Here is a 72,089-nt window from a genome sequence, read left to right as displayed (position 1 = left end):
GTTACATAATTCATAACAAATTACCAATCTCAAAACTAAGTATAACAAACAACAAAAACATTATTAAACTAAACGAATGACAAACAATCTGACCTAAATAAGCAAATATCTAGAATAATTAAACAATATTACTTGTGCATAAAATAACTAAATACTAACATCCAATAAATAGCTCCTACAAATAGCATAAACATAAAGACATATTTATGAATTAAACTAATTTGTCATAAAGCACAATTTACAACATCGTGTTGATTCTTGTTTAGAAATAATGCACGCCTGTCGTGCGTGTGACAGCAGCTCAACATGGGCACCAAACCCCCCGTCGTCCTCTCCTGCGGACCTCGTGGAGCTTGTGGAGTTGGCCACAGGAACGAAAGGTGATCTTAGGGGGGTTTTGTCTTGGTGTAATCAGACAGCGACATCATCAATCATGAGAGGGTGAATTACAGCGGGTTACAATGGGAGATAAGATAATGAGTGGGGCCTCAGCGACCTGGTGAGGGACAGCTCGAGTTCCCGTCCAGATTACATGGCAGTGGACCTGACTGGCTGCAAAACCTCTCTGAGGACGCTGGCTCAACAAATCCTAGATGGAGAGAAACACTTTTTTGTCCAACTACATTATAGTGGAAGTAGCTCTACTGTATTTCACGTTCTGCTAGTTCCGGGGGTGTGTAACAGGTTTGATGTAAAACTACAGAACAAGCAGATGGAGTTAAAATGATAATAAAGGTCTTTCTGGGTTGTCAGGATGGAGCAGAGGAACATGCTCATATCCAACACTGCAGAGATCTGGATTCAATCCCCAAAATTGATGCTTGTGTCTCGGTCCATAAAACACAAGTGAAAACATCCTGCAAACACGCAGCATTCTGACTTCTGCTTTTCTTGGAGGCTTACAGGAAGTGAGTCAACATTTTTTAAAGTTTGCATAAAGGTTATCAAAGACCACATGTCCATGCTTCACTTATTCTTTACTTAGATTGTGCTTTATCTCCTTCACTTTATTGCGCCTGTTAAACTGCAACAACTTACAACTATCATTCTCATTGGAGCATTGAGTTTGGTGACCTACAATGTAACTCTCATTAAAGCACCAGCCAGCTTCAACCTGAGCAAAGGTTTTTTTAGTGAGTGTTACTGATAAAAAAGGTTCCTCTTTTGAGGAACTTTTTGTGACACTTTTAATTTGATATTTCTTCTGCAGTAGAAATTTAGGCATAATTCATTTGAATTCATATCCTTGCACCATAAATGTTCATTATAAATTTCAACAAAAATCTGTCTTTTTTCAAGATTCCAAGATTTTTTTAAATATTTTTGTTGCATTTTATTTCCTTAAAAGATAGAAGACAGTAATGAGTTGACAGCATATGACACTGCATCGTCTACATAAGCTGCACAGTTAAAGCAGCACATGTGAAACCCACATTCATGCACACCTGATTCAGCAAATGACTCAAAAGACTCAAAATAACAACAAAGATAGACAAAATGGGCAAAAATAGACACATAATAACAATAAAGATACGCCAAACAACCAGAAAGAGACACAAAAATGGCTTTAAAAAAGCGGCAAAACACCTACAGCTGAAAAATAACAAAAAAAACACACCAAAGAATTACAAAGTGACACAAAACCACTACAAAGATACAAAAAAAAAATGCAGAAAATAACTGAAAACAACTATGAATAACAGGGCAAAAAAAAAAAAAAAAAAAAAAAAGACAAAAAAAGAACTACAAATACACACCTACAACAACTACAAATATACAGAAAATGACCACAAAGAGACACAAAACATCAACAAAAAGAGGCTAAACAACTTTTAAAGTCTGGGTTTCTCGCTCCTTTGTACAGTAGGAGTGATGTTGATCTGTGTTTAGGGGCCCATTGTCTCATAATCCACCCTTGGCCAGTCTGCAGGTGAGGCTGCACGTGTGGAGGAACCTCAGCCTGTGTGATGAATCACCAGACATCTTAACACACAGCGTCTGTATCCGTGCTTCCATGAAGCGTGCTAGGTCGTGTGTCAGCGGCTCTGAGCCCCATGACGCCCCGTCTAGTCCACACTCTCACTCCCCGACATGTGCCACCGCTCGCTAATCCTCCTCTGACGCTCCTCTCTGCAGCATCACCCTCCACAAAAGAACAATAAATGACCATGGGGTGACCTCAGTAGGGCAAAGGGATCTTCCACCCTCCCCCCCACCTCCAGTTATAAGGCCATAGTGGATCTCTAATTTGTATTAATACACAGGAGCTGCTGCATGTTAGCCGATTATCTTACAGCATACCAGGGAACATAGATGAGGTTCCTCTATAACGTACATGCTGCTCCATGGAAATTAATTGTTTTCTTCTGGATTACAAACAGTCGGAGATTTAAATATTCGAGGATAATATGGTTGAAAAGAGAGGATGTGGATATCATTTTAATTATGGTTGAGCGGATTAGATAACAATATGATGTATTAGTTAAAAGGCGGGAAAAAGTGTGTGCCAGGAGAGGCATCTGTTTGAATTAGCGGCTGTAAGCTCTGCATGTTATTTGCATGACTCATATGGAGCAGCATCTGTGTTATTCAAAGATAAATCTGACCATTATTGGTCATATTGGTCAGTTTAGGGGCTACCATGCATGATGCAACCGAGGCTTCATATTGGCCAGTCTGATTACAATCAATTACGTTATCTATCAGGATCTGTAGCCTGGAGAGTTTAGTTTGAGGTGTTGAATATCAAAGCTTTGATGTGGTAAAACTGTTCTTAATAGGGTTAACTTTATTAAACTCTTAACCTTGAAAAATGATATTTTTTCAGAATATAAAACTTCACAAATATAAAAAACACAATCATGAATATCTCACAAAGCCAATTTAGATTAAAATGTTTGTGGAAAACTTTTTAAACTTAATACTTTTAGTATGTGGTGAGATAATTTCACTTTTTATGAGTCGACATCCTGACTAAATGTGCTCCAAAAGGAACCTTGAACAAGTGGATTTGTATTGAAAGAAGTTGAAATACTTTGAAGTATCATTTAAAGGAACTAAATATTTTTGAAACATCCTGTTTTACTGGGATTGTTTCATGTTTCTACCAAAAAAACGTCACTTAAAATTCTCTTTGTCGTGGCTTCAACTCGTAAGTAAACATTTAGGCTACATTTTAAATACCAAACACAGCTACAGAGGTGTTTTCAGTTATACAGTTGGTTAGAAGTTGTCTCAGGTGGAAGCTGTGTGATGTCAGTAAACTCCATGAACCAATGAGAAAAGCAGAGGTGTAAGTTATGCAGTTAAAACAGAACCAAAGTGTTATGTGCTTTTTGTCAGAAAGTCTCTTTTTACCTTTGGACATAGTCATGTTAACTGTGTCCTCACGTTTCTTGTCTTTGTGCTTAACTAAGTCAATTGCCTCCTCCAGTTGCTCCAGCTTCATATTAACACAGAAATGAGAGTTGTAATAATCTCCAATGGCGTCTCGCTGCAGAGCTCCAGGCTCGCACACTTCCAGCTCCATTGCCAAGAGCCAGGTTGGAAAATCACATGTGTTATCACATGTTTGAAGGTAGAACCTCACTTGTCATCATGTGTGCAAGGTTAAATATTAAGTGTTTAATAGCACCTCCTCATCAATAAATAACACTTAAATGCCGCTGTATTATATTGTGCAGTGTATTGTTTTATCGTGCTTATTGTTAATAAGCAAAGTATTCTACTGACTATACATTCAATTATTACATTGTATTACTTCCATACCACAGGACCTCCACTAATAGCAAAAAGATAAACAATACAACTTCAAAATGTCAATATAATATAACATATTAAGTTAGGGACCATAATGCTAAGCAGCAAATAACTTGTACAATCCATGTGAGTTTGCTAGCTTTGGTAATGTCGTTAGGATGGGTAAGTAACTGATCATATTTGAGATTTAAGGTTTAGAATAAAGAAGAGGATAAGATATGACTGATAACAAGCTCCTCCTTGTCAGCAGAGAAACAGTTTAATATACCGTCTTACATCTTACATACCTATGATATTTACTCAGGCAATTGATTTCCTCACTCTGATTATTATTTGGATGGCAGATGGTGAGTGGGTGTTAATCCCAGTTGCCCATTGGCTTGACCCCTTGCACTCCCCCCACCGCCTCCTCGACTAACATGCAAACCCCCACCACCACCCGAAATCTGAACGAACCTGCTGAGCCGCACTGCCAAAGAGCTGCTTTAAACTTGCGAGTAAAGGCTGTGTCAGCAGTCAGTAGATGAGCCAGAGGGTGAGGGGGTGAGGGGATGAGTCGGGTATTAGAGCCCTATTAAAGCCGGGTTCTATTGTTAATGAAAGCATGAACTGTAAACATTGTTACTGTACAGTACTTAGACTCACAAAGAAAATATTTCCAATTTATGTATTTGTGTCTATCATGAGAAAAAATAATTGCAAAGAAAAAGTTTTTAATTTAAAAAGTAGTATTTCTAGTGCTTGGAAAATATATGTTTGAGCTTTCAATTTTCTAGTTTAATTGAAGCAAATTGAAAAGAAAAAAAATATTGTCATTATTAATTCATTGGACAATTTTTTTAGATCAATTGATGGATATTTAAGTCTAAAAAGTCACCAGAACCTAAACTAAAGAATTAGAAATGCTGTTAGAACTAGTTACTCGGTCTCGGTCAACAAATTAGTCAATTTCCCAAGTTTCATACAAATATCTCTGATAGTCCATGAGAGCTTGATAACACAAGAGACGTTTTAGGATCATTAAAATTTTTGTATTAAGTTATCAAATGAGGATTTAGAAAGTATGACGCTCCTCAAACTACAGAACATCCTCCATCTGTTTAAACAAAGCAGGATACTGTATTAAATCTGTTAAAAAAAAGAAGTACTGTATTGTATCTTACAGAAATGTAACAATGGTCTCTTCAGTTACCTCATTTGCTTTAATCTTCTTGCTTCCTCTGCGTTTCCACAGGGGCCCTAATCCAATCTAAAGTCATGTGAGCTTATCCACAGCAGCAGCAGCAGCACTGGTCGAGGTTTAAGCCTTTGACTGATAGCCATCTGCCAGACATGTGTGTCTAATTAGTTTGTTTTACTCAACTAATGCAACAAAAAATGAAACGTGGAAAGGTGAGAAGTGGATGTAGAGTAAGTGGCTGTAACTAAAGGTGATGTACACAAATCACTTTTATTTGTTTCCTCCAAGATTTGTAAAACTACAAAAAACTTTAGTGAATCAGCAAATAAGTCATTAAAACAAATGATCTGTCGTAAACAACTATTTGTTTCACAGTATGAGCACTAACAGAAATGTTGTGCATTATAAAAAACTGAAAAAATATTAAAATGATATGAATGAGAGGTGAATTGTGTATAAAAATAAACTAACATTTTCCACAGGTATTCCCCTAATGGATTAAATTATATTACTTGTTGCAGTTTTACTTGGTAAATAACAGAAAACCTGGAATGTTTAATCCTACTCTTTGACAACAGTTGACATTGAAAAGGATTATACAAATCTTCTTAAGATGGTTCACACTTGAACTGAACTGTGGACTTAAATCTCTGCGTTGTCATAATCATAAATTGTACCTCATGACAAACCCACTGGTTATTTAAACACCTCCATTAGCTGAAAACACAATAAAATACAGTAATGTGACACCAAGTTGACGCTCCATAAAACTAAAATATTGTTAAAGTTGTTTGATTCAAAATGATATACGACATGGGGAGAAAAAAAAGGTAAAAGAAGTGTAATATAATATTTACACCTTATTGCAACTTTGATGATAAATAGTCAAATAGCAGACAAAAAGTCGAAATGACAACACACACCAGCGACTTCTTAGTGCACGTCATCGTTGCATGTCTTATTTTTATTTTTATTTATTTTTTTAGAAATGCAGCAATTTTTAAGACAGTTCTACATCAGATGTCTCATTCCAGCTGCTGTTCTTCGACTACTCCTTTGTCTGTACATTACAGTAGTGCCTTGCAGCCCTCGGTCCAGCCTCGTTCTCGGGCTCATTCACATCTGGATTGGGCTGTTGATTTACCCCCCAAAAAGTTATCTGCTGAGTTACAGTTGTTTCTTTACCAATGTAAGTGTATGGACAAAGGTGTTTATGGGCCCCACAATCACGTGACAGACCTGGAAATTGTAATTCCAGTGTTTGCCCATTATGGAAAATGTGTCTTTTTTTTTAACACAGTGAGGTATCTGAGAGTGTATTCTTGATAACTCACAAAGACCCGTTCTTGGACCTAAATCTTGTCATTTTCTGGCCCTGGCATCGAGCAGAACACTCACAGGCACTTGTTCCTGGCTTGTGAGCCACCTGGCTGTTCGTACGATGCAGTCTAGTCTATGTTTGATCATGCACTATCGACAAATTTGAAACAAAAGATCACAGATATATCCTAAAGTTAAAGAGATACAGAACCATGACTACTGCGTCCATAAAATGGAATCAGTTAGAGTGAATATATATTCGTTTAGGTCTTGACAAAACCTAACCAAGTTGTATTTATGACTAAATAACCAGATCAGAAAATGCAACATTCTGGTACAAATGATGTATTTTATCATTTTATTTGGAGGACTGCTTGAATACTGTACTGAAATTCACACTGGAAGTTTCTTTCACCTCTATCATACGTAGAAAACAGGATAGCCATCGTTTGATTTTGCACAATGTTGGAAAAGGTTCTGGATTTTACTTCATTAACATATTTGTCACCTGCTAAATGAATGAGGACATGATTTTAGAAACCACATCATAGAGTCCAACTTCAGTGTTTGCACAGCTGAATTGATTTTTTGTGTTGGTGTTTTAGTGTGAATCAAAGCTGTACATTTGATGCTCATTGAATCCGACACAAGGCCTCCGCTTTAGGCAGCATGAAGTTTTGTTGTTGCCTTTTGTACGCCTTGAATGCAAACAGTGTTGATGAAAACAAAACAACAAAACAGAACAATGCCAGCAGCAGCAGCAGTTGGCTGCTAAGTGTCTGTGGATCTCCTAAACAAACCACAGGGCCCTGAGCTGCATCAAGAGGCTCAGCCGAGGTCCAATCTGACATTTATCTCTCCGGGCCGTTCTGCTGATGGCAGCACGACGTCGCTTTAGGAAGCAGCTGTTTACTGTCAGAGATCTAGGTCAGGACAGAGAGAGCTGGACACACACGGCCGGCTGCACTCCCGCAGACAGTATACACACAAACTGCACAACCTCCAGAGGGGTCCCTGATTGATCCGGGGGGGCTGGAACGATTTAAATTGAAGAGTCAATACTGCTAAATCAACGTGGTTGAAATTAGTGTGGGACAAGAAACCTCAGCACAGAACGGGAGAAATTAAACAAATAAAACATGAAATGATAATAGTCAAACAATAAAAACTGAATGTATAGAGAGGGGATAAGAGAATAAAAAAATATTTTTAAACCAGCTGTCCCATAGGAACGCTATCAATACCATTAAACAACTAGGATGTGCCTTCCAGTTGCCAGGAAAAAAGGTTGAATAATTAAAAGTTAACGTATTTGCATTTGCTCAGAGCAAGTGATGTAGCACAACGAGCGACGTGGATGGATGCTTGGATCCTGCATTTAATAAACTCAGAGGAAAGACTCCCACAAACAACTGTAAGCAACAAACTAATATCCAGCTCCTTTTAACTTCTTTGTCAAAACCCAGATTCTTTTTGATTGCTGGTGTGTCTTAACTGTTATGGACTCTTCAAGGTAAAGTTGTACCCTTTTTTTCAGTGTGTAACAAATGTAGAAGAGCTCAAACTCTTCCTGCAGGCCGTCCCCTTCTATTAATGTCTGATCGCTATAGGTGGATTTGGCAGTCACTGAGTGCAATAATTTGTTTGTGCCGTTGATAAAAGTCTTGGGAGAATTGATGGCGACAAAAACGTTAAGGTTTATCCTCTATCTCTGCATGGACGAGTCCAATGGAGGCCAATGACCCCTTCGCCTACCTTGCCTGTACCACACCCATCTTTGAACTCAAGCTTCATTTTGATGTCACCTACGCACATATCAAGTTTCATGCATGCATGTTACACTCTACAAAAGTGTAAATACAACTCACTCACAAGGAGAAAACTAGCCTGGCTGTCGCTTCTGGTAACAAACATCAGTACTGAAAACACTCTAAATAAATATCCGACTACCCCTTATAAACCTGTCTGTGTTGACAGACCGCGGTGAGATCATCTCCACAGAGACGAGTGATGTGCAAGATGAAGAACTGCTGCCAGGGCTTTCCACCTGACACACAGGTAAGAGGCTCAGCGGCCACAGTCAGATCCCAAAGACAGCTTTATCACACTGTTATACAACACACACACACACACACACACACACACACACACACACACACACACACACACACACACACACACACACACACACACACACACACACACACACACACACACAGTGATGCAGGGCTGATGGGAGGATGCAGCCACATTGCCGTTGTCAGCACTGGCCAGATCAGATTTAACAGCCTCCCCCCCAATCTCCACCCTCCTCCTTGAGTTTCCTTCATGATCCATGGTAACACTCTCCCTGTGTGTGCGTGTATGTTTATTCTTTTATCCTCTTTCATATGTGCGGCCTTCTCAGGCTGGCGAGGTTACTGAGTGTGAGGTCGGTGATGTAATCAGGTGTGTTGTAAGGTGTGAACAACAGATGTGATAAGAGAGGGTTCTACACAAACATGGCCGACATGTTAAGATCAAATCAGTATTTTATCAGTTGTTTAGTCGTCTGATATGAGAAACAAAGATTTGTCATGACATCGGAAAATATATGACAGTTGTGGTACTAATATTTACTTAATAGTTATTGTTGCTTTACAGTGAAAACCATGTATCTCCATCGTTGGTGATTTTTAATGTTTCCGATAGACCGATGGATTCAAGTTTCCTTTTATACCATTTTAATTTTGATCACAGAATTTTGCCTGTGAATGACACAGTAAAGTTTTGTGATAATACTTTTGATTTAGGTTAAAGATTTCATTTGAAATTAATAAAAAATATTTTAACAAATGTCAAAAACAATAATAATGATAATAAAGTAATAATAATAAAAACAAGTAGAAAAAAAGATTTAAAAAAAGCAAAAGGTTTCCTACTTTCTAACATACATAAATCATAAAAAAAATGAAACCAGGGTTGTTTTTCTTATCTGATGACAAGTTGACATTTTGGAGATACCTGGTTTTCATATAACAGTGATGCTATAATATTAACGATAAGGAAGAAGAGGAAAATGTCTATTGAGAAATAACTGATCAATCACCAAATATGCTATTTTATACATTAATACACAGAACTATTTGATTTAAAGATAAAAATTGTATAAAATTAAACCATAATACATTGTTTTCCTCGTATGTTGAAAATGATTTTAATGAAGACATTTATGGGACAGATCAGACTTCAGGTTCAATGATCATCTTATCAAACTGGTGGATTAATCTGCTGATAATTTTGTCCGCTAATCGATTGATTGTTTGTTTTGTAATGTTTTTTGAAAATAGTGAGAAATGCCATCACAATTACTCAGAGGCCAAAGTGACACTTTAACAATGTCTGTTTTACATAATCATTACATAACAGGGCTCCTCTAATCATTCTTTGAGTCCTAATATAAGGCTGCCCCCATTCTGATCTATTTGTCTGGGCATAATCTATGGCCTGCCAATGTAAGCAAGTCTTGATGGTGCCCCAGTGTACCAAAGCTTATTGTTGTTATTATTATTATTATTATGTAAACTGTCATAATGCTGCGATTGGCCCGGCCATCACCGTCACACTCCTACAGCAGGTGTCACGTTTATACAACGCAGGTCGCTTTAATGAAGGGAACAAATGCTTTATATGTTGTTCTGAAGATATACATGTATGTGCTTCACTTTTTATGTCTTATATTCTTCTTTATGTTTTCTAATATTTTGATTTCTGCAATCTCTACTTGTTATTGAAGTAAGCAAGGTATTACAAAAACTGATAAACAGATATTGGTGACAGTTCAGGAAGAGTTACATTACATTACATTACATTACAGTCATTTAGCAGACGCTTTTATCCAAAGCGACTTACAGGAAGTGTATTCAACATAGGTATTCAAGAGAACTACTAGTCACCAGAAGTCATAACTGCATCTCCTTTCTTAAACAAGCATCTAAAAGCATAAACCAGCGCAAAAGTATCGTGAGTTGAACCAACAAGTGATTTGTTTTGTTAAAATCGAGGACTATTATTAAGGATTTCTTAGTATATTGTGTTCTAATTAACTGTTTCACTGCTGTGTGTCTCATTATATTTTATCACAACATGGATATTTATGGCTGTCCAGACCTTGATGCAGATTAAAAGACTGTTCTACTTAAAATATTGTTTTGAAGGCATTTTTTATAGTGTAAAGGTGACATAAAGTATGTATGCAGATGACACAATCATTAATGCTCATGGGAGATTTACTGAACAGAGGCACAAACGATTACATGCCGCCCATGTCTATAAAACATAATAAACATACTTATAATATGCTGTAATCTGTTCATAGCACGATAAATAAATAATAATTGCTGGTCATTCACTGAAATATTTTTTTTGCAAAGATCATAGTGTATTATAGTTGGAATAAATAAAAATACAATTTGTTATCATTGTTATAACATTACTTTGTGATTATAAATCACTATAAGTAGTCATTGTTTGCAAAGTGAAAAACTATCATTAAATCAACAATGCAAGAACAACAACCAAAACATTGTTAAATACATTTTTATTTCACTTAAAGCAAACAGTAACCATTTAGACTTATAAGCACATTATTGTGCATACTAAAATTAGTAATCTACTTCAACAATGGGTATTATAATACACAGTGAACTAGAAGTATTATGATGCTTGACTTTATTTATCATTATACATGCATTATTATGTGTTATGATTATTGTTATAAAGCATTATGAATATTTTTTGAGAGCTAATTATTGATTCATACAGTGCTATAAGCAGATTAGAACACATTATAAGTGTTTTTATAGTGCATTATAGACATGGACGTTTTAGAAAGTGATACCTTCTTTATTTATTTTATAACCATAACTCTCAAGTTTATAATTGAGAGTTTGCCAACCCTGACCCTGTTTGCCTACCTCACCATTTTTGAGTGGATAATACATGTGATTTCAATAAATAATAAAGCAATAATGCTTTCACTCATGAGCTCATTTTGCTCACAAGATATTAAAAGGCACCACCAGCACATTATAAGTAAATTAAAGCTGCATAATACATGAAGAAGAGATGGCACTAGTCGGTTATTTGGTTCTGTTCTAAAACATAAGCTGTTTCTGAGGTTTTTCACTTTTTGACAAAAAGGCAATTCCAGTCCAGTTGCACTGCAATCTGTTTAATTCTCAGTGTAACCACCGTAATATATTATCATTTTAAGCATAGGGTAAAAAAACATACTATACAACAATCTCTGGGTACTTTCTTTTTCAAATTTAAGTAAAAAAAATTATCATAATTTGAATGTTCAGAAGTTTGGTTCTTAGAACAACTAAGGTAGAAACTGAAATATAGTTTCCTCAGGACCTAGGTATAAAAAGTGATACAATATATAATCATAAAACACCTTAATGTTCAATAAGTGGATGGGTGCCTTCAAAACCATGGGTGAAATAAAATATTTGTATATACAGTAATACAAGGGTGGCCAAACTCTTTCTATTGTGGGCTAATTACAGAAAAATATGACGAGTCATGGTTGAAACACTGGTGAATGTGTAGATTTTCAACCACTTACACTACAAGAACATTCTGGTGTTTCTCAACCATAAAACACATAGAAGATTCATTTTCTATCAAAAATATCTACACAATTCTACTAAACAGTTCAAAGTTTGACATCACAGTAGTTTATTGGTATGCCCACATATTACAAAAAACATTTCTGTATCTACTTCTCTTAAATTCAATTTAAAAGAATTTGAAACTTTTAAACTCTAATCCAGAGCATGGCCAAAATGCCAACTAAAATATTATGATGGTATGTGCAGATGAAAGTTAAAACAGGCAGAAATTGCCAAATATTGGTGCATAGCCTAAACCTCCATATAATGTTTGACCTTTTATTTAGGTTTGGTTTTGAGACAGTGGGAGACTTGTGTTTTAAAATGATATAGATGGTATTGTTATAAGTCTGTCGACTTTGTGCTGGCAAATCGCGACTTGGGTAAAAATCCCGCTCTAATCTGATGGATTTTACGGAGTTTCTTCAGGATTAGTTGAACCGATTTGGCATGCTTCACGGAAACAAGATGATGCTTTTGAAATGCATTCAGGTTTGCTTCATGTTAACTCAAAAGACAATCAGACAATTGTGCCTCAGTTTCACTCATGTCATTCATAGGTTTCTTTGTGCTGGATTATAATTTAAAAGACAGGACATGTTTGCTTTGCCAAAATCAAGCTCTCAAGTAAATCATTTTGTTGACACATAGAAACAATGCCTATTTTTCTTTTCATGAAAACTTTTCTCAGAACTCCGAGATAATAATCTAAATATTTCAAAAAACAAGGTTTATATTTATTTATCATGTGAATGCATTACGCCTCCCTGAAACAACATTTTTTAAAGTACTTTTTTTGCACAAATAATACATGTGCATACATTCAGGTGGAAAGACATCTAGCAAACATGTTCCCAGACTCTTTTTGGAAACAGGATTGACTGCATTACCATCAGTAATAATCACTGTGTAATTGGGTGAATCCATGCGGAAAGCCTGCAGAAACACTGAAGACTGAAGACTCTCAGAAGACTAATTAACTGGTAAATCTTACAAAGGTCAACAGTGTGTTGGCCAAGGATGAAGAGAGTAGCCACCATATGGCTAAAGATGCCCACAAGAAGTGTGTCTTCACTGCTCTTTTAATCTTTTGAGCTAATTGTGTTCCTTCCCCCGTCTTCTAGTGACTGTGGCTGGTGCCCAGGCAGACAAAATGTGGTCAAACTCTAATCTACTTAACTGCTCTCCACTTAGTTTTTTTTCCAATTATGGTGGAGCCTTGTTTTTGTGGAGCTGGAAGTCGCTGACATTGACATCAATTTTGCCCTCAGAGCACATTTTCTACTTAGAGGTTAGCAGCCGTAAAACGTTTCTGACTGTGAAGACAGTTGTTTTGATTTATTTATTGAAATATACAGATTATTACAAAATAACCAATTTGACACAATACATTTATTTTCATATAGATAAATTATCAAATGACTGTGTGATATGGTGTTCAAAGTCCAAAAGAAAAAAACGGACAATTTCTTAATATTTAATTCATTGCATTTACACTTTTTTGATGTTTTTTACAGTTATATTTTAGACAAATGCATTTGTTTAACTTTTGTCTAATTGTGTAATGTAATAAAGACATGACTCCTTAGTGTGGGCCCTGCTCAAACAGACACGATCTTATGGAAAGGCATATACCCTCAGCCAGAAATCTCCACTTCAGTAGCTCTTACATACACCAAACTTAACAGTTTCATCCCTATCTATATTGTGAATATATATCATTAATAGCCAGATTTCTACAAAATGTTATTCCTTTAAACATGGTAAATATGATTTTGTGTGGCTGTTGACTGGTTTTCTGATATAATGGGTTATAAAAAGAGACATCAAAAATTTCCTCTGTAAAACCTTTGACTTTGACTCAAATATGTCAACAAAATGAAACTAGAATGTTTAACCTATATAGTTTTCTGTTTTGGTAATGGCTTACTTTGAATTCAAACCAAACTACTTGGCTAGGTTTAAGAAAATATTGTCGTTTGGGTTGAATAAGTATTTTTTGTAAGTTAAGTAGTCAACAAAAATTGTCAATTGTTGACTTTTGTTTTCACATGAACAGCGGTCTCCTGGGTGAAAGTCATGTGTTTGTTTGACCTACCCATCCGCTCCAACCTCCTCCCTACAAGGACTTTCTCACACTTCATCACCTGACATTCAGAGCACTTGCTCTGAGCGTCTAATGCCGTGGCGTTAAATGACACACACTACTTGCTGTGACAAGAGAGAGTTATTATCAACTGTACAGATCTCATCAGCTCAACTGAGGCTTTTTTTGTCTTTTGCTCATTGTTTTAGTTTTCTGACCCGCAACACGCAGCTGTTTTCAGCAAACATTGTTCACCAGCTGCCCAGCACCAAACGGCAGACAGATATAGTAATCGACTGTCTGGTGAAGAAAGTGGAACATATTGCTGCAAAAAGAACGGAAGATTTTGTCAGGAGTGGTGGAAACAAAAAAGCAGGCCTAAAAGGAGAGTGAACTTGACTCCAAAAATCATTTATGTTGCTGTTTGTCTGCTGCTTTAATATGGTGATGATATGTCAGATGTTGTGGCTTCAGCTTGTTGCTCTGTAAAAACTCAATTAACGCAGATTTAAAGCGTTCATATGTCCAATCTAAGATCAGTTACATTACAAGCACAGAACAAACAGCGAACAGAAAAACAAACAACGGTACAGATGCCAGCGCACAGATGTCAGATACATGGCAGCTTGCATCCTTTGTGTGAAGAAACAAACAATAAAAATGAGCAGAAAGTTGCGTTGGAGGACGATCACAGTGCCAATAACAACGGAAGTGTTGTTTGACACCTGCTTTGTGTTTATGAACTGAAACATTTGATTTTCACAATTGAGTATTTCTCTCGTTTGTTTTTTGCCTTTCTTGTCTTAATCACAGCAATATCGTACTGTGCTTGTCATTTTGGCACAAATTGTCTGGCATTTTGGTAAACAAGTACATTCCATTTGAAGATGATTGCAAGGCTGCATGTTTCATATCCTCTGGTTGTTGGCAGCTTTTGTCCTCCAGTCTCCTGTTGGCTGCAGCTTAACACGGCTGCCTATGTAAATGCCACATGTATGATGATTCTAGCGTTTTAATAATAAATGGGAGACCCTCATGAATGAGCTAAATTAGTGTCAGCTAAAAACATCAGTCATTCAAAACTCTATTATTCCCTCTGTGACCTTTTTCTTCTGTCAGCCAGAGGGAAGCGGATGATCTCTAGTTTGTCAAAAAAAACAGTGAAATGGGAGTTAATAGGCAGCTCCTCAGCAAACACTGGGGGTCATTATGAATTTGAGGCAATCACACAGATCAAATATACAGCAGGCGGAAATGGAGCTGGAATTCTGGAGGGGGAAATACAACAAATTGAAGAGGCTGGTAAATATAATAATGTGCGCCTCATGTAATCATCCCCTTTTAAATGCAGATACCGAAGAGGAGCGTTGACTGATGGATTCCCTCGTGGACAGAGGAGACACGAGGAGACGGAGCCGCATGGGAACCGGTCTAAAGTTACAGCTCATCCAGCAGAGTTTCAGGAGTCGACGCTTTTGCTGTTTTTCCTCAGTTTTTCCGTTCACAGACACGATGAAGATGCCAGTCTGAGCAGCACCAATGTTCTGGCAATGTGACTGATTGATCCAGTAGATGAACAGTAAAGATTAAGAGGATGACAAATAGGCATGCTGCTTACACAGCGCGTGGGGCTAATCCTCCCCCTCCACCACCTCCACCCCCCTCCCTCACCTCCCCCTGGGCTCCTTTTGAGGCGCTGCCACCGAGGAAGCACCCACAGACAGTGACGGACCCCGACGGCAACCTGTTGATCTGCCACACTGGACCTCAGCCCATCTGCATCTCCACATCAGAGGCTGCAGCACAGTAGATGAACCCATCTGCTGGAGGCCGGACAGCTACATAATTCATAATTTTTTGCTCCAACAATACCCAGAAGGAACTTGAACTTTTTGTTGTGTCAAACCTGGACATTCTTATCTTGGTAATACACAAAAATTCAGAAAAGCGGACTAATAGTTTCTTATCTCCGTTGGCCATCACTCCAGGAGACATTTTTAGTAAAAGACAAATAATGATGGAGGATCACCTGTTGAAGATCCCCATGATGCCGTCCTCTTCCCCCAGTGAGTCTTCTGGGAGCGGCGGGGCGGACGACAGCAGAGGAGGTAAGAGTTTCACAAATCCACCGGGAGCAACAGGTGTCCATGAAGCCCGAAAGATGGGACACAAACCTGGCCTGTAGTCAGGGGGAAAAAAGTAGACTAATGGAGGTTTTAGAATCTCATCATCTTGTTTTTTAAATTACAGATAAATAGATAAATAGAATTCACTTCCCAGATTTCAAAACTGTTTTGTTCCTTTTATCTGTTTAAATGTTTGACTCAAAATAATATCTGCTCACCATGACAACCCTTTCTTTAAAACCACACAAGCATTAAATAAAACTAATTGATGGCTTCAAGCATTTTTTAAATACAAATACACTTAATTAAAGTAGAAGACGTAAATATAGACAAAGTAAATATGTATAATGCGACTGTAAACATGCCATCTGAATGTATGTATAATTAATAGGTTTATTTGGATTAATATCAGTATCCTTGCGTCGTGTATGTTAGCTGTTAATCTGCCTCTAGCCATTAGATTGTTTTCATTTCCTAATCATGCACTAAATGAGATTTTCAGACCTAACTGGCTGCTGCGATAGACTGAGCTGACAGTACAGATGGCAGGCACATGTGTGAAACAATACCAGACAACATGAATGGCACTAACAGACTGGTGTGGCTTTTTTTTGACCCACAGCCAAGAGTCCATCGCCGGGCAAAGCTCTGAGCCCGGCTCTGGTCTGCAAAGTGTGCGGAGACACCAGCAGTGGGAAACACTACGGCATCTACGCCTGCAACGGCTGCAGCGGCTTCTTCAAACGCAGCGTGAGGAGGAGGCTCATCTACAGGTAAGAGAAAGCTCCAAGTCTTCTGCTGAGTTTTGTCATTTAAAAACTTCAACATACCAAGATTAAAGCCAGTTAGTATTTGAGGTGCATTATGGGAGGCCAGCATCTTTTTCAACATTTTATCCTAAACATTCTCAAGGCCTTTAAATTTTGTTTTATTGAAAAACTAAAAAAACACACATTTTGTTTAATACTGTATGAGAAAGATGCCCATGTCTTTCTGAACAAAAGTGCAAAGGCACATTTTTGTGAATAAAAATTTGAATTTGGCCGCTAATTCTAACTAAAAATAAATAAATATAAATGCTTTTTTGACTTGAGCATATCAATGCAGTCAAACATTTAAAAGTGCCACAAATATGTATAACTTAGTTAGATTCAGGTGTTTTTTAGTGTGTCAGTGTATTCAAAACCTGTGATTTGGAAAAACAAGATCTAATCCATTTTTTGAGTCTTGATAGTGAAGCAGTTTGTTTGTTTATATTTGGATCATATGTTCTGTATTCAAATTGGCAGTTTGTTATTTTAGTGAAAGTTATGCTTCAAAGTATTTTGAATTGAGGTCAGAAAATGTCGGTTATGGTTATAACTGGTGGCTTTCATTTTCATACAAAAGGAGTATGGGGATACACTTTACCACAAATTTGCATTTATTGCATTAATGTAGTATTTCTGATTGTTTTGAGTTGACTCTCCTGTTAAAGTCTTGTTTGTGGGTTAACAGGTGCCAGGCCGGTACGGGTATGTGTCCAGTGGACAAAGCTCATCGCAACCAGTGCCAGGCGTGTCGGCTGAAGAAGTGCCTGCAGGCGGGCATGAACAAGGATGGTCAGTGTGTTTACCATGCAAAGAAATATAAAAAATACATCAGATAAAGCGAGGATGACTCACATGTCAAACTGCTCAAAACTACAGATGTATCTCATGATTATTTCCCCCTTCTCCTTCCCCGTCCTGTCCCTTTCCTCTCTGCAGCAGTACAGAACGAGCGGCAGCCCCGCAGCACAGCTCAGGTTCGCCTGGACTCCATCGACGTGGACCCGGACAAGGAGCACCTGGCCACCACGCGGGAGCCCACCTCCTCTTCCTCATCCTCTTCTTCCACCTCCTCTTCCTCCTCCTCCTCCTCCTCCTCCTCCTCAGTCATCACGTGGCCCCACATCACCTCCTCCATGTCCATCACCTCCTCTGCGGCCCCCCAGCGCTGCATCAGTCCCCAGAACAACCACCGCTTCATGGCCAGCCTCATGACGGCAGAGACCTGCGCCAAGCTGGAGCCCGAAGACGGTGAGGAGGGTTTGGGGATTTGAGATCAGCTTAGACAGAAGGGTGGCTTTAATTTTAATTTAATGTGTTTATTATTTAAAAAAGCCACAGGATAACAGCATTTTAAGAGCATTTTGTCTCCATGAATTAAAATATTTGTGGACTTAAATGGATTGGACAAAACATGATGCCAGAGGGGAAGAGGCATTTTTTTTCGGAATGGAGAGTCAGGAGTTGGTCAAAAAAATTATATTGACATCTATTTCATGTAAAAAGTCTCCATTGATGTTAAAATGAAGCAAAAAGTGGAATTTAAACATGCCTCCTGCAGTAAGAATATGTATAAATGAATACCTTTTGGATGCTAATTTCACTGTTGGTCTTGATAGTAAAAATTGTGTTTATGGTGTTTAAGAGTGATAAGAGATGATAAAACAAAATAAATATTATCAAAATATGAAATAATATACTAATTAAGACTTGGGTAAAACACATAATTGTATCAATCCTCCTGACATTAACATGCTTCCCTTTATTATGTGATATTTAGCATGTAGCAAGCCAGTGTTAGCATGCTAACAAGCTAAAAGGACCAAAGTAAAAATGTTAACATGCAAAAGTTAAATAGTTTGAGTTCTGCCAATGCCTGAACTCAACTTCTCTGATTCCAGTTGACGAGAACATCGACGTGACGAGCAACGAGCCGGAGCGAGCGTCGTCGGAGTACCACATGGCCCTGTACCCGTCCAGCTCCGAAAACGTGTACGAGACCTCGGCGAGGCTGCTCTTCATGTCGGTGAAGTGGGCCAAGAACCTGCCGGTGTTTTCCAACCTGCCCTTCAGAGACCAGGTGGGACTCTAATATACAGGCAACTGAAGACTTTATTGTTACAATGTCACTTTAAAAGTTTATTTTGATTTAACAAGTAAAAGTAACAAAAGATATGGTGTTTAGAGAAAAAAATAAGCTTTTTTTATAGATTCAAAATAAATCAGTGATCACACTAAGGCTTCTAAAACTATGGAGTCCCTGTCCTGTAAGGGAATTAAAATATTTTACAAAGCTTTTATAATATATATATAATTTAGCTGTAGGAAAAGACTTGTTTTTATGTATTTTAATTCTTAGTCTGTTGACAGAAATATATATTACTTTTAATCGAACTGTAGTCATTTGATTATTGTTATTTTGTCTAGCTCTATTAAACAACAAAAAACATAAATATTATTTAATGTGTCAGTTTTTTCACATTCTAATACACTTTTTTATTTGATTAAACATTCAGTTTTGCCATATTTTTTTTCTTCACTTTTTGAATTTGATATAATTTGCACTGGTTGACAAAAAATATATATTCAAAAAAGATTAAAATACAAACATGTGATATCTTTGTTTGTTGATCAAGAAGTATGATTACATATAAACATTTCTTATTTGATACACTTAAAACGGTGTGATATTATTTCATACTGTTGTGTTACTGTTTGATAATTATTACTATTTTTTATTATATGTTATCATTTATCAACATGTTACTTTTTAGCAGGAATTGGCTTCCATATAGCCCCCTGTGTAACTACTGTTGCTAACCAGTGAAGCATAGTTTTAATTTCACGTCTCTTTCTCCTGTTCCACCAGGTGATCCTGCTGGAGGAGGCGTGGAGCGAGCTCTTCCTGCTCTGTGCCATCCAGTGGTCTCTTCCTCTGGAGAGCTGCCCGCTGCTCTCCCTGCCCGACCTCTGCCCCGGCATGCAGGGAAAGACCAGCTACACCAGCCTGGACCTGCGCCTCCTGCAGGAGGTCTTCAGCCGCTTCAAGGCCCTCGCCGTCGATCCCACTGAGTTCGCCTGCCTCAAGGCCATCGTGCTCTTCAAGCCAGGTGAGGCCGACAGGACTCTGAGAGGTTGGCACTATAAATAATCCAGAAGTCATTCAGGCTTCTATTTAATGTTATAACAATCTCATTGTTGCCCTGCAATAAAACAGGCTGTTCTCATGCACTGTTTGTAGCTATACCAATAACAAGTAATGATAGATAGATAGATAGATAGTAGATGATAGATAGATAGATAGATAGATAGATAGATAGATAGATAGATAGATGGATAGATAGATAGATATTTTTTTATTTTCGTGTCATGCACAAAAACGTGCCCAACCCTCATGGGTTTACAAGACACCAACAGTACAGCTGCAGTGGATCCACATCATGCATAATGCACTTTAATTCTTATTAAACCCATGTGATCAATTCATATGTAATCCACTTAATCATGAGCCAAGACAGGTGACAAATAAAGAGCGATAAAGTCTGTGAAGGGAGGAGTTTCAGGTTGATGGGACACTGGACTTTCACCCAGGAGATTACTGTTCTTGTCTGGAGTTGACGTATTTATTTTAACCCAAATGCTAAATCATTTTTTACATAACTTCTATACTTAAATTACGCGACTTCTGTAATTATTTTAACCCAAATTAAGGTTTCTTAAACCTAAACAATTAGTTTTGTTGCCTAAACACTGCAGGGACTAATCGCTCATGTTGCTGAATATTCGTAGGAGAAGGCATGAATAAAAACAATATAACTTTTAGTAAGATACCATATGAATCGCTGTATGTGGATACATTGAATAATAAGAATCTAAGAGCTTAAGTGACTAGTTTAGATCAATAAATCTGGACCACAATCAGGCAGATTAGCTTTAGGTTCCTAATGATTTCAGTTCCCCCCTGACCTTTCCTCTCGCTCCACTGTCCATCAGAATTTAAAAATATGTAATGGGAAGATCAGCACAATGATTACTGAGCACATTCAGTCTAGATGAAGAACCTGTTACATATTGGATGGACAATGAGCTTTCCTCTAGCACCTCCCTGCGCTGACACCCAAAATGTCAGCTCAGAATTTTTACTGTTATTCCCGAAAGGAAATTTGCCTTGCAGCCAGGGGAAGCATAAATTGCACACAGATGTGAACCTAAAATACCTAAAATACCTGCTACCACATAAAATCATACAAACACAATATAAATATATGAAACAAAACCTAAAACCCACCACATATGCATGTTGTCATGATGCAAGGACATTTTTCCTCTCATGGTTAATTCATTTTAGATATAAATAATTCAGCTGTAAATTGGTGTAGTTATGTGTAGAGAGTGATACAAGCTCATATTACAGGTATTCTTTCAGTGTATTTTTCACAGTATTTGTCTGAATTTGTGTGACTCATGTTGGTGTTTGTTTTCTTCACAGAGACTCGTGGTTTGAAAGATCCAGAACAAGTGGAGAACCTGCAGGATCAGTCTCACGTGATGCTGGGACAGCACATCCGCTCACACTTCCCCAGTCAACCAGCCAGGTATGTTACCGGTCTGATAACATCACAGCATCACAACATAAACAAAAGTCCACCTTTAGATACTCTGACTCTGTAAAATCTAATTAATTTGCTGTCTTTTCTGTGTTGCGAGAGTTGATTTTAAGAGTATATGACTTAAACTTTATTAACTTGAGTGAACACAGCAATAAAAACTCAATCACACAGTGAAGTGCAAGCCTTTTAGCAGTTTGTATTAATTATTATTAGGCTTGTGCATTGAAAGATATTGGACCCGGCTTTTCTTTTTTTAAATTATTTGTATGTTTTTTATTTACAAATTAAAAACAGCAAACAAACAAACAAACTACCAAGCCAGCAACAGCAACATAAAACAACAACAACTGAAAGAAACTGAAAGAAGGAAACCAAACAATACAAAATGACACAACCATCAACAAGGAAGAAAAACAAAATAGATATAATAAAAATATTTTTTTAAAATGAACAAAATTAGTATTTTATTACTGAAGTTCCAAGCTATTCTCTAAACAGCAATAAAACTGTTTTAAAACTTTGAATTGTCAACTTTAAGACCTGAAAGACATGCATATTGACTTTCAATTTGTTTATTGACGCATGTGTTTGAGGTGGATTCAATTATTATTATGAGCAAAAAAATAATAAAAAAATTCTTGATGCATGATGAAATTGATTATATTTCTGTTTGTATATTTGCAGATTTGGAAAGCTGCTTCTTCTTCTTCCCTCTCTGCGTTTTGTGAATTCGGAGCGTATAGAGCTGCTGTTCTTCCACAGAACCATCGGGAACACTCCCATGGAAAAGCTGTTGTGTGACATGTTCAAAAACTAAAAACCTGTGCAGTCATTAATAACCTCCATGTGTGGAGGGATGATATTTTACAGATATTTGCTTTGTATTCCTGTATACATATCAGAGATTCTGCGTGCTGTTATTGTTTCCTTAAAGGCCACTTTATTATTTGTATGTTGTTTCCACATCAGGTCGATCTGAAAATGCAATCCTGCTTGCTGTCTATTTGTATCATATTTAGATTTTGATTTGTGTCTGAAGTGACTCACGATCACATTTCATCTTTAGTGTTTCATTTGTTTGTGTGTGACATTTAAAATGCAGATCTCTATTTGTTTGGTGATAGATGGACTGTATATCCCTGCTGTCAATAATGTGATTGTTATATATTCATGTTTTCATGCCTTGATAAAGTAAAAAATTGCTTTAAAATGTTTTTGGATTCTGTTTTTTCATTCCAAAAAGGGATTACGTAGCATTTAGGCCTTCACTAATAAGGGGAAATAGTTCCTTGTGGATTAATTTAAAGATATAAATATATGAGAAAGGAAAAAATGTAATAGGATATGTTGTGTGTCAGCTACAACACATTGATGAAAACTGAGTTGACCGAGACCTGGACCCTCTGTGACACAGAGAATCAAACAAACAGCGCCCTCTTCTGTCTGGTAGATTACACAAAGCCCTAAACACACACACACACACACACACACACACACACACACACACACACACACACACACACACACACACACACACACACACACACACACACACACACACACACACACACACACACACACAAAACATAATCTCTAAGAATAAACTGTCAATGGGAGTTACAGTTATTTTCAGTTGTTAAGATACAATCTATACAGTTTGCAGAAGGCCATTTTCTTCTTATGCTTATAGTTATTCCAATTACTGTATGGAACAGACATGTTGAGTTTAAGGGCCTGTTAAGGGTTTTTATTGGATGCCAACAGGAGTCTTGTCTTCGGGTAATTAACCTGCCCAAAGAGGCTCTTGTTAAGAGATGGAAGGATAAAGAGAAGGATAAAGAGAAAGAAAGGGGATTTAAATAAAAAACAGACAATATGTTTTTGTTCTTTATTTCCACAGACATGCTGTCATTTTAAGAGCCATGAATTATTCAAGAAATTCAGAGTGTCATAACTTTAAGTATTGGACAAATTAAAATTTGACCTGTTGATGGCACTAGAGGAAAAATCATGGGATAACCAAAGTCATTAGGATTTATCCTTAGGGAACAATGAATTTTTGTACTAAATTTCCGATGTTGAGATATTTAAGTCTGGACCAAAGAGGTGGACTGACTGAAAATCTAAAAATACTGTGCTTTGGAAGCAGATACAAAAACAAAAGCATCACAAAGAAAAGGACTGTCTGTCTCTTGTAAATTGTAAGTCTTTTATCTGCATAGTGAAATTATTATCGACATAAAAGTGTTGAAATGAGATGTGGAAGCAGACATTTGTAGCTGAAGCGAGTGTTGATGTTCCAAAACTAAATGTCAGTCTGATAAGAGACGTCACTCAGTATTACTTCATTCTCTGATCCAAACACATGAAAAACATCAGAGGAGCAGAGCTGGATGCTTAGTGGACACATCAAACACTTCTTTTAGTTTCTTAAACCAGTGCTGCAAGGGAAACTGTAAAAAATCTCTCTGTAAAATGAGCTTTTACTGCAGTTGTTTATTATTTTAAGAGCTTGAGAAGCATCCAGCACATTTGTCTTTACATTAGTTACATTATTGCACATACTGCAAAACCATCTCTGCTACCAGTAGACCACACATCACTAAACACATACAGTATATAATATAATATATAACAATATAAATCTGTGCAATATCAACAATCTGTGCAATCCACTGTGCAATACTACAATTATACAATAATTATTCTGTCTATATTTATAATATTTTTTGTTATTGTGGATTTTTAACTTTTTCTTTTTTACTTATTTAATATTCTTTACTGTGTGATTACTTATTTACTTATTTATAATAAGTAGATTTTGATCTTGTTTTTTACTATGTCTCTGTTTGCACTATCCTCTCTGCTGCTGTAATCCTGCAAATGTCCCTGCTGCGGGACTAATAAAGGATTATCTTATCTTATTGGTGGTCTTTTTATGTTGAAATAGCAGCAGTAAAGCACTGAGGGTGCTCTGTGAGGCCCTCATGTCAGAAAATCCTGATCAGCTGGTCCTCTGAGGGCTCTCTCATATGAGCCAGCTCACACATCCAGATTAAGAAACTTTGAACTCTCGGAGGAGATTCGTCTCGTTTCACAGCAAATGTGTGCTGCAAAGAATATGTTTAAGTCTGAAAATGTACCTTTAAACAAAATAAACAGGGGAATGTTCACATTGATCACTGAGTCCATCTTTATGCTCCAGTTTGGTTGAAGGTTTGTGATCATTGTTCTGCTGCAGTAACGCCACACACCTGACTTTATTTCCTTTAGTTCTTATTTTTTATAACCATAGAAATGAAACGTGATCTTAAACTGAGGCCTTACTACACGTGTGAAATGATCCACATTCTCGTTTTGGCCTTTCCTAAGCTCTTTTCACACAAAGGTTGTCCCTGTTTAACATGAGAGATTTTCATCTTATTATAAGATTAGTCTCTTTAGTAACAGGCAGAGAGAGGCAAACAGGTTATGAGTCACACAGAGTGCTTTCATTTCTACATGAACACACCAAACATGAGACATTTAACTGTGTGAGACAACATTATTGTGATTGCATGAAGAAAATCAATGTTATATTGTTTTTAATTTTGGTTTATGAATGGTAGTGTCCCACTGAAAGAAATGTATATATAGGCACAGTGAGAGAGTAAGAAAGGACACATTTTAATGTACATAGTATTAATGACATTTAAACACAAACAAAACCTTCTTTGGTTAAAAACTATTTCACAAAAGATTGCAACTACTTAATATTTTCAATATGGAAACATCTGCTGATTGTTTTCCCGATTCATCGATTAATTATTTGGTTTGTAAAATGTCAGAAAATGGTGAGAAAAGCTGTCACGATTACCCAGAAACCAAAGTGACACATTTACAATGTTTATTACTAAAAAATAAATCAAATAAAACAAGAAAATTAAAATAATTACAATGAAGAAACAACAAATCAACATGGAGCAACAAAAAAGTGTGACATTGCATGAAAAAATAACATGACAATTATCACAATATTTACAACCAATTACTTTATGATCAAATATCAATTATTTGTAAAAAGAAAAGTAATTGTTACCAAACTTAAAATTACAAAGTATCATATTTCATGAGCTCTTAATTCAAAATATGGATAAAAATCTTAATTTGTAAAGTAGCTGTCAAATAGATGTGGTGGAATAAAAACTATATAAAGTGGAAATACTCAAGGAAAACACCTCAAATTTGTACAGTACTTTGTTACATTCTATCACTGAAAAAAATGGTATTTAAATCACATCTTAAATTAATTATAATATTAAAGTTGAATGAAGAAACCAGGTTTAGAAGTTATACTATCACATAATAGAGAAACGATATCAGTTCAAAGAGGAGCAGAGGTCACTAAAAGTCAGTTTCTTGCCTAACCTCTTCTCTTTATTCGCTTTAATGTTAAACCTCTCTCTCTCTCTCTCTCTCTCTCTCTCTCCTCTCACTCCCCTCTGTGCGTTAGTTAATCTGCTGTGTCGAGCTCTCAGTTGAACTGGAATGTGTTTGGGTGTTTGGGCCAAACTGTCCCGACACGTTGCAGCACCAGCAGGTCACTGAGCAAAGTTACCCGACTCAGAAGGAGGAAGATCTGGAGTCCTCTGGATCTTTGATCAACCTGCTTCATCCTGTTTGACTCGACTAAACAGCTGCAATGAATCAGAGCAAGGCCGACTTTGAGCCTTTTGAATATTCCTATGATTATTCAGACTGGTACTCGAACAACGCAGAGCCAACCAAACCCCCCAAAGAGTGAGTACAAAACCTCATGATGAAGATCTGAAGGTGTCAAAACAGGTGTCTGTTTATAAAAAAAATAATAAAAGCTGATTTCAATTCCTATTGTATTTATTGTTTTGTATTGATTATATGTAGAAAAGCAGTAGGGGAATTAATAAGTTGATCTCTGGTGATTCATGATAGCTGAAAGGTTGTGATTGTATTTTTGTTATTGTGCTTTATTTGAAAAATCTCAAGGATGAAAGCAGTTCTGGTAAACAGTTAGATGTAAATGTAACTTGAGCATCTTGAAACCTTGATATTCGTATTAACACAAAGAACTAATCATTAACGAAATAGCAATCTGAGTTACCAGCTGGGAAAATCTTAAAATTATAAGTATTTTCAGTAGCCAAACTTGACAGCAATTTTAACAACCTTTCTCTGTTTTTATGTTTTTACTTTGGCCAAGAATTCAGCTTTCTTTATTTAAATGGGTGTTGCCTTTTTTGTCACAGAGTTATTTTGCCATGTGACCCAACAGCGGACGACAGGCTCTTCAACATATGCATGCTGTCGATATCTGTAAGTATATACTCAAGTTAAAAAAAGGGAATGCACATTTTGTTGAGTGTTGATGTAGATTAGACAGCTGGTTCTCAACCTTTTTGTCTAATTGTGACCCTTTATAGCAAAGTTGTCTACCTTTACCTGGAATTCTGCTGGATATTGATCTAAAGGTCACATTAAAAGTCACACTTTATGATCAAGGGTCAAAGTATTAAAAAAATATATAAATGAGTTAGTCTATAAAAGAGAGAAAACAGACAAGAATAAGTGGTGGGAAGATACGTTGACCTGTAAATCCAGAGTAAAACATGAGGTAAATTATTATTATTATTGCCCCAAAAAAAAATCTGGACACATTAGCATCAGACATCTAGCATAGTGGTTTTGTTAGCAGTGTAGAGCAACTGATCGTCTCAACATTTGCAGAGTCACAGATTGACCTAAGCCAATTTTTGTAGTGGCCAAATTGTGGAATTACAATTTGCAGGTTAAAGTTAGGCGTTGAACTCAAATGCATAACGTAGGTGCACTTTCGTTGTTATTTAAATCCAAACAATGATCTTTCCCTTGATCATTGTTTGAAAGTAGATTTGTTGTCTAAATCTATTTTAGGGTTCTTTCCTAAACCTTTCAAGTAGTTTTTTATGCCTAAACCTAAGTTTCCTGTGAAGACAGAAGTTTATTTTGAAAAGACTGTATAAATATAAGGAGCAGAAATTGACACGTGTTGCTGGCTTTTGTAGGAAAACGTACAAGAAAATGAATAACTTTTCCTAATAAATCATACAAACTGTTGTATGAGGATACGTTAAATCTTAAGACGCGTCAAATGGCATTGATGACACTTAACTATATTATCTTTGGTTTTCTATCACCGCATGTGCCGGTCTGGTCTACGGAACAATGTCAGTTGTTGGTAGCAACAGAATGTTAGCTATAAATATATATATGTATGAATGAGAGTACCCCAAATACACATTTACACTACGTAGTCCTCCTCCTAAGTAAACCATAAGTGGAACACACAGCAAATGTAGATTTTGTTCTGAAGTTTTTGCATCTTCCATCAAATCCTTTAGTGCTTTTTCTATGAATCCATCGGCTGCTTCAGGCAGGCATTCCTTTTTATGTTTGCCATCATTTCAACCTAACCAATTACAAGTGAGGACCACTTTAAGTCGGTCAGAGAACTCCTCATACTGTACACACGGAATGGACATTGACTGATTCTTCTGCTCAGTAAATAATGTGGAATAAACTGTGACAGCTGGGTCACTGCAGCAGAACATAAATAACAAGATGTTCTAGTCTGAGGGGATGTTCTCTGCAAAATTAGGTTATTTATATGAGGAGCTTATGATTGATTGGTTGCTCTATCCCAACTTCCAATTGCATCTACAAAGCTGCTTTGGTTTATTATTTCAGAAAGTTGCATAGTTTGAATATGATACTGTAGCTTGCAAACACTATGAATAGCTTTAATTTAAAAGCAAAAAGTGTTTAATTCTGTGTTATCAACACATGGACATTTTTCTGAAGCCAAAAGTAATATAGCAGATATCTGCAAATCATCTGGTGACTTGCAAGAAAAAAACATCTGTAGTAAATCAAGACAAATGTTAAAGTGATTTCACAGAAAGAGGCTACCAGGCATTTGGAAATATCTGATTTAAAGCCATTTCTAACCAGTGTTATGTCAAAATGTGGGGATACGCATGCAACTTTTTCGATGCATAGCATTTCCAGTGCAAAATTTCAGCATTTCAGTGTACCATTTTTGTCACAAAAATAACAAAAACTCTCTGCCTGTGTCAACTACACACAACAACAAAAAAAAAAAATCCAGACAGAAAATCTCTAAGGGTACGTCCATGGTCAGACAACACTTATCCTAATAATACCTAGAGATTCAAATACCTGGAGCTACACCTGGAGGAATGAGATCAGTTGGAACAAAGGGTTTGTTTTCTGCAGGCAGAAATCAGCTTAACTCAAGGTCTGTCGGAATATTTTTCTCCCTGCACAAATGTTCAGCTTGGTTGTGCAAGTATTCATAAGAACTACATACATTTTCATTCATTTTTTGGGGGGAAAATCTGTGTTTGGTGTGAATCCATTTTCAACAATCAGAACCATATTTACATAACACGAACGTGCTGAAAATATAATTTGACAAAATATAATTGAACTCAAGGTCTTCTTGTTGACTTCTAATCCCACAGCTTTAAATCAAGGTCTGTTCTTGTTATGATATCAATAAAATGTCTGAGCCTTTTCAGCAGCAGCTGAGACTGACAAAAGCAGAAGACAGTGATAAGATTGAGTTGAATTTCATCTTTCCCTGTAGCTGGTGGTCATGTTAATCCTGGCAGTTCTCTCCAGGAAAAACAAATTCTGCCAAGGATTTACAAGAGGATCCTCCAGTATCTTCAGGTAGGAAGTCTAAACATAAATGGGACTTAAGATTGCTGTTTGTTTGGCATACTAAATAGATTTTTCTGTTCATGATCTCACAGTCCAGTCAACTTCCTGGACCAGACTCAGAAAAAAGGCCTCATCATGGCTGTTTTTGGACTGGTGTTCAGCAAGCTGGCCATGCTGATGATCACCCCGGACCCTCTGCCTTTCTCCAAAGATACTCCAGCCAATATTAAAGGTGAACATTTATATGGTTTATTTCTAAAGGTGACTGGAGCTGCATCACTCCATTTGCCTCCATTTGGACTCCATTTGCCTGGATACCTAATTTTGTTTTTAAAAAGACATTGTGTCAGCGGTATAATTGGAAAAATAATACTCATTGTGGCTTTAATTTATGTTTCAATAAAGTAAGAGGGGGACTCTGAATAACTGTAGCTATATAAGAAATTACTAAAATAATCACATTACATGGGTTAGTGGAACAGAAGGTAGCTTGGAAAATTAGGCAAGACTTCAGTTCCCTTGTTTTGTTTAGCTTGGTCTTGTTCCCATACAATGAAACTACATTGTCAATTACATTCTGAGGGAAATACTTTGTCTCTCAGATTACATTTGTAATTGTTGTATCACAAATATGTTTAATCGAAGTCAAACCCAAACCTTCACCAAACCTAACCAATTTGTTTTGTTGCCTCAACTTAAATGGAATTGATAATGCATTTTCAAAAGAGCAAAAAGCATCACAAGAGGTTCAAACACTATAACGTTAATATATATGTATGTATGAAGGAATGTTGATATTAAACATATTTTTGTTCCAGAAGCGTAGAGATTCAATTTATCCAACATTTTGTTCTGGCGACTGGGTTGCTTTGTTATGTCAATATTGAGTATCCTATGTCAGGTCACACATCAAGGAGTCATATATCCTTTTCTTTTATCCCTTGTTTTTCAGAGTACATGAAGATAATCGCCATCTTCTACTATCCTGTCCTGTATTATCCTCTGGTGGTCTGTTGCACTCTGCAGCACAAAGCAGGTTACGTGTTCGGGACGCTCCTCTCCTTCAGTCACTTCGCGGTACTGGTCTGGCAGAAGTTTGACTGTCCAACGACTCCAGAGGTGAGACACCAACAACATGTTAATATTGTCATCATTGTATACCTAGTTTTATATTGCAAAAGTGACAATATAATTGACCCTTGGCTAAGCTCCGCCCCCTTCTGCTACTCCATCAAACTGACTGAGTTACCATGGAGCCCACACTGTCACTAACTCCACTCCCTGATAAATATTCATTCTTGGTAAAGCGAAAAGCTTTTTCAGAAATAAGCTGACAGAAGGGTCTACAATATGCGTTTTTAAGAATATATCCAGGATGTTAAACTGATATAGCAGAGAAAACAGGTTTAACAGATAGAAGCTCAAGCCTACACATCACAGTGCAAAAGTGAACCAACACATCACTTGGTGATCGAGACAGAAGACAATGAAATAAATCTTTGCTATAAAATTAAAAAAAACTGTTGACAGTGGATGATTGGGACATTACCTCTTGAGATACAAAATTCCAACTGAAACACATAAAACCACAAGTCTGCAAACAAGTTTGTGATATTTTTGTTTTTACTGATTTCAGTTGAAATGATACTTTTAAATATATTTTTCCATTTTCCTCCTCACAGATCTATAAGTACTACGCTCTGCTTGCAAGTCTGCCTCAGTTGGCCTGCCTCGCATATCTCTGTGTCCAGTTTCCTTTGCTGTTTGTGAAAGGACCAAAAACGGACGAGGTGAGAGAAGTCAGAATACCAACATTAACATTCAGACAAGAGAAAAGTACCATATCTGCCTTCTGATGTGTGTAAATACCAACATGTAAACTAATCGCAGGCTGTGTCTGGTGCAACTAAACAAAGAAAACATGAATTTCAACTATGTAAAACATGATTACTGTAAGCAGCTTGTGCATAACAGAATGGGTTTAGCTCAGCGTCCTTGAGCAGATTATGACGAGAGAGGTGATCATTTTCCCCTTTCAAACATACTAATACAACAGAGTGTTTGTTTTAACAGCAAGTTAACTCCGTCACAGTTTTTGCTAATAATTTGGAGGAGAAATCCTTTTAGTGAGACTAAACAATAAGCAGGAAAACAAGCACTTAGTCACTAGTCTTTCATTTTTTGTTTCATATTTTTTTTTATTCTTGTTAATTGTTCTAGCTCATCCATTGAGAATCTTGGCTCTTCTTTTTTTGTCAGGATGTTTTCAACCAAGCACTGATTGAAGCTGTCAATAATTTGAAGTATCAAGACCCCAAATTACACACAATAAAATGGAGAATAATTTCTGTCAGCTTGAAATGTTGCTAAACCCTACTGAGAGTCACTCTGGAAAACTTTTCCACTGTAAATTGAGAGGGAAATCAAACCCATGACCTTCTATTAATAACTTCCTCATCTTAAGTTTGATCTTAAGTCTAATTTTTTGTTTGTAGGACCTTGACAGCAGCTACTACACCAACTATGTGAAGTTGCTTCTCAAGAAAAAGTCCTCAACTGGCAGGTGAATGAATCACACATGAATCAAACTTTTTTTTGAGAACATGTTACACAGAAGATAACAACCAAAACCAGAAATCCAAATCATCGTTGGTAGAGAAAGGGCAAATAATAATAAAAGTAAGCAGATGCATATACATAAAGCATAAATTTGACAAGATAATTATTAAAATAATGTACAGAAGGAATCTTTCTTTTAATTTAAGGACAATTATTCCTAATTTATGTGGCTAACATTATTTATTCTCTGTGTTTATATCTATTTTAGCGCTTCAACTACAGACAAACCAACGCTGGTAGAGAGAATACTGGAGGTGCCCAAGAGTTATATTTATATACCAGAAAAAGGTAAGTGCAGTCATACAAGTTTTTTTTTTATTAGCTGCCATTTTATATTTATGTATCACTCAATGAAATCAGTTTATTTTGATATGTTGATATGTTCTCTAAAAGTTGGAGCTTCAAAGTGATGCAGTTATGTTTAATCCTTTAATGGCTGTGACTGAACAAAGCTCCATTGTGAAAGAAGTGACTGTGAGTTATTTTGTCTTTCAGTGTTTCGTTTTCCACTAAAACTGGCCGTATCAGCATTTGTTGCCCTTGTGGCGATATATCATGTAAGTCTCCCGTAGACCGTTGTCATGACGTTTTACCTCTTAAATCAGTAGATACAGCTGTATGCCTTTGTGAAATTATGTTAAAGTGAATGTGTACATCTTTCAGACGGCGTTGTTGTTGGTCGTCCTGGTGGTCCCCACTCTCCACATTGTCCGTGCTGGTATCGATGAAAACATCGCCTTCCTGTTACTTGGGTTCGGGATCGTCCTGTCAGATGACAGGATGGAGGTCGTCAAAATTGTGACCTTCTATACTTGGTTGCTGGAGGGTATGTGAGGTGCAATTTATCATCTGTATGAGAAGCACTGGGCTTTAACTCCAATGTAAACCCATCCAAGTTATTAGATTGTCAGAGCAACTGTCGTATAAACTGTGCATAAGTCCATGTAGGGAGGGTTGGTCAAACAAACACAGGACTTTCACCCAGTAGACCTGTTTGTGTCCCGTGTGAAACTAAAAGTCAAAGTCATAGTTTGTGGCTTAGAACCACTGGCTGAGTGTCGGTATTTGACGAGTTGTGAGTGAAAATGTGTCAAAATCTTTGAGTGTATAGTTATGAAATCAATGACTCATTTGTTTTTTCTTCTCCACCATGTTGTCTGTTAGTGTGCTACCTCTGTGCGGTGACCCTGTCTTGTTTGGTCAGTCTCATCATGCTCATGAGGTCCTTGGTACTTCACAGGTAAGTGAATTAAAACCTTGAGATTGATCCATAATTATAAACTATGATTGGCTATATTAACTATGTTAAACTGTTTTCACAAATAAACCAGACTTGTTTTCAATGCAATTATCTTAAACCTAAAGAGGCAGCCGTGCAGTTGAGTCATGCCAAGCCTGCAACAAAACCCAGAATCAGAATATGATTTAGTTTTTTTCCCTAAATATAATGTGCAAGTCTTCCCGCTGTGCTCACATTATGAAAAATGTATGAATATAGTTCCTATCTATTGAAAGAGCATTTTTACCTCACAAAAAATAAAACAGCATTTAGACCGATTTATATTATCATTTTCCTGCTAGAAATATAGCGTCTTTCAATAAGTTGTTATCGGCCTTTGCTCTCTCTGCAGCTCAGTTGATGTGACATTTCATCCGCTCTGCAGAGGATTGCGGGTCAAAATAGCCAGAAAAGCATGCTGCCTTACATATTGCAAATAGCGACCGAATGCAGTAACACATCCTGTTATTTTTGGCAAACTGCATTTGCCATACTGTCTATTGGGACATGCTAAATATTTTTCTGGCATACTAAATAGTGTGGTATTATGTTAATGGGGGCACTTTTTCACTTTTTTGACACCTTATAGAAACCTGTCGACTACTCTCTGTGCAGATTAGATTCCCACGCCTTCCTGTTTGAACTTCATGCATCACTGTTTTTCATTTGTTTCAGGTCAAACCTGAAAGGACTGTATAAAGGAGACGTTTACAGCGTTTATAACAGCCAGAAGACCATCCGGCCATCTAAACCTGGTATTGTCTGTTGGATGGGTTTGACTGGATACCAGGCTGCGATCGTCTGCCTCGGTAAAGCTCCAATACTCAAGAAAACCTTCAGTGATTTTTACTTTATTGAAGGAAAATGCTGGTTGTATTCAGTGATTTTCTAAATGTCAACAAATCTCAAAAAGAGACAAACACCAACAACAAATTAATCCTACCAGCAAGTGTTGTTAGGAGGATTAATCAAAGGGGTACTCTACAGTGCATTCAGAAAATATTCAGGCTTCTTCACCTTTATTTCAGCATTATGCTAAAAGTAGTTTAAATTATTTTTTTCCCTCATCAATCTACCCTCAATAATGACAAAGCAACCGAAAAGGACCTCATGCCTTGCTTCTTAGCTCTGATGTCAGCTGTGAGACCTTATATAGACAGGTGTGATTGCCTCTTCAAATCAATCAATTTAATTTACCACAGCTGGACTCCAATCAAGGTGAGATTCTCGTAGATGATCAAGAGAAATGGAGGCAGCTGAGCTTGGCTTATGATGTTAGATAGAGAAAATGAGAATACTCTCTGAATGCACTGTTTGTACAAACTGAAAGCTTTGTCCTTTGTGCCACAGATCTCCATTTTAGTCCAAAAACTATTAAAAACACATCAATGAGCCACACTGTTCCACTGGATGATATTCTACTTTATAAACACAATCACACACACTGTGGGTGCTGCGTCCTGCTGCCACCAAAACAAACTGGAGCACCAAATGTAGATTAATCCCCCGCTGAAAATAGTCCTCAACAAATGCATTACTTCCCCATGTTTGTGTTGTGTGACAAACTGTTATCAAACTTTGAATGAAAAAACTATATATATGCTTCTTCTTTTAAACATAATCTTCAGGAGTAAATGGGTTTGGGGCTGAATGCAACAGACATGGATGATAAATAAAACAATATGCAGAGGCTGACTTTGGGCCTTTAATGGGATTTGTTGACGATGTATACCAAAAATATTAAGAAGCTTATCCCTTGATTAATCCTAGATTTGAATAGTGAAGAAGAATCCATTCCTCAGCTTGTCACATTATATTTGCTTAATTAAAGAATGCTATAAAAAAATGATAATACCTTTTGTAAATGTGTTTTTAAAAAATTGCCGTTGTGTCTGTGTTGTGTTTTCAGGAATGGCAATTCAGACTGTGGTGTTTTTCATCTGCTTCTTGTTCCTGGTGTTTTTGATCATAATCCCTGTTTTTTACGGTCGTAATGTCATCGTCTTCGCAATCGCGGGGAAGGCATGGTGAGTCAGCAACCTTTCATGTACATTAGATCTTTATTTTATTTTGTGATTAATGATCAAAACAGAGATTATATATAATTGTTTTGTTTTCTTTGTGATGTTTCAGGTCGGGCTGGGTCACACTGATCCTGGTTACTTTGCTTCAACATGTGACTGCTCAGTTTGCTTTCATTAAAAAGGAAGCCAGTACGAGAGACTTAAAGAACAGGTTTGTAAAGCTCATTTATTGGAAAGGAGTTTGATGTAGTATGTATAGTGTGTTGATTAGGCAATCAGTGAAGAAGAAGAATCCTTTATTTTTTTTATTATTATTTTTTGGCTGCTGATCAGAAAAAATATATATTCTTGAGATGAAACCATTGTACCATCCATTTTGATTGTTGATCATCAGTGTTGCATGGGGATGCAGCTGCCTTTGAGGATACTGAGATCATATCTACTGTATTATTTTCCTTGAATTTGAGGGACCTGAGGGTCCTTTAGTAACCTAGGGGGAGTTTCATTTTACAATGAAAAACCTGTTATTTTTTAGGCTGACTAAAAATAACAGAACTGAACTCAACTGAACGGTTAGAGCTACCGTAACGCAGTGTTAAAGTTGCGGAACTCACAAGGGAAAGATTAAAAAAGATATTTAACCAACAGTGGCCAATAGCTTATATTTAATTTATTAACCTACAATTGGTCAATACGCTTTGACAGGAAGCAGGGTTTAAGATAAAAACCCAATCATGGGCGATTTCTCAGACAAGAAACAGCTCCCCCAGAGGCACAAAAGATAATTACACAATTAATTTTCGCAGTCTGAGTCGTACAAACCAGGCCAAGTAAACTGATTGTTTTTTCTGAAATATTTTATGGTGTTTTCCAGAGAGAGTCTGTTCCTCCTGACGTACCTGCTGTTCCTGATCAACACCTTAGTGGGACTGATAGTCGCCATATGGAGGATGGTGATAACAGCCCTGTACAACATCATCCATCTTGGTCGTATTGATGTCAGTCTGCTGCATCGCACCGCAGAGTCCTACGACCCAGGTATGATTTTTTATATTTTTTGGACAACAAAGGCATACTACAGCATTGAGGAATAAGATATATCAAGCGTAAGATAAACAGACATACAGACTTATTTACTAGTTTTGTACTTTGCAGGTGATTTGTTGATGATAATAAAAACATTAAATAACTCCAACCTCACCTGAAGATATTTTAAGTAAAGGTCTCAATCTGATAAAAGCCATGCTCTGTGACGTTTGACCCAATCCAGCCTACCGATACTACGCCCACTCCCTGAAGGTGGAGGTCAGCCAGTCACACCCGGTGTTGAAGGCTTTCTGTGGGGTGCTGCTGGACATGATGATCGAGGGTGGCAGAGCCGGGCAGAAAATAAGAGACGCAGAGGAAGGTAGAGACCTGGAACTGCAAACACACACAAACAAAATCCATATCATCACATGTATGTAGCCGCATTTCACATTTGACCTGTCCTTCATAGATTTAATTTAAAAGGTTTTGAATTCCAGTGCTGTATATAAACCTTATAGTCGCTGTAATGAACATACTTCATTGTAAAGAAATGAAAATTGTCAGATAGATAGACTCATTAAGATTTGGACAAACTAAAATATAGACCTGATGATCAGGGCATCATTAATGTTCACAACAAACATGAATGTCTGCATCAAATTTCCTGGCAATCCAAATTACAGTTGTCTAACCATGAAGATAAACTTCTCCATGCTAAAATATGTCAAAATCTTTCAATGGATAAGTAAAAAGATTGGCCTGCTGGTGGTGCTAGATGAAGAAAAATATTTTTCATATCAACATTTCTACATACATGTATATTAATGTTATCGTGTTTTAACCGCTCATAACGCTATAGCTGTTTCGATTGTCAATTACGTTTAGGTTCAAGCAACAAAACTACTTGGTTGGGTTTAGTAAAAGATCCTTTTTTTCGGTAAAAATGAGTACATCATTTTGGGTTTTACGTAGGACACAAACACTGGTCTCCTGGGTGAAAGTCACGTGTTTTTCCAATCCATTCACCCCAAACTCTTCCCTATACAGACATTCTCATACATATATGTGATACGTCAAGAACAAATGTTATCCTGTCTCGGCTGGATATTTCTCAAATGAACTTCCTTGTGGCACAAAAAAGAAAAGTCAGAGGATCACTTAAGTTATTAGGGTTCATCCACTGGGCAGCATGAATATTTTAACCAAAATTCAAGGCAATTTATTCAACAGATATTGAGATATTTGAACCATAACCCCATCCGTTCTACCTGTGTAGATTGATGTTAAAGTGTTTTCAAAACTGCATTGTCAATTAGGTTAAGGCAATAAAACCACTTGAAGTGTTTGAACACCCAACAAAGGAATAATTATTTCAAGGAACAATGCGACAGTGGAAAGGATTGTTTCTCCAAAATATAAATAAGATGCACCTTGTTTTAATCCTCCACAGGGTTTTCATGGGATGCCCAGAAATCAAAACATACTGTACACACACAGCGACATACAGTATTTTCAGTCTTCCCTCAGTTTGGTGTCTCATTATGCCCTGACAGCCTGCTCCTCCATGCTTTCAGGGATTCAGGAGAATAGGCTGAACAAGGCGACCAGCCGTCGGAGGATTCACGCTCGCTGGCATCTGCTGTACACGCTGGTCAACAACCCGTCCCTGCTGGGCTCCAGGAAGCACTTCCAGACGCAGCAGACCTCGGAAACCGTCCTGAATGGGACCCCAAAACGCGGCTCCAAGAAAGGCAGCAAGAAGGAGGACTTCAAGCCTGCGGCCGTGCCAGTCCAGCCCACTGAGACCCTGACCAGCCAAGATAAAACTGAATGAGATCCCTAATGTACTGTTTATATTGTGGTAGGCAGCATATTACAAAATAAATCGAATTATGTTATATTCGGAGTATGGCACTAAATGTAGTTATACCTGAACTTGTACAAACAAAAACATGGTCCTTTTGTTTTTACATCTAATGCCAACGTTTTTTAAAAATTCTCGCTTTTTTGCAGTATATGCAAATAGCAACTATTCCTCATTCTTCAGGTTACGGAAATATCATGGTAATGACACATTAACTACAGTAAAATGTCCAGCGTGTAAGGTTAGGGGGATAAAAAAACAAAGTGAAAAAATGTTTTCTTTATATATCACTTGAAACTGTTATCTTAAGTGTGGAGCTGGTCCTCTTAATGGAGTCCGCCATGTTGTACCGCCATGTTTCTACCGAACAGCCCAGAAAAGGACAAACAAACACTGGTTCTAGACAGGATCTTTTTTTGCATCGGCCATAATAGCTCTTCAACACAACTGGCACGCGGAATTATTTCAATTGGTTGCAATCTGGAATTTCACCACTAGATGCCACTAAATCCTAAACACTGGACTATGCAGCGAAAGTATGGTTAGTGTTAGGCAACTAGAATGTTTGGTCAAGATTAGGGAAAGGTAGTGTTACTGGGCTCTGGGATCAATTTCAAATTCCCACAATGCAGGTGAGCCAGGTCGGTCATGGCTTCTGATCCACAAAGGCACCAAAAAAGACACATAGCAGCTAACAGGGGCACTGTTACTTTCAAAAATAAACATTACAAATAATGAAATGTTAGTGTTAATATCAGATCCAGGAGACTTCCTTTCAATAATATCAATGACACCACCAACTATAATGAAAATAAAACTTTCATTGTGTTCTGCTTGTGCAGGACTGTTGAGGCCTTTTAGTAATTGCATATTGACATGCACAGTGCCAGTGCTGATCAATGGCAGGCAGTCAATAAGAGGCCATGCTCCACTTCTGCCTCTGGTTGATGCAGTTACGTCGACACATGCTGGTTCTCAATGTGATCCCTGTTCCTTATGCTGTCCATGATGTTCAAGGGGGTTTGTAAATTGATCAACCGAGATAGAAATATGTAATTTCTCATTCATGAAAATCTCCAAAACTGCAGTCACCAGAATGTCGGACGAGAACAACAACATACTCTACTGTGACCTTTTAATTAAAGCTGCTTATTACTGTCAATGTAATATATACATTATATGTGTGAGAAGTTTCTACTTATATTTCAGCTTCATAATCATAATGGGATGAATAATATGATGGAAAATTGAGATTAATCATATCACATACTATATATATATATATATATATATATATATATATATATATATACAGGTTATAGTTTTCTGGTACATGAAGTACTTCCTACAAGCTATTTTAATGGATATACACAAATAAACAGTTTTCATAACATTTTACAGGAAAGTAGTTATGTTGTTAAATTCATGACTTCATCCATTTCCCATTTTAAAATTATAATAAAATGTATAAATGCAAAGTGTATTGCTCTATTATTGAAAAGTATGAAGTGTTCATGAGTTGCATGAATTTTCAATTACTAAATATTAATATATCAGATCAATATATTGTGCTGTACAACAACCGTGAGGCGGTTATTCTAGTTTTATCATTGAATTGGGTTCAATTTATTGGTTTGAAATTGCATTTGTTACCAGACCAAAATATCCTGTTATATTTTTGATGTTACATATATATTGTTACTATAACTACACTAACAACCAGCTAACTAACCAATAAAAAATCCAAATATTCTGAATCCAAAGGTGTTGAGAGTAAAAGAAAGACGATCAGTCATTGAGTATCCCTTTGTCAAAACTTTATTGAGGCACATAGGATAAGGAGAGTTAGTCAGGATATTTAAACACTTTGGTAAAGACCTACTGCTTCCTTTATTACAGGGGTATAAAACAGAAAGAAACATATTTTAAGTCAAGAATATTTACACGAGACACAGCGTACTACTGCTCACAACAACAGGCAGCATGCAGGTCTTCTAACACAGTACTCTGGGGAATACAACGGGATGGACACATGACCCAGATACAACGAGGCAGCAACTTCACATACTCACTCAGAGGTGCTTGTACTGTTACACACAGTATGCAGTAGACTCTGCGGATAATACTGAACTTACATTTTTACCAGCGAGAAAAAGTGTAGTGTATATTTTACATGAAAACAGTTTTTCTTCATATGTTTTTCTCTTTGAAACAACATTTTCTAAACATTTAAACTCGTTCGAGAGAGTTAAGTTTCTGTATTTTCGAGCTACTGCAATCCTAATACAACAGCATACATTTACTGCAAGTAGTTCAAAGAAGAATTATAGTGTATTTTTTAGTAACATTTAGCCCATTTATACTGCCTACATCTAGTTGTCACTTGGCCCTATCATTTTGCAATGCATGTCATTTGACACAAGCTTTGTTAAATTTTGTTTTAAGCATTTTTTATTTTTTTTTATAAAACCTCGCTAGTCCTCAACTCGACACCAGAAATCAGTGATATTTTTTATGTGCTCTTCTTTTCACTCATTAGCTTCCTATTAGGAACAGGTTATTAACAAAGATGCTCTTAATTGATACATTTATGTGTAATAAACTGATTTATTGTTCATTTCAGGCTTGAATTCATTCATGCCAGCTAATCAAATTACTACAACATTTTCCAGCTGTAAGACTGATATTTCACTGACAAACTGGACAAAAAGCACAAATGAACAAATAAGCCTTTTACTGAGTTTCATTATATCTCCGACAAGAATTTTATGTGTTCCCCTGTTTCTGTTTTTATTTTTAACTTAAAATCAAGTTTTCCTGGGTACAAAAATGTATTTCAATACAATTACTAAATACTTGTTAAAAAAAAGTATTTTGTTTATGTTACTTTTGATTACTTTATTATTTATTCATTATTTTTTACTTAAAGCAGGGGAACAACATTACAGTAAAGTGCAAATTCTGCCTTTCAGCTGTGAAAATTATATCTTCCCAGGACTCAAATCATTTGGCACAGAAGTGCTCCTGGATTTTACCTTTGAGCTGCAGCAGTATCCATATGAATGACATTATATTAACCTGGTGTGTTAGTGGGACCAGAAATTTTCTAATTTTTGCTGATTTAATTCAAAGTGTATTTTCACGCTGGGATGCCTCTAGTTAAAAAGAATAATCTTGATGAACTGGAAAATGTGCAAACCGTCCTGCTTTGCGATAACTTGCACTGTAAAGTGATGTTGTTCCACTTTTCTGCTTTAAATACGAACATACAGTAAGTAGGCAAAATTTCCACCCAGTGAAAGCAATTTTTCATTAGTGTGTTGAGTGAGACTTGTGTAGTAGTAACCCGTGCACATGTGCGATGTAACGCCGTTAGATGTATTTTGTTTCTCTCCAGGCCTGGATTTTTCAAATTTTATTGAAATACTGTAGATAGCTTGACCAAAGAACACGACTAGGCAATTTCTTAATGTAAAAATAAAATGTCATTCTGATCATTTATGGTTCTTATGAACTACTGAACTTCCTTAAATACTGAACTTCCTTATAATAAAATATTGTATCTGGTTCATGCATCCCATGATTGTCTATCACTATGTGTAATTTAGTGCAGATCTGGATCCAGATGCACTTTTAAAATTCTTTGCATCTTCTATCATTAAAATAAAGGAGAATTGTGCAGCTGTGGTGAAGCTGTGAACTTTCTATGTGCTTTTTAATAAGCCAACTAAAGCTGTTAGTAAGCTAGCTGTTTCTAGTCTTTGTGCTAAGCTAAGCTAACTGTATGTAGCTGCATATTTACCTGACAAACGTAAAAGTTGTATTAATGTTCTCATCTAACTTTCTGCATGCAAAGCAATAATTGTCTTTTACTTTATCTTGTAAATATTCATTTAAACACTACTCACCGTCTGAGGAAGGCCTCAGTCTGAAACCAATCACCAATTACATCTTAATATTTATTTTACTATATTTTATGAAGTTGCACAGACCTTGAATGCTTTGATGTTGTGCCAGCTGTTCCTTCTTTGATAACCAGACTCAGTTTCTCTGTCTGGAACACAAGCTGGTTGTAATTTTACACTCTTATGTTTATGCAAGTTGTTTTTCTGAGGTGGACATATATTCAGCCAATTGCCTATTTTGAAAAGAGCAAAACAAGCTGTGATTTTTCCAGCTACAAAAAATATGGGTAACGAGGTTAACATGGACAGGTCTGCAGCTTTCACTGAAACGTTTGTCTTGAAAACATTCACAACAACAATCGATACAGCCTAGCTGCTGGAAGCCTGTCAAGTGACTGAATGTGCAGCTCTGCAAGTAAAGCAAGTCAGTGTATTTTTAGTCTTGTCAGATAAAAGCAATATGTCTGGGCTGCCTTTGCAAGGCTAAAGGGAAAATCCTGTTTTACTGTTTAGCTAAGTGCTTTAAACTTGCATTCTTTCAAATGAGCAGCATGGGGCGGTTCCTCTGGTTGCAAAAAGAAGTCAGATTGTATAAATTTCTATGAGAAAATGACTCTACTCTTCACATGATTTACTCAGTTAACAACTTTACATGAGTTTAGTGTCTCAATCGTTTGTGACAAATCTTCTGATGTTAATTTAGTAAATTATGGTCCCGTTTAGAGTAAAATAGAAAATAAAGCAGAGTATGCTAAAAGCATTGGCTACCTTGCCCGGCGAACTGACAAACACAATGCTTTAAAACAGTAGTCCACAAACCAATGTGTGACATCACGGTGTCTACGTCTACCGCCTTTATAAAGTCTATAGTTTATCCTTTCACCACATGCAAAAAGTAAACAGCAAATGATGTCAACAATTACTGATCTGGTTATTTGTAGCTGCTTGTAATATTCACTGCTTCAGCTCCCAAAGGTAACCTATCACTGTACTCTGATCCAACCTCACAGTTGTCTAAATTCCCCCTGCACTGAGACAAAGAAAAGGACTCAGTCATGATGCTCTCTTCTGTATCCGCCTCTCTCTCTCCGTCCCCGCTCTCCATCTCCCCCTCCTCCTCGTCCAGCTGGCTGCCGTTAATCTTCCTCTGGGACTCGGTGTGAGGCGCGCGGACGTTGAAGTTGGCGGTGAGGTTCCTCTCCATGTGGTACTGGCCCTTGGCCTTCAGGATCAGCTTGTAGGTCTTGCTGCGGTATTTGTACACCAGGTGGAAGCACGTCGCACCGAGGAGGGGCACGGTGGACACGGTGAGGAGGCAGATGCTGACGGAGATGATGATGAACAGGTTGGGTACCCTCCTCCTGGTGGTGAACAGCACCTGGACCTCACAGTCTTCCCCTCTGTAGGTCAGACACAGGGAGTAGTTGGTGCCAGGGCGCAAATCGCTGAACAGATACGTGGTGACTCCCTCTGTGATCCTCGACCACTGCACCGCTGAGTGTTTGTGGTCGCCAGTGACGCACAAATACAAGCCGTTTGAATTTGCTTTTTCAGAGACGTCTGAAAGGCTGTTACGCTCTTCACTGTCAATGTCGGAGAACTCATCAGATGTGGCGGCGTTGGCGGCGTCTCGATTGGCACTGTTGTACCTGGGTATGAGCAGAGGGTTCAGCCGGACTGTTGCCTCTCTTTCTGACACGGCTAATGCAACGACACCAAAGTCAAATGTGTACTGCTTGATATCATCCAAACTCCCGTTAAAGACGTGGTTAGAAATGTATCTCGTGTTAGCCGTCAAGCCACATGTACTAGCTCGGGATCGATAAGTTGTTTCCTCCTCAGAAGACTTGATCGCCGCAGTGGGCTGGAAAGTGGGTCCAATTTTCATCATGTCTTTTCTCTTTACATCAGGGAGAAGCACAGAGTCCAAAATATAAGTTTTGTGTGTTGTTTGCTGTATAGATGGGTGTGTTTTAGTGTAAATAGGTGTTGTGGTCTCTTGTTTGGTGGGTGTTGGTTTAGCTAAAGCCACCACCTTCACTGCCATTGAATCCTCTGCTCTTCCAAACTCATTAGTGGCCGAGCAGCTGTAGTTGCCGCCGTCTTCCTTGCTGAGGTGTGAAATGATAAGAGTCCCATTATTAAAAACTTTGACGGGATTATAAGACAGTAAGGAGTCCTCGTTTGATTCTACCGAGTCATCCTCAGTGAAGGACAAAGCCAGCTCTTGCTTCTGGCTTTTGCTTCGAATATTCCACATTACCAGAGGCTTTGGGTTTCCTGTGAATTCACAAGTCAACACCAACGTGCTCCCTTCATAGAAAGTCGTGTTATGAATATTTGGCTCGGTTCGTATCGTCACATTTGTGCTTGTGCACTTTGATTTAGGTAATTTTCCGATCACTTCCCCTCTCAGTTTCTGTGGAGTCGCACAGATGATTAAATTCTGCTCCGGGACTGAGATAGTGGCTGTTGAAATCCAGTCTCTGAGCCAGTCGAGGGAACAGGTGCATGCAAAAGGATTTTTACAAATCTGCAAGTAGGACAAAGACACCAAACCGTCAAACGTCCCTTCAATTATAGTTATGAATTTGTTATTGTTGAGTCGGAGGGACTTTAGGTCTTTGAGGTTGGAGAAGGCGTCCTTCGGCAGGTGGACCATCTCGTTGTGGTTCATCTTCAACAGCTGCAGGCTTGTGAGGTTCTGCAGATCCCCCCAAGGAAAGTCTACAATTCTATTGTGGCTGATGTCAAAGTTACGCAGATGACCCAAAGGCGTGAGGGCCCCTTCTTCGATGGAGACGATCTCATTGTGGGCCATCCACAGCGACGTCACCCGGGTGACATTGTCGAAGCTCCCCATTGGTATCAAAGTGATCTTGTTAGCAGAGAGACCTACAGTCATCACATTAGGAGGCAAACCGTCTGGGACTTCAACTAAGTCTTTGTAGGAGCATTCAACAAAATTGCGACTGTATTTATCTGAACAGGTACAGCGCTCCGGGCATCCAAGTCCGCTGGTGAAGACTGTGGCGATCCACAACATGAAGTAGAGGATGTCTGCGGCTGCCATCTTCTTCTCCTGTAAAACAGCGTCACAGTACATCATTAAATTAGTAGATTAAACTTGGTTTAATTAGCAGAATTAATGGAAAAAGAAGAGTTAAACAATAGAATTTAAAATGAAAATACCACAGATTTGGGTATTAAGTGTCAGAGCTAGTCTACTAAATTTTGACATTTTAGAAGAAAAACTGCCTCCAGACAGAGTAAGAACTGCATTTTTCAAAAAGTCCCAGTTTCTAAATCTAGTATTAAACAAGCCAAATCATGCTCATTTTCAGGTTCATACTTTGTTTTTATTTTAGGTACTCAATGATTAGCTTGTTCAAGGCTGCAGTGACTACTTTAAAACCATTATATACTCTCTATATATAATCAAACCAAAGAGCTACCATCATTGTACCATCATTTAAAAGTATAACTTGTTGACCTTTGACAGTTTTCTCTGTTTCGCAGATACGTGCCTGATGTATGAATTGATTAAGGTCTTTCAACATTACCATTTAAACAATGTGTGCCATTCTGCAGAGACAATGCAAGGGAGACTAGGGCATCAGCCAGAGGTGACTGCTCGGCTACATTCAGCAAACCTGCTTTCCGACAATCAACATTTTCAGTCAGAGCAGGAGAGAAATGTTACTCAATTATTATGCACAAGTTTCAGTACTTTTCTGCCTCCACTGTTTACATAATTATTGGATTATATTGTGAATTAAGACTCCATCGGTGCGGCCTGTTGATCAGAGTAAACAGAAAGTTGATTCTGGAAAGAGATTTTACTGCAGAGTCTTTTAATTAAATTCTGAGAAATCTCAGTCACAGATATCACAATACCTAGATACATAAAAAACAATAACTATCTGGATGGCTAATGGTACGTGTGGATTTTTTAAAACACTTTTGTCCATTTGATCATTCCTCTGCATGATAAGACTGACCTACTTACTGGAGAAGGAAGAGAGCAGCTACTTTTGTTGATGTAAAGAACACAGGAGCCCCACTTAAAGTGGCTCAACCTAACAGCTTTTCACCTGTTTGACGTCTCCCCAGATCCATATCCGTCATATATGTAATATTATCATCCTGATTTATCATACTATAATTTTGGACTGTCTGTCCTGGAATAAAAAAAAACATTCCTCTGCTGCTCTTCTTGAGATTTTTTTGAGTGTCTAAGGATATGAAATGTTATTAACTGCACAGATTGTGAGGCCCTTTGAGGCAAATTTGGGATTCTGTGCCACATAATTAAAAGACTGACTCATCTTTAATAGCTCATCATCACACCCATAAATTATTCTGTTGAAAAAAAGGACATTTTGCCTATATGATTCTTACTCTCTTGTACTGACAAGTGACAACGTGTAATTCTCTCAGAAGGAGGTATACACCCACATACCCACATGTGGTATGTCTGGGAAAACAGGGGTGGGGGGGAAACTGGTGCATAAATGAATATTTTAGTTTATCTGAAGCTCTGACGATGCACTCGGTTAATAAACTAATATTAATACATGTTTAATTAACACAGTTCATCTGTGTGTTGTGTCATTGGGAGAAGCTTTTTCCAACTACGCAGCTGCCTCCGGTGCTCTGTCCTTGGTGCTGAAATGTCTGCTCTGTTTGTTTACAGCCTGCTGCCTGGCATGCACACTGCTGGAATCCACTCTTTTTTTAAAAACAAAACATCATGACTGTCAATGAAATCTGACACCACAAGACCAAAGTTCATCCCCGCAAAGAAAAAAACAGGTGAATAATTGATGCAGAGAGGAATCAGATCCCTCACCTCCGTGTTAGGAGACTGCAGCTGGGTGACAAGCTTACCTGCATTGGGGTTTTTTGGTTTTTTCTAATCTCTGCAGAGAATATGCGTCGGTGTTTCCAGTCAGAGCAGCTCAGGATACATGCTGGTTTCAAGTTTGAAGAGGAAGCTGAGTGCGTTGTCATGCGTGTCTGTCGCTGCATCTACATGGTGAAAGAGATGCGTGTCCGCTGCGGGGTTTCTGCTGCCGGTGAATGTTTGTCATACAGAGTTATCTCCTCTCCTCCTCCTCCTCTCCTCCTCCCTCCTCCTCCCTCCTCCTCCTCTCCTCCTCTCCTCCTCCTCTCCTCCTCCTCCTCCTCCTCCTCTCCTCCTCCTCTCATCCTCCTCTCATCCTCCTCTCATCCTCCCCTCCTCACAGCTCTGAACAGAATAACGTTGACGTTTCACCCCCAAAAAAAAAAAAAAAAAAAAATTAAAGGGGAAACGACCTTCAACATGACCGCCACCGTTTACAGGACTTATTATTCCTTTAGATAATAATTATGATAATAATAATAATAAAAACTATAATAATAATAATTTTACATTACATTACAGTCATTTAGCAGACGCTTTTATCCAAAGCGACTTACAATAAGTGTATTCAACATAGGTATTCTAGAGCAGTGGTTCTCAACCTTTTTTCAGTGATGTACCTCCTGTGAAATACTTTTTTAGCCAAGTACCCCCTAACCAGTGCAAAGCATTTTTGGTTGAAAAAAAGATGTAATACTAAGCGCTCTGCCATCAGTGTCTGATTTATTAAACTGTCAACACTGACGATTGCATTGTTGCATTGAATTCAGTTTATGAACTTACACTTATATTTTATTGAATATTTATTAAATAACAATTTTTAAAGGATTTTTGAATGGATGCTAATTTTAAATATATTTTCTAAAAATCTCACGTACCCCCTGGAGTGCCTTCACGTACCCCCAGGGGTACACGTACCCCCATTTGAGAACCACTGTTCTAGAGAACTACTAGTCACCAGAAGTCATAAGTGCATCTCCTTTCTTAAACAAGCATCTAAAAGCATAAACCAGAGCAAAAGTACAGTGCAGAAACAAACTAATACGAATACAATAAGTGCAACAAACTAATAATGCATGCTACTTATACTGTTAATACTAACGCAAAGTCTAATACAGCTACAATGTTTTATAAATAATATAAACAGTAACAAGGATTACAAACAGTAAAAAAAAACCTAATATGATACTTTTTATTCATATTTTAACATTAAAACAATACTACAGTGATTCAGTACTCAACAACACAACCCCATATTTGTGTTTTTTTCTAATGTGGAACACTTAACATTTAGAAACATGTCATACACATGAAAACATTTTTTTTAGTGCTTGTGCACATACGTTTGAGTATTAACAGTGTCTACCAACCCTAAAACTGTGAAATAAGACAACCCTGTCATTTATTTTGTGGACTGCCTGGATCAGTAAACATGTGGTTCAACAAGCCACTATATTTGTCTCCCCTTCCTTTGTCACATGCTCATTAGAATATACCATCTCCCATCTGAGTAAGTTAAAGTATAGTTAAACTATAACTTTGCAAAGGTTCACCATATTTTTTCTTGCCATCCAATCATAGCAGACTGAGTTTTTTCCATATGAGGCCTTAAAGAGACAGGCACCAATATGCAGCGTTCCAGACAGACTGTGAATACAGGTTCATTCAGACAGACAGTATGAAAAAGATAAAGAGGTTAATGAAATTAAAGCATGTCAACATGTATGAAGTATGAAGCTTAAAATGAGTACAACATGTCTCCTTTAATTCTAGGTTTTGACACTAGGACCATACTGGAAAATAAAAATCGTACTCGATCTGCAGTAAAAAAAAAACTGTCCTTTCCTTGAACTCATGTATATCTTTTCTTATAAACAACACCTTAACCGTATGTGACTGGATGCTTTAGGTTGGTAGCTTGTTTAGAGGCATTCAGTACCTTCAAAAACAACTCCCCATCATAATGCAGCTGTGGATGAAAGACAACTTCCTGTATCAAGATGCAGTGGCAGACTGTTTGATTAGAGATGATGGATTCAATGTCACTGTGACCACACTCTATTTGTATATAAGTATCCGTCTGAGCCATTGTTTAAGGTTGACTGAGCCCTTTTGCAAATGAGATTATCAAACTCAAAACAATCTTTGTATGTGAGCTTTTTATTACCTCAACAAGCACGGACCATTTTGAAGTCCCCATCACTCAGTGGGTATTGTGCTTCAGTTCCCTGTACAGTGGTTTGACCAACAATCTTCATTTTCTTCAAACTGACAAAATATAAAACTTGTTTATCAAAGTTTGAGAGCTCCGCAGGGCAACACAAGGGCCTGAAGAAACAAACAGGAAACAAATTCATTTAGACTTTTGAGACCTGTGTGTGTGTGTGTGTGTGTGTGTGTGTGTGTGTGTGTGTGTGTGTGTGTGTGTGTGTGTGTGTGTGTGTGTGTGTGTGTGTGTGTGTGTGTGTGTGTGTGTGTGTGTGACATGCAGTACTTGATTAGATAAGGGAATCCTCTGAAGAAATCTTGATCCATTTAGTTCAGATCCAATCTCATCTTCATCATCCTGCCTGAAATCTCTGCATTATTACAAAATAAAGCACTTGTGTTCCTCTACTCCTCCGTTCCTCCTTTCATCACTTAAAGACACAGATGTGGATTTTTATACAGCTGCACAGGGAAATCATTAATGTTATTTTGGGAAATCTATTAGCAGAAATTGTGTGTTTTAAACTATGTTTTCATTAGTGTATAATCACTTGGAACTAAGAATATTTGTGTTTTTCATTACCTTAGAATGAGCCATTCATATCTACATAGGGAGCGTGTCCTCTTCACAGAGACCGCCACTGTACAATTTGCAACATGAGGAGTACATTTTATGTGAGTTTATATATATATTTTCACCTATTAAGTGCAGCTATATATGCACTATTTTCAAGCCATTTGAGATCATAGAACACCTGAATATCTGGACATCATTTTAGTCAACACCGACACCAGACCCAGAATCAGGAATGTTCCAGCAGAATCTCAGACCCTGCTGCGGTAAAATAAGAGTTTTTCCAAAGGGACTCTGGTGCTTGGACACACTACCGCTTTTGTCCACAAGGACCACTCAAATCAACACCAAATGAACATTCCTTGTAATAACTTTAAGTTTCATAACATAGGTAGGGAAAACATTTTGTCAAAAAAGAATAACTAATCCTGAAAGGTATTTTTGTTTTACTATGCTGGAGTAGAGTTCTCAGAATTGATGTTTAGTTGGCATATATGCAGCATTTGAATTGAAATGCAATAGTAATCTGTGATGCTTTAATTGCAAATCAAGTATCCAACAATGCCAAGTAAAATGTCTTCAATACTCTGAGTGAATATAAGGCTATTAGAAAAAGATGTACTCGATTACATAAGTTTTCTAAAGGAAATTACATCGAAGTAGTCGTAGCCGTAGCAGCATTGAATAACCCCCAATTTGACAATGTTAGAGCAAATGGCCTCTCTGCTCATTTCCTGAGCAGAGAGGCCTGGTTGCAAATCTGGTGTGGAACCTAAAATCAAAGCAGAGGCATGTTTTCAATCAGCAGTCTGGATCAGGAAGATCATCAGACCCTCAACCCCTGTCTCCAGACACTTCTCATTTCCCCCAGGCCCATTATGCGTTTCCTCTGAATTTTAGGCACACTAATCTTAGTAGAATTTGTTTGCACTTAATTGAACTTTGACCTTTTGGTAAGACAGTTTGGTTTGATAGCTGCAGTGCTGTGGAACAAAAGAATACAATGGAAAATGAAATTTGTTTGAAAACTCCAGCCTCCAGTTTGTAGAAATCCAGTAAAAAATACTAAATTCTTTATATTAACCATTAAGTGTGACAACAATAGTTTTTTGTGCCACAGCTTTAGAGCTTTAACAATAACATTTCCAACAATTTTAAGTTTTTGCTAGTGATTGAATATGTATTCAAGTAAAAGTCAGTTTTTTGTAATGTAAAACGCTGCTATACACAGTGTTTAATTCATTCAGTAGTAGTAGTAGTTTACCTGAACCACAGTGGCTGATAGGAGATATAATAAAATCTCCACATAATACATTATTGCTGTTTTAATTTTTAATGCCACTTTAATGCCAATATTTGCGTTAAATTGAAGTTTGACTAAGGTCAATATTATTGAACTACATTAATAATATGACATATCATGAAATGTTTTTCATCATTCCAGAAAAAGTACGCATTATATCGTAATAGCTCCATAAATTTCATTACAAAAATCAACTTGTAGGGTTCCGGGTAGCAAGACGACTTCTTCTCAAAGTAAGTGTTTAATAACATTTTATGGTTTGTTTGTTATAGAACTTTTTATGTTCATGGTCATGCCAAACATTTGACCCATCAGATGTTGGACTAGAACAAGGCACAGATATTTATCACATATTAAAAAATACATTTTCCATACATCTTCCAATATCACATAAAAACAAAAACAAAAGTTAAAAAAAAACATATTTCACAACATAATATGTACTTTTCTATACTTTCATATTCAAAGAAATTGTACACCGAATAGCATGGTTATATATGTGAATACAGCTTAAAAAACTGCACTTCACCTTTTAAATCTTCAGTTTTAAGACACTACTAGCTGGCATACTGTAATTAATGGAAACCAATGGCTGCCAAAAGGATGGAAACACAAAGGCATGCTCTTAAAAAAATATTTGGCAGTAATGGAAAACAAGATTTGTAACAAGGAAGGAAAATGTAATCTGGTATGATCCTTTAAAGTAACTTCATCTGCTGCTTCTGTGATGAACCTGATTTTCCAGCAGATGGCACTACAATCTTTCAAGAAACATGAAGACTGTTTCAGTTCAGAAGCATCACTGTTATAGATCATCAAATCAATAGCTGGTAAAAAGAACAACTCTTGTCAGAGACATTTAAAGTGACTCAAATTGTTTTCATGTTGTTCTCTTATGCTTTCTGAAACTTCTTGTTGCCACGGAACACACAATAGAAGAAAATAGATTAAGTACTGGGAAAGATACCTTACAGTATGGGAATATGTATAATGTGTTTGGTATTTCTAGAGAGAAGTTGGGTCTTTTTTATGCAGTCACATGTTTCTTTAGCCAGCACCAGTTGTCATTATTGGTGCTGCAGCTTAAAGGACGTTGCACCTCGTACCGAGCCACAGAATTTTATTTAAAATTCTTGACCAAATCTCAAAGCTTTCACTGCCAAATATATGACAGGGTCGAGTTTATATGATGAACTTGTTATTTATACACCCAGCAGATACATTAACATTCATTTTGTGTTGTGTTTGTGTCCACCTGATGAATATAAGTCCAATATTCAACAAACATCTGCCTCTTAAGCTGGCAAATGCCCCACTATGTTCATCAGTTAGTCGTTAGCTTTGTCTGCTGCTTGGCAGTTTAATGTACAGTGGATTTATCAGAGCCTTGTCACTGAAAGCAGCTGCCTGCTGCTGCTGTAAATCAGGCTAATGAACCAAAAACAGTTAATTTGTGGTCAGTAAAAAAAACAACAATGACCTGAAAGACATTTTAACTCCATAGAGCTAAAGGGGATCTGCTAATTCATAATTGCATCTGAGTTTGCCTCTACTTGCGACACCTCTCACATTACATATAATCTATTAAATCCCCTGACCTCCACACACTTACAGTAGTTTCTGCCTCACTACCTCCAGTATTAACAATAAAAATTGGCACTGGACGTAAATCAAGAGCTGAGGAATCGTCCAACATGATTCTCAGGGATGGGCTACATTTAATATACCAGTAACTCTTAATTAAATCTGTGGTTGTTTGTACTGTAGTTTACAGGGTGTTAGCACGCTAACATTTGCTAACTGGAAATAAACACAATGTACAGCTGTGGCTGATGGGAATGTCAATACGTTGGTGAAATTTTGACCTGATGTCATTATTGCCTTTACTCACTCTGTGACAAATAAACACAAAAACTCAAAATACTCTGCTGCAAATATTTAGTATCAAAACTATTCATACCTGCAACATTGCAACACTTTAACAACACTTTTTCAATGATATATTTGGATAGATTTTGGACAGAGGACCAACTACCAGGATGCTATTGACACAGAGCAGAGTCTGGCAGTCTGTCTAAAGTAACTTGTTGTACTGTAAGATAGTGTATTGAATTTCCTTTTAGCAAAGTGCTCCAAGTGAATTTGAGCTCCCTCTGGTAAACAGTTACACAGTGTATATGTCTCGGGCTTTTATTGTGAAAGGTAACAATGAGAGGAGTGCCTCTGATCAGTGCTGTCTTTGACATTGTTATATGATAAATAAAGGATGCAATGGAGTTCAAAAAAAAAATTGACGTGCAGATTAATTGCCCCAAAAAAATCTCCCATCAGTGTGTAAGGGCCTTTAGAGGGAAAGCCAGATACTCACTAAAGTTATTACAATTCATCCTGAGGGGAAAGTGAATTGGGGAACCAAATTTCATGACAATCCATCCAATAGTTGGTGCCGCTAGAGGAAAAGTCTTGAGATCACCAAAGACAGTAAGAGTCATCCTCTGGGGAACATGAACATCTGTTGAGATATTTCAGTCCAAAGTGATGGACAGGAGCCATTACGCTAGCATGGCTGTCAGTCTCCTGCTCGTCTCTGAAAGCCACAGATAGATGATACGAAACAGTGTCAGAGAGATCTGTAGGAGCTTTCCTCCCTTTAACACACTTGAACTCACAAATTCACCAGATGTGGGTTCACTCCCGGTCACTGCGCTCTGCTTTGCATCAGAATCCAGCCGAGGCAGAATTTAATCAAGTCACCTTCCATATTTCTCATAGCCAGAAAATTAAAAAGGGATCAAATATGTCATAGAAAATTGTAGAACGGCAGTGAGCCTCACCTCCGCCACCTCTTCCCCTCCTCCCCGTGTGCTCCATCCATTTCCCCGGTAACTTACACCCCTCAGTGGCAATGTGATTTTGTCAGTAATGTGTTTCTATTGCTCTTCCAGAGATACCGCTGGGTATCTCTGCTCCGCTGTATGGAGAGCTCTGAGGGCTTTGGAGAGCCTCATTTACCTCCATAATCTTTCACAGTCATCGACGTGCCACAGCGTAATGCACTCATGCACACGCCATAGAGAGGTGGAATAAGTCTAAACACCCAAAAAAAAGATTCAGTGTCTATGGCTGAGTTGAGGGTGAATTAACATAGTGAAGACGCTGCGTTATGCAAATGTGTTATGGTTCCTCTCTGACAGTGCCGGTAAATTGGATGATGTTTTATGATGATGTAAGAGTGAGTTAAGGCACGACGGATCGGTGCGTTTTAATACCTCTTTGATATGCGTATTCCTCCCAGAGCGAGGCCCCAACTCCCTGACTCGTCTCCGCTCCGAGATGCCGAATTTCACCGCTTTGCCTTCGTGACGCTTCCCACAACTTGTTAGGATTCTTGGCGTTCAGGCTCAGAGAGTCAATAAGACAATAAAACAGTGTTGGATTAGTCTGCGGATGAACAGAGGACGAGGCCGACTGTAGGAGCTGAGAGCGTTAAACCTTACTAAGGGGATAAAAGGATTGCAGATGTGTTTTGGCTGCTGAGTGGCTCACCCGGCAGTCGTTTTATTTAGTTAAAAGTAAAAAAAAAGATGGGAGTTTTGGTGAGTTTTGCACTCATGAGGAGAAGTAAGGATAAACGGATCATGAGGAAGGTCAGAAGCTTGGAAATAAACAAGAATTAATCCTGTTACAGCGGCTAAGGATGAGTGAAATAAGGGAGTCAGAGTAATGCAGTAATACACACACATATACACAACACACACAGGGCGGCGGCCTTGGCTTTGTTCTGAAGCTCTTAGCCGTTTGTCTAGTGTTACACAGGCTCCATTTACTCCTGATTGCCTGTGACTGGTGACCTCTGAACCCAATCCACACAGGTGCTGCAGGACGAACCATCAATACTGGCAGCAGGTTGTTTTTGCCTCTGAGCTGCTGGATAAATGATGCCCTTGGTGGACACACACTCAGTTCAAAAGAGAAACACAATCACACGAGCTCAGACAAAGACGGAGAGAAAATCTTGTACCTGCGGTTTTGTAAGTTTTAGTGCATTTACTGCAAATTACATCTGCAACTTAAGGTTTGGCGAACCACGCTGCTGTGTTTAAGAAATTTGGATTTTGTGATTTTTTTATTCATTTTCATCTCACATAAAAAGCTCTTATTACACTTTTCAAAATCAATCAGCACTTAAACGGCATTACCACAATAATGAATGCCAACTTGATGAAGAGTCCAAACATACAAAAACGTTTGTATTTTTCTTCTGACTTTTCTTTATATTGTACTTTACTTTTTATCTCTTCAGGCCTCTAAAAGTTAACAAAATCCAAAAAAAAACTGGAATAACAATATTTGGTGCAACTACTCATAATGCATTGACATATGCAACATGCATAGATGCTTAATCTATTTAATGATTCATAAAGTTAACATGACACATTACAAAACTTATGATCACACTTTTTCCTTTAAGTGTTTTTTTATGCGTCCTAGTTTATTTCTGGTTTTTAAGTCTTAAAAATGACAAATAAAGAAGATGCTAAAACGTTCCCACAGTATGTGTGCGTTGAAGACAGAGAAATGCAAACGAGATGCAGATAGACTGTAAAAGACATCGGCATGCACACCCATAAACTGTACTGTGCCGCACACACACACACACACACACACACACACACACACACACACACACACACACACACACACACACACACACACACACACACACACGCACTCATACACACTCTCACACACACTCACATTCTGTTCAGGGTGATGAATTGTGGATTCGTGGCAGGAGGCCTTGATTTTGGGACATCATCCAATATCAGGCCTTGGGGAAAAGACGAGACGATACACACTCATATATATATATATATATATATATATATATATATATATATATATATATATATATACACACACACGCACACACCCCAACCACCCAACACCTCCCTTCCTCCTCCATCCTCCTCCCCCTTCCATCCACCCCTTCCCTCCCTATTGTCTGAAGCCCTTGTTACAGATACAGCAGATTTAGTTAAGGGGGGGCAGGCACCCAGGGACGGCACACATACTGCCCCCGTTTCTCTCCCTCCCCCCTGACCCGGCCTCCCATCACACAGCGAGTAAATGTATTCATCTCATCCTCTCCGGCCAGAGAGGTCACAGCCTTATCTCGCCCTCTGCTGTAGCGCTGTCAGCCAACCGGCCGCAAACCATAACTTCTAACAGCAAGCAAGAGCGCCGTGCGGTCGCAGGCCAGCGTGGAAGACATGTAGGGCAGTGACGAAGGGGGTGGGAGGGTGCGGGTAAGACGAACAAAGAGAAGGAAGGACAGGGGAAGAAAAGAAGGAGAGAGGGGAGAGGAAAAGAGAGAGGAGAGGGGTGTGTCGAAGGTGAAAAGGATGGAGCATGAAAAATGAAAAGTGTCCATAAAAGACCAATAAAGAAAGGAGGAACGTTTTAAGCCAACGCTGGAAAAAATCATTTTAGCAGCTATTTAGACTATTAATGAGTCCCATAAAGAATCTAACGTATCAATCAATATTTCTCTGAATATCATGTAGGGATTATCCTTTTTCTGTCTCAGGTAAAAGAGGAACCATGAGCAGTGTTTTAATAGTACCGGAATATATCATTGAGATAAAATCAAGTGCCGCAGATATTTGAAAGTCACTTTAAGGATTGCAGAGAATTCAAACTTTCTAAACAGGTAGAATCCAGCTGTACTCTAGGTATTTACTGATATGACTTCACATAGCCAGGTCCTGTACACACTACATACTGGCTTTGTGTATTTGCACGGAAAGCCCCACATTCAGGGCTCCTTGAACTATTCACTAAATGATTTGCACTTCTTTCAGGTTTGCTAAAATCTTTAAGAACACTGAAACACTGATGCTCAATTGGGATTTTTTTTAGTTTGGCACATAAAAAAAAACTATTTGATCTTTAAAGTCAGTAGAGAACACGCATTTTACAATGCTGCCACTAGACGTTACTAAAGAGCCATATTGAGTTTTAAAGATACTGACATTTCTAGGGAAATTCCGTAAACAAGAGAAATTGAAGCACATGGAGTTTTTCTTTGAATTAACATTCTTGAAGTCTCATGGACTTGATAAAATGGATGCGATTTTCAGCGAATTTAAAGAGAAATGAGGATTGTATGGAGGGGGGGAGGGGAGTGAGGGTGGGAGACAGTGGGGGTGCCGGTGGTGGAGGTATTTCATGCAGCGTCGCTCCCCTTGGACGGGAAGTGTTTTACAATGCAGCCGTCAGATGTAGAGGAAGCCACTTCCACCAGAGTCCAGTTAATTAACCACATCAGTTTCTTAATGTGATCAGTTTTAATTAAAACGGAATTTAATCGGGAGTAGTAACAGGAGGGTAGCGGCGGTGACAGTCGGGGGGGGGGATTGGGTGTGGGGGTGTGGGGGAGGGGTGTGAGGAGGTTACGCCACAGTAGGCAGGTTGCTTAAACGTGTGTGTGTGTGTGTGTGCATGTTTGTGTGTGTGTGTGTGTGTGTGTGTGTGTGTGCATGTTTGTGTGTGTGCGCCGCAGCAGCCACCGCTTTCCCTCACTTCAGATTTGTGGGCGTCTAATTAATATGGATGGAGCATTAAGCCTTTTGGACTCTGGTGCCTCTCATTTCATGACTATTAATGATTTTAATGAACTGGGCTAATAAGGCCGTTTTTCTCTGCTGAGCTCTGGAAGGGGCTATCCGACACATGCCAGGGTCAGGAGGACGGGCTCCCCCCCGGCCTCCACATGGGAAATTAAAACAGCACTCACAAACCCATTAACGCTGCATCGTCCGTGCGTTCATCAGACGCTCAAACACTGAGGGCACCGTGTGAAGCTCGCTGTTTATCACGAAGGAGGACAGAGGAGGTGGGTCACATGGTGCTGCTGTCTGGAATAGGAATGAGCGGGGAAAGAAACCAAAGGCTCTTTTCAGACTTCGTATATGTAACGATTCTTATGCATGGAACAATTTTAAGATTTGGGGCTATTTACCCTCATAAAGTGACTTATTTCACACTATTGGAAAGACAACATCCAAAACACGCATTTAGGCGTTTATTTTACTACTTTGTCTGTGCACATTTCTAGATTCCTCCTAAAGTCACCAAATGTTAGCATAAGTTGATGCCTCATTTGCAAATAAATCGTTGTAATGTGAGTAATCAACGCGGGAAGTTTCATGATAAAATCTCCACGTCAGTAGCATTTAAACTCATTCATTCATTCCTATCTATATTCTGAAGGTGTTAACAAAGGGCATTGTTCATATGTCATTCATAGCCTGATTTATGCAACATTTTGTTCCTAAAAACATGGCAAAAATGGCCAATTTGTTTCATGGCTGCTGACAGTATTTTCTGATTTATGTAGTGATACAAAGACATAATCCAAAACTCCTTCTCTTAAAACCTTTGACTCTAATATGTCAACAAAATGAAATATCTAATACAATAATGCTTCATTTGCATATTTAAAACAATTCAGAAAACTGTCTTAATGTAAGAAACCAACTGGGAAAGTTTCATGGTGATATCTATTATACTATGACTATTATATATTTTTACCCCATTCACCCGTGTGTCCCCTTTAGCTATCAGTGTGCATATTCCACCTCGAGATGCTGCACATGAATAAATTCAAACTTGTGCTGAGTTGAAAGTGTTATGGAAATTTTACTGGGTCAGACCTTCATGGATGTTTTTAAGATTTTTGATTTCAAGTAAGACTTTCACATAAAAGTGACTCGGGTGCTCCTCCTGCTATGACACTAAACAAAGTAAAACTGAAGGCAAATTCATGAAGTCAAGTGAAACCTCTGCTTAGAATTCTCAATAAACTCCAGATAGAAACACAATCTGATAATAATGACAAGCCATTTATACTTGAGCAGGGGAAAGAAACCTTGACGCATGAGGATTTTCTTTTTCTTTTCTTCCAGTCAGTGATTCCACTCTGGAGAGCTTTTGTCCTCTCCTGCAGGAATAAAAGTCTAAATCTCATTTTAGTCCATTGAATCAACTCGGAGACAATGAAACACGATAGAGCAGGCGGTGCTGCAGTGGCGGCTTCGGATAAAATAGGAAACGCTGCGTTGTGTGATTGAAGAGTCCGTTCTGTTCATAGCCAATATTGAGGTGACTTATTTTCTTCTTTCATGTCTGCAATAATGACGTGAGAAGCTGTGCCGACTTTCATCATCAACTTCAAGGTCCCAGTTTAAAAAAAAGGCACTGGAATTGTTTCGCGTGCATGAAACCTTTGCTGCCATTTCACACCGAACACCATCCCTGACTGCTGCTCTTTACAACTCCTTCTACGCCACACTGGGCCTAAAAAAAATTCTCCCCCTCACGCTGTGGCAACAAACAACGCCGTTATACTGGAGCCCACCAATCACAGCTCGGCCTAAACTGAGTGAAGATCAAGCACATCCTTGACTCCATCTTCCTCCTCCGACTTCCCTCGCCCCACTCCACTCAACCACAGGGTCACATGATGGCAGAGTTGCTGGCCTTGTGCAAGGAAATTTACAGCCGGATGCCACCATCCGTTATGTAGCAAACGCATTACGTTAGGGCTCCTTCACCTTCTTGAACGCGCTGCTTTGTATTGTAAATGTGCCATTAGCATTCATGAAGGTATTTACATGCATTCACAAGCCACGCTGCTGGTATTTATATCGCACGCTGCACACAGCAAAAGTTATGGCGTTCTCACAAGTTATGATGGCTCTCCTTAAAGGGACAATACACCAGATAATTCTCTGGCAATGTGTGAAAAAGAGGAGGAGTGAACTTTGCATTTCTGCAATTCCCTTTTTTTCTGTTGTAAAGTAAGTGCATTTAGTCTGATACTGTATTTTATTACAATTTTGAGGTACTTAACTTGAGCATTTTTCAATGTGTGTTGCTTTAAACTTCTTCCCAGTAGTCAAGACCACCTAAACCGAGACCAGACCAGTGCGAGCCCCACACTGCATGACACACATTAAATGTGGTGCATTGCAAACCATAAGCAGTCCTTAAATTATTCTGAAAGATCCACATTCCCATAAAACACCCACCAAAAGAAATCATTAACCTCTTTTATTGACACATATGTGTGTATGTATAAGTTTACCATGATAATAAATGTAATTTTTTAGTGACATTCCCACAGTTGTGTTCTTGACCGTTGAAACGAAAACATGAAATGCACTAAAGGAAAGCGCTGCTGTTTTTGGTCTTGTTTTGGTCTTGTCTTTTTGTGTTGCAAATGGACTACAACTGCATTTGGTTGTGCATCCCTGTGCTGCATAATGATAATAAATAATCCTTGAATCATTTGTTGTATCGTAGATTGTCTTGCTGCGTATCGAGTAAAGCATAATCGCTGTATCTTAATACCATCGGTAACACAGAGTAGAGGAGGCCTTAACGAAGGTGTCGTGAGACTTTATTTGTGACTTTAACCTCAGCGAGTATCCACGTTTTTTTCCCCGTAAATTAACAACTTTAATCTTGTAAATATTTAGTTATTTTTCTCTGAATATTAAGCACACCTGCTCCTAATTACCTAATGATCTTCTCAGTAAAGCCTACATACCTGGCACTCAGCCATAGCTTTGTTTGTTGCATTCCCTTTTGGATTTCGTTGCTTGTTGATGACCTCTCTTCTGTTTTTGAACCAAATTAAAAAAAACTTACTTATGTTGTGTCTATAAATCCGTACTCTGTTACAGAAAATAATGAAGGTGGATGATAAGTATGTTTACATTTTCTTTTAAGAATTACATGCCTTGATGGGTTAGTTTTTTTGGGGTAACTGTGTGACTTTGTTGTAAACAGTAAATCTGGATTCACCAAAGTCACACAATTACATAAAATAAACTAACCATAGACACAGCGGTTCTGTTCTGAGAGGTAAAAATCCTCTTTGTCAATGGAGCGCTGTGGCTTTGAAGAGATTAAACATAACGTCTTCAGTTCCCCGTCGGAGAGGAGTGTCTGACAGCAAGGTAAAGCAGTGAAAATATAATTTTAAATAAAATGTAGACTTAAACTGATATTGATGTTTTAGGTGGTTAAAATTTGTTTTGCTGCTGCCCCCGTCCACAGGAGGTCATTGCTTTTTTTCCTGCAGGAACTCATTTCTGCTTCTCCAAACAGCAAACGTGCAGGCCGTGATCTACTGTAACTTATACCATGACTATTGAAAAGGATCCCAAACAACCCCACGTCAGAAAATCGTAACCATCCCTTTAATAAATAATTTTCCTGATCATGTAGAATCTAAGCCGATATGTACAAATGACAGGAGAGTACACAGAATGTACAGTTTGATATCAAGCAGCCTTATAGCAGTTATGATTCAATGAAACATTTTAGTTTAGTAGATATTCATGTGATGTTTCAGACTGTTTGAGACTGAAGTCTAAAGTTTACGCGACTGTACTCTCCAAACCTCACTCGTTAAACACGTGAGTCTTTCCACAGGATTTTAAAATGTCTGTTTCCGACTTGAATGTGAACGAGGTCAAACGTTGGACAATTAACATCAAAAACTCAACACTTTACAATATTACAACCATCTGACGCCGCTGAACTCTCAAATCTGTACATCACAGAGACTGAATGAGCATAATTATAGTCCTGAAACATTAGATTAATGACTGTGGCCCATTGGCATTTAGCTGGATGCTCCTCTGTATTCTGGAGACGTGCCTCCTCTCCTCAAGGCCTTTAGTGGCTGATATTCTGCTCGGCTCTTGATGGGTGAGGAAGCAGAGCTAATATGACCGTGGTAGCTTTTACTGCCACATCTATTACAGACGCTAACTATCTAATTTGTCCTCCTGACCAAACAACAATGGCGGCTGGCTGAGGGTTTTTGCAGGTCCGGCTGCTGCAGAGGCGGACAGCAGTCAAGGATCGTCTAAGTACAAGAATGAGTATTTCATTTGGTCATTACTGTGTCCCCTCACTGACACAGTCATTATTTTCCGTCACCATTAAAGGCTTATTGCCTCTTTTTTAATTAAGCAAGTTTCTTAATTAGACGTGCAGCATTCAGACCTACAAACGGCCTGTCGAGGTAATGAAGTAAAGGCCTAGGTTTATGGAGGGAGAATGTGTGTGTGTGTGTGTGTGTGTGTGTGTGTGTGTGTGTGTGTGTGTGTGTGTGTGTGTGTGTGTGTGTGTGTGTGTGTGTGTGTGTGTTGGGGGGATGGCGGGTTCCTGCTGCAGAGAGTGATGGTGTTTGTTCGCTTATTGTGTTGCTGAGTGATGAATGCGTTTTGCGAGGCGAATAGAGCCCCAAAAAAATAAAAGGAAGCTTGGCCACAAGGCAAATAGTTTCTTCATATTAGTCACCATTGACATCCTATTTTAGGGCGGCTTGATCTAGTTAGTGCTACTGCTGCACTCAGACATTTGGCTGCCAAACATGAGCCTCATCTCTGCGAGGCATCACACGCCGCCTCGCCTCGAGGACGTGCCCTGAACGGCAACAACCCCCGCCGCAAATGGAAGGACAGAACCTGTACGTTTCTGCGAGACGTTTTTTGTGCGCTTGCATCTTTTAGCAGGGTAATTCACGGTGCGTGCGTCAATACATCATAGGCCTCTCTAAATTGAGCTTTGAAACACAAAGGGAAGGGCAAACAAGATGGACACAGAAATCAATCTCCCACCTGATAACACAGAGTGAACGCACATGCTGCCGCTCAGAGGATTGACAAGGAGACGGCGTGCGGCAGTATCTGCCTATCTGCCTGTGATGTCCTCCGAAAACAATCGTCTCTGACACGCCGTACACGAGGCGGGCTCAGATAAGGCTATTTAGTCCTGACCAAGCCTGAAAGAATACCATACATGAATTGCCTCACAGAAATTGAAAGAAGAAAAAAGAAGAAAAGACAATCAATGTGGACGTTTGAGAGACAATATGTCACGCTGAAAACCAAATCAGCAAATAATAAGACCACATATTCTCAGAGTATTTTTCTTTTTCTTTCGGCAGCAATGGTGCACTTTAAAAAAAAAAAAAAAAGCTTTTAAACTCAGATTAAACAAAGGAAAAGTCCAAAGCATTTGTCTCTGTTGGTGAGAGAGAGAAGGGGTGGCATGGTGATAGAACTGTGGCCATGTTTCTGTTGCTGTTGTGCAGACTTCATTTCAGCCCTGCCTCTGAGCACTATTGATCTGAAGCACATTAGTTCTGCACTGGGGGACTAAACAAGGCCTACAGAGCTCTGCCACAATCACGCAGCAGGCTAAAGATAGGCTTTTGACCGGGGACCTCTGCAGAAAAGACTGGAGCTCAGGCACAAACACATGCAGGTCTGCTTTGAGAACTGGTTTAAAAAAAAAATGTGATGTTGCTTTATACATAACAAAAGACTTCAGAGATGGGGACTCTACTCTTTAGTGTACAACTGCATCTTTTATAGTGCAGGTAACATGAACTTTCTTAAAACTTTCTTTGACTGCATATAAAGCAACTGCAGCGACTAATAATCATTACCACTATCAATAAATCCCAGAGTTGTGTCTTCAAATTGCGTGATCCGACTAACCAACAGTCCAAAATGTGGAGGCTGCAATGTGCAATGTGTAAGATTTAGTCAGAAAGATTTAGTCAGTGTAAGATTTAATCAGAAATGATAACATTTTCGCCTCAGAAATGTTGTACTTTCACAGAGAAAAAACTGTTAAAGCCCTTGTAGGTCGAAATGTTGCGTCAATATTTCGTTTTTTTTGTGTGGACAACCCTTTTCTTTGAAGTTTTTTTCTCCTGAACCTTCAGCTGGGGTTGCTCTCTATCCTTCTCCCTATCATTGACAAAAACTACAGAAATACGATTTTTTACTTTAGCCACATTCTGCATCATCTACACTATCGCTGCCATGCCTTGTTCACATGTCAGTGCCTCTGATCTAATGGTAGTCTGAATGTCACAGGTTTTGTTGGGAGCTCTTCACTGTATGCAGAGACTCTCCAGGCTGGATGCTTGAACTCAGCCTCGGATTTTTTAAGGTACGGATGCCTTCCAGAACCAGATTTCCCAAGTGTCCCTGGAGAGAGACCTGACAGAGAAAAGCCATAAGACAAGCTTCAAAGGACACACCGAGATTGCCTGCCTCTCCTCCACCACATCATCCTTTCTCCCCCTTCCTCCCCACTCCTGCTGGTACATTTGCAAGCCATTCCCTTGAGGGGGCTACAAGATTGCCTCCATTTGGATGGACTGTCAGCGGCCAGGGGGCTCTTCTCCCCAGACGGCCCCAGCCCCGTGCCCACATCTCTCTGATTTTTTTCCTCACCAGCTCCTGCCCCAGGCCTCCAGCCTCGCTGTGTGCCATCTGTGCCCAGCGGAAACCCCGGACTCTCTGGGTAATCTTCCTGCCGGAGCCCCTTTGATCAGAGTCGATACATATCAGACGTGGCCACGGGGAGGCCTGCTGCATTGAGCGGCCACCCCAGAGAACCAGCGAGACAGTTGGCGGTAACAGAGAGGAACAAGAGCTGAGATTACATGGAGCTATTATCTAACTCGGAAGAAAAGCCCAGGTCAGCACATTTAACACATTGGAAACATATTTACATTTGAAATGAGAGACGTAGACCTTTTATATAAAACTCACTGCATGAAAATCAAGTCATGTAAATGATTCTTCTAGTTACAGCTTCATTTATTTCTAAAATATGTAAATATGTATAATACCATGAACCAATTGAGAAGAAGGCACTATGTTGTTGCTGCAAGGCTCAGAGAGAGGTGCCCAAAATTACAACACTGATTGCATTGGCCAATCATCATTGACAATGATGATTGGCCAATTCAAGGATCCGTCTCATTTACTGATCCTATGCTTCTCAAGCTTTCTGTTCCTGAACTGTGCAGGAGCTAGGGGGCAGATTTACCTCTCATGGATTATTCTTTAAAACAATTCATCTCTGATTTTCTCACGGAAGTAAGAAAAGCAGGCTTTTCATTTCGAGACGAGATTCGCAGATTTTCTAGACTGATATGTCGCTAGCAAAATTTTATTGGGTGCAGCTCAATCTCTAAACCTGATTAATGAATGACAAAAACAGGAAGCTATTGTTAAGATGCTTAGAGTACAGTCACTATCATTCTTCATCCTTTGTTTTGCAACAATCTTGGATTCTAAGCTATTTTTCTAATTGCAGAACTAGCTTAAATTCTTCATCTCTGTCTTATTTTATTTTTTGTAAAGGACTTTACGCTGGGAGAAAAACGGTGGCTTTGAGAGCTCAAACAACCCTCTTTCGGCTTTTGCCGGGAAATCCAAACTTTCCAGACTTAAACGACGGACCAAAGTGTGTAAACATGATTGACACAACATGACGTCATTTTTTTAAAAGTGCATATCTGATGGAAAATGCAAAGGCTTTTTGTCTGTGACATGATTGCATTCTCACTTTTCCTATGTTATTTCTTTAGTTATCTGCAGAGTTATCAGCAGCTCGTTATGGGTGGCAGACATCCTCTTTACAGCAGCTTCTCTCTCTCTGTCAACAGTGTTGGAAATGTTGTTGGAGATGATCACAGGACTGGAGAGGATTTGGTTAGAGGAGAAGAGGCAGTGCAGATGCCAAAATACTGCATATGATCTTCAGTCTCACTCCTTTTTCATGCATCTTAAATTTTCCCCTCCGAGGAACCACAAAAAAAAAGGGGAAGGAGATCCAGGCTTGTGTTTGTTTTACACTCTCACACTCAAAGGGAAATATTCATTAGGTCCTTCCTCTGAAATAGAAAAGCTGAGAGGGATGAGGAGAGCAGGGAGACGGAGAGATAGACAGGAGGAGAGGAAATAAGAGTTTGTGTGTCTCCACATGTGAGTGTTTATCTGCCTGCACATTCCTCAGTTACCAAACATGATGAGAAAACATCAGTATGCTGGCAAATAATGGCCGTATTATGAAGCAGCAGGCAACATTAGGGCATAAAGTGTACTATATCTGGGCTGGGTGGGTGCATTAGTTGGTAAGTAATGCACGCCCTGAGCACTGGCAGGCTTTCTAGTGATGTAATATGAGAACCAAATGAGAGTTATAATCACTATGCGGACCGAGGGAGGAGAAATGCATCACCATCACCGATGGATGCCTCCGATTTACAATCGCTCATTCTGACAAATGGAGAATCATTTACAAGTCCCCCCGCTGTTCCTCATCCAAAGGGGTCAACGTGACTTATCTGGAAGGAAAATAGATGGAGCGGATTATTTTGCATTAAAATTGTCCTTGTTTAGGTGGTGGCTCAGTGATTCAGTGGATGAAACAGTTTAGGTTCGGTCTCCTGCTGAGGGAAGGATGAGGCTTTATTCCCAAGGGTATGGAGGCTCTGTAGATAAGAAATGGTTAACTGCTCGTAGTCTCTGTCAACAAAGTCATCCAAGGCCGCATTGAAGGAATACTTCCACCACATAATAACCGTTTGTTTATCAATTACTCACCGCGTGTTACCTTGAATTCTTGAAGAAAACTTTGTCTTTCTTGCCTTTGCGGTAAATGGAGAATCCAAAAACAGACAAAAGTAGTGAAGTAAATCGTTGATGAAACAAAGTAAATGGAGTCAAGGTTTAACAACAGCAAAACTATGTCAATTAATTAGTTTGATTGATTGTTAATGTGCAATTCATCATGCTCTGCAGCTATAATTTTAATGCAAGTTTGGTGTAAAGATTACTTTCTTATCATCTTCTTGACATTACTTAGCATGTAGCATTCAGAGTACAAACAAGACTGAAAAAGAAATGCAAGCGTCTGTGAGGCTGTACTTTGAGCTAAAGGCTAACAGTCATAATGCTAATATGCTGAGATTTAGCAAGTAGAATGTTTACCATCTTCACCATCATAGTTTAACGTATAAGTATGCTAACAGTTGCTTATTAGCACTAAACATAACGTATAGCATACGCTGATAAGACTGGGATCAGTTTGGAAGGTGTTTGGTCTTAAAGCAACAAATTAAATACAAGTTTTGACCTGATGGCTCATAAAAGACTAAAATGAGTCATCATGAAGTGTCTGTAAAGATTTTCATGGCTCTACATGGTGTAGTAAAATATCGGCCGTCGTATTTTGGCACCTAGAACCTTAACGCTAGCCTCGATCAAAAAGTCAAAAACCCATCTAACCCTCAATACAAACAAACGGGTGAATACAATGAATCCATCACAGCTTTTTTTCCCGATGAACAAATGGCTTTTTTTCTGGTCTGTTGGGGGAAGTGACTTCACCACAATAGCCAAGGACACTAGACTGAGTGAGGTAGACTGACAGATCAAGTTTTTTTTGTAGCAGACTATCACCTTGAAAAAATAAATCATTGACGGAGTGATTGTCCGCCTCTTTCTTTGTGGACAATGAGGCGGATGGAGTGTCACAACCGCTGGAGTTCCTGAGACATGTTTTCAGATCAGAGGAGAAGGGAGAAAACAGACATGTCTCAATAACAGAAGAAGACTCTGTCCGTCTCTCTGGTAAAGTCTGAAAGCTGTGACCCCCAAACGTCTCAGGAGACGAGCTGGTCACCTTTGGTCATCATCGTCTCACGTCAGCTTCATCGATACGTTTTCAGTGATCGCCATCACCGTCTTCACCCTAAGCTACTCCTCAATCTCTCAAAGGCCACCTCCTCCCCAGCCCCCCCAAAATCCCATCCACATCATCCTTCAATCTTCATCCTCCTGCTCCCCCGGCTTATCGATTTTCTATTTTCCCTTTTCTCCCTCTCCTCCTCCCCCCCAGCTCTCTCCATCTTCTCAAACACGCTTCCTACAGTGCAGCCTGTCTCTCTGAGGTTTTTTTTTTCTCCGTCTCTTCCCTCCTCTCTCATTCACTCTCTTACTCAATCTGGTCAGAGTTTCTCCTCTTTGACAAGGTCGAAGCCCCAGCCGTGCTTGGAGCTGCTTAAGGTTCGTAAATGGAGATGTAATGTAATATAGTGGTCGGGTAATAGAATCTATGAGGGCTGGGTCTGATCTTGTTAGAGAGGGCCGGCCTGGAACGGCTCCGTCGGGATCCTGAGGCATCAGCGGTCTGGATGGAGGCTTTGTTCAAGATTTTTCACACCAAGATGTGTTGAGAAACTATCAGAACGGTGGAATTTAGTCATTGCTACGGTGTGATATTTGATTGAGGGGTTAAATTCAAAGACCAAGTACTTTATTCCAAGTTCAGGCTAGGTGGATTCAGTCTCTTTGTTCACTCAAAAAGTTTGACATTATAAACTGTTTAAACTTCTTCAAACTGGTGACAAAGGCCTTCAAAAGAATCGAGGGGTATTTAAACCAACATGATCTCTCAGAAATTTGTGAAATGATCACATCGTCTTAACAGCGCATTAAGTGTATGTGATACAATTATTTGCCGACACCTGTGGAAAGCATTTCATATTAGGTTTAAGTAATTTACACACCAAAGGCTGACAAAAATGTGTGATACTAGTCTGCAATTATTATATGTTTATGGATTTTATTGTGAATGGTAAGAATGTAAGGGGTGGATCTGCTATGCGCTGCCTTTGTCAAAGTTGAAAGGAGTAATAAAGTTTGGCGTATTGGTTCAGACTACAGAGTCCCCCAGTTTGTGGTTTTATAAAAACCCTCACTGCAAGATTGGTTGATGCCTACATAATAGAAGATTCTGTTCTTTGAAAGTTTGCATAGAAAACATTTCTAAAAAGTATATTGATGTGTGGAAAAAGAAAAGAAAAAGGAAATGTTTTGTAAAGGCCCTTAGGCTAGGTTTAGGGGGAAAATGACTTGGAAATGATTGTGTCCACAATGAGAAAGGAAGAAGAAAGAAAGTAATTATTGATTTTCCATTGGCTTTATTTCTGTGGTTTTCGGCACAGAGATTTAACCTATTGTGTGCCTCCACCACATTATTTGCTTTAAAGAGGTTGAGGTCATTTCCATACAAATATATTACGATCTAAAATAGATATTATATTAAAAAACTACTACTTTAAGTATTACAATTACCATACAATTTCTATTACACATAGCAATGAAAAATGTTGTTTGTATCGCTCAAATATGGTTATAAAGGAGTTGATATGTACTGAGACTGAAGAATGTACTGATGGATTTAAAATCTAACAGCTTGAAGAGTATACTTCACTGCAATATTTTTGATAAAAATGATAATAACTGAAATTAAAAAACACCATCCAGCATATCAATAAGCTTTCAGTCTACTCAGAAAAATGTTTCCTTGAACAAACATTTCACTCAGGAGTTGATGGGAGCTGAAACCGAGCTAATTAGAGTATACACGCCTGCATGTAAACTGGAAAATTATTCATTAGCCATGATAACAGCTTAGTAGGAATATTGTCGGAATGAGGGCTCAAAAACTGAATATTTAGTGCATGTAGACACAGTACTGTCAATTACAATATTGTTTCCTCAGTTCTAACAATCGTTGTCTGCTTTGACTCTTTGATTCCTCTCCTGCCGAGCTGATCTGAGTTCCCCCCGTTGTTCCTCAGTCACCTCATCAATACCTGCCTGCACACCTGTACCTCATTCCCTCTAATCAGCTCCTCCGAAGTCATTCACTCATTCACAACTCCCTACTCACAATCCAGGGAGTTCTATGTAGCGGAATACATTGAAGAATATATAATGTGCTCAATGTGAAAAAGAAAAAATACATTTCGGACTCTACTCGGGTCATTTTTTCTGTGTCCCGTTAATTACGTCACTGCTTCAGTGCAATTAAAACATGCCTCTTAGCGAAAATACTCAGTGATGCTTAGAAATTTTCCAAATGATTAAATACCAAGAACTCTGTGGCCGTTTGTGTTGTGATGCGCTGCTCTGCTCAGTTTAAATATATGTAGATATAGATAGATATAGATATATCTAGACAGAGATATATAGATATATGCCACAACTCATGGATTTGTCTCAATGGCGTTGCTCTGTCTCCGCTTCTGCGTCTGCAATCTTCCATCAGCGCAATGCATGATGGTATATATTGCTCGGTTAGTTACCATCGGTTTTACACTACTTTTCATTATGCATTGTGGGATTCTTTGAGTTCACTATATAGGGTATAATAGTTCCCACCATACATGCAGAGAGCACTACAAAATGGGAAAACTAGTAATGACTTATTTTGGACACAGCCAATGTTTTATCTTACTCGCTCCTCTGCTTCTGCAACCCCTTTAGCTCTTCATTACTCTCACAATATTGGATCCCATCACACTGGAATGACTTTCTAATTCAGCATTTAATCATGAACGTCTTCATAACACATGAATTTTGATGCTCTTTCTCTTTTTCTTTTCTCTGTCATCATATTGTTTAGAAAATGTGTGCTGACCGGATTGCCTCAACGACTCCTTTTGATCATAAAGTATACTTCACATCTTCATTTGTGTTGCACAACTACCTTTATGCATATCTTCATTTGCTCACTTACAGTACACTATTCACACCAAATATCCCATATCTAAACAATTTAGACCCAATTATTTTCTTTTTTATCTTGGATATGATAGGATATAAATCCACCTGCAAAACATCTCACAGAACATTCATTCACAGAGAAAATATGAATATAAACGTATATGACATGGGACCTTTGCGTAGAGCACTAATGTCTTTAAAAGCTGCTGGTTCAGAGAAATATTTTTAGTACATTCCTCCGTCAAATTAACGGTAACCAACGGATATCCATCACAATGGCTGAATAGTATTTGTAGAGTATATATTCATCAAAAGGAATTATTTTGCCTGACACTTTGGAGAAAAAGTTCTCAAGGTTTTTGATTAAACCAACGTGTTCGGACTACGAAGATGCCAGCAGTCGGTTCAGCAGCATCCACAAAATAAAGCTCTAGGTTTTCTTCCCCTCCTCCTCAGCCCTGTAGCCTTGTTAAACCAGTGTCCCGTCCCAGGATGGATCGCTGCTAGTTCCTCTGCCCCATCAGTGGTGACCTTCAGCGGGACTCTGATGCAGAGGGATATCACCCAGTTTGGCAGAACCAGACAGGCCACCGCTAAGGCAAGGACGCAACCGCCGCAGATCTATCACCCAAACAAACGGCCACTTCCTCGTGGAGCGACGCAGGAATACATCAAACTCCGACATAGCAGCAGGTCACTGCTGCAGGTGTCCTGCCCCCCTACTCTTTCTTTACACAGTAAACTAAAGCTTGGCAATCTAAAATAGTGTGAAGTAAGATGAGGATGAAGTTTGCAACTGGGTGGAAGTTTGCAACCTTAGACAAGACTTTCCTGAACCTAAAACTTAAACCTTTACATTCTTCAATTTGACCATTATCAATGTTGAAAAAAAGATTCCTTAAAGCTATAAGACACACACAATCTTGAATTTTCAAATTCTATAATATTGTTGGTGTCCATGTTCTCAACTAAAAATGCAAAGTATAATGACAGTTGCATGACTAACGGATGCATCTAAAAGTTTAGAACCCTGCTAACGTACAGTTTGGCTTTAGCTCAGGATTCTGCAGGGAGAACTAACACTGCATTAACAAACACATATTGGTTAAATCAACATAACAGAAAGTGTATGATTAAAATGGCTGTTTTGTACACCTTTTAATGCAAAACTTTGAATTGGCATTAAAATACGTTTTTTTTAAACATTATTTAAGTTACGGACATAAATTAAAATAAGTGAATACGTTAAATATACATATATGATCAGATTTGTAGAATGTAGACATTGCGATGTTCGTTCGAGGGACTAAATTCAAAGACTAAGTACTTTATTTCATGTTCAGGCTGATGGTGCGTTCAGTTAACTCAAAACGTTTGACATTTTCAAATGTTTTAGCTGTTAAATCTTCTTCAAACAGTTGAGAACTTGATGTGTTGAAACATTTGGGTGATTTTTTTAAGCCTACAGTTAAACTATTATTATCAAACATCAACTTATTAAAAATAATTACTTTTGAGTCTTAAAATACATATTTTTTTACAACACATAACATACACTTACAAATTTGTATGTCAGGTATCACTCAAATATGGTTAGTAAGGAGTTCATATGTACTGAGGCT

At 38.3% G+C, this 72,089-nt stretch overlaps 3 protein-coding genes across 3 annotated transcripts; 2 read left to right on the top strand and 1 right to left on the bottom strand.

Annotated features, from left to right (window-relative positions):
- The first annotated feature begins 16,019 nt into the window (after positions 1 to 16,019).
- On the top strand, positions 16,020 to 22,364 carry LOC129105612 (photoreceptor-specific nuclear receptor-like). Its single transcript, XM_054616743.1, has 8 exons — positions 16,020 to 16,110; positions 16,751 to 16,901; positions 17,626 to 17,729; positions 17,877 to 18,188; positions 18,839 to 19,017; positions 19,807 to 20,047; positions 21,427 to 21,532; positions 22,232 to 22,364. Exons 1-8 carry the CDS (start codon positions 16,020 to 16,022, stop codon positions 22,362 to 22,364), a joined length of 1,317 nt encoding a protein of 438 aa, XP_054472718.1.
- A 3,864-nt stretch (positions 22,365 to 26,228) lies between these two features.
- LOC129108253 (receptor for retinol uptake stra6-like) lies at positions 26,229 to 38,072 on the top strand. The gene is made up of 17 exons (XM_054619980.1): positions 26,229 to 26,326; positions 26,812 to 26,878; positions 29,211 to 29,296; positions 29,380 to 29,519; positions 30,240 to 30,406; positions 30,970 to 31,077; positions 31,783 to 31,850; positions 32,115 to 32,194; positions 32,402 to 32,463; positions 32,570 to 32,732; positions 33,071 to 33,146; positions 33,861 to 33,994; positions 35,095 to 35,212; positions 35,319 to 35,420; positions 36,084 to 36,247; positions 36,480 to 36,617; positions 37,813 to 38,072. The coding sequence occupies exons 1-17, from the start codon at positions 26,229 to 26,231 to the stop codon at positions 38,070 to 38,072; spliced, it is 2,031 nt and encodes a 676-aa protein (XP_054475955.1).
- Positions 38,073 to 42,938: 4,866 nt separating this feature from the next.
- On the bottom strand, positions 42,939 to 45,083 carry LOC129108767 (immunoglobulin superfamily containing leucine-rich repeat protein 2-like). The gene has a single exon (XM_054620684.1). It carries the CDS (start codon positions 45,078 to 45,080, stop codon positions 42,939 to 42,941), a length of 2,142 nt encoding a protein of 713 aa, XP_054476659.1. The 5' UTR covers positions 45,081 to 45,083.
- Positions 45,084 to 72,089: the final 27,006 nt, after the last annotated feature.

The sequence above is a fragment of the Anoplopoma fimbria genome, chromosome 2 (genome assembly GCF_027596085.1).
Source record: "Anoplopoma fimbria isolate UVic2021 breed Golden Eagle Sablefish chromosome 2, Afim_UVic_2022, whole genome shotgun sequence".
Taxonomy (NCBI): domain Eukaryota; kingdom Metazoa; phylum Chordata; class Actinopteri; order Perciformes; family Anoplopomatidae; genus Anoplopoma; species Anoplopoma fimbria.
The sequence above is the reverse complement of the archived record's forward strand: the minus strand, read 5'-3'. Positions and strand labels throughout refer to the sequence as shown.

Coding starts and splice junctions, on each gene's coding strand:
- LOC129108767 (XM_054620684.1), bottom strand. CDS start 45,080: ATGGCAGCCGCAGACATCCTCTACTTCATGTTGTGGATCGCCACAGTC.
- LOC129105612 (XM_054616743.1), top strand. CDS start 16,020: ATGGAGGATCACCTGTTGAAGATCCCCATGATGCCGTCCTCTTCCCCC. Junction 18,189..18,838: donor CAAGCTGGAGCCCGAAGACG/GTGAGGAGGGTT, acceptor CTCTGATTCCAG/TTGACGAGAACATCGACGTG. Junction 19,018..19,806: donor ACCTGCCCTTCAGAGACCAG/GTGGGACTCTAA, acceptor CTGTTCCACCAG/GTGATCCTGCTGGAGGAGGC.
- LOC129108253 (XM_054619980.1), top strand. CDS start 26,229: ATGAATCAGAGCAAGGCCGACTTTGAGCCTTTTGAATATTCCTATGAT. Junction 31,851..32,114: donor AAAAAGTCCTCAACTGGCAG/GTGAATGAATCA, acceptor TATCTATTTTAG/CGCTTCAACTACAGACAAAC. Junction 35,421..36,083: donor ACGAGAGACTTAAAGAACAG/GTTTGTAAAGCT, acceptor GGTGTTTTCCAG/AGAGAGTCTGTTCCTCCTGA.